General features: G+C 41.8%; 4 protein-coding genes and 1 pseudogene across 8 annotated transcripts in view; 2 read left to right on the forward strand and 3 right to left on the reverse strand.

Annotated features, from left to right (window-relative positions):
• Positions 1 to 2,056, reverse strand: part of CFAP61 (cilia and flagella associated protein 61) — a 290,863-nt gene extending 288,807 nt beyond the window's left edge. The window contains exon 1 of the mRNA XM_044918685.1: positions 1,914 to 2,056. Within this exon, the coding sequence (XP_044774620.1) occupies positions 1,914 to 2,056 (143 nt within the window). The remainder of the gene's footprint in view (positions 1 to 1,913) is intronic.
• Positions 1,340 to 1,819, forward strand: LOC110590001 (annotated as a pseudogene).
• Positions 2,057 to 9,313: 7,257 nt separating the features above from the next.
• On the forward strand, positions 9,314 to 31,419 carry CRNKL1 (crooked neck pre-mRNA splicing factor 1). Its single transcript, XM_021700653.1, has 14 exons — positions 9,314 to 9,468; positions 11,484 to 11,636; positions 12,691 to 12,782; positions 13,612 to 13,770; positions 14,237 to 14,403; positions 22,413 to 22,591; positions 23,318 to 23,488; positions 24,800 to 24,991; positions 25,711 to 25,770; positions 26,489 to 26,569; positions 27,782 to 28,021; positions 29,201 to 29,302; positions 29,753 to 30,001; positions 31,087 to 31,419. Exons 1-14 carry the CDS (start codon positions 9,418 to 9,420, stop codon positions 31,252 to 31,254), a joined length of 2,064 nt encoding a protein of 687 aa, XP_021556328.1. The 5' UTR covers positions 9,314 to 9,417; the 3' UTR covers positions 31,255 to 31,419.
• Positions 31,420 to 33,507: 2,088 nt separating this feature from the next.
• Positions 33,508 to 48,106, reverse strand: NAA20 (N-alpha-acetyltransferase 20, NatB catalytic subunit). Of its 3 annotated transcripts, XM_021700678.2 has the most exons (6): positions 47,979 to 48,106; positions 43,815 to 43,839; positions 40,745 to 40,835; positions 39,965 to 40,100; positions 34,601 to 34,746; positions 33,508 to 34,159 (listed from the first exon to the last, which is right to left on the reverse strand). In XM_021700678.2, exons 1-6 carry the CDS (start codon positions 48,029 to 48,031, stop codon positions 34,074 to 34,076), a joined length of 537 nt encoding a protein of 178 aa, XP_021556353.1. In that variant the 5' UTR covers positions 48,032 to 48,106; the 3' UTR covers positions 33,508 to 34,073. The 3 variants fall into 3 exon arrangements, with proteins under 3 accessions (XP_021556353.1, XP_044774567.1, XP_044774566.1); XM_044918632.1 differs by lacking the exon at positions 34,601 to 34,746; XM_044918631.1 differs by lacking the exon at positions 47,979 to 48,106 and having other exon boundaries at positions 43,815 to 44,078.
• Positions 48,107 to 61,673: 13,567 nt separating this feature from the next.
• RIN2 (Ras and Rab interactor 2) overlaps positions 61,674 to 71,052 on the reverse strand; it is a 109,546-nt gene continuing 100,167 nt past the window's right edge. For 2 of the 3 annotated variants that reach the window (XM_021700698.1, XM_021700699.1), the window contains 3 exons: positions 70,686 to 70,817; positions 66,306 to 66,469; positions 61,674 to 63,573 (listed from right to left, as the gene is read on the reverse strand). In XM_021700698.1, coding sequence (XP_021556373.1) covers positions 63,253 to 63,573; positions 66,306 to 66,469; positions 70,686 to 70,817 — 617 coding nt within the window. In that variant the 3' untranslated portion in view covers positions 61,674 to 63,252. Of the gene's footprint in view, positions 63,574 to 65,751; positions 65,819 to 66,305; positions 66,470 to 70,685; positions 70,818 to 71,052 lie in introns of all 3 variants that reach the window. The other variant, XM_021700700.1, reaches the window with a different exon arrangement.

Raw genomic sequence — 71,052 nt, forward strand, 5'->3', positions numbered from 1 at the left:
TCCCCACTTTATTTGCTTTATTCAGTCTACTGGTAAACATAGTTTTTGTCTGAAAATGCACTCATTATTTAGGAAGTTTTGAAGTTTTGGGGGGCCACACAATGAGCTTGGACCTTAAATCAAGACATGCTCAAAAATTCTTAAAGGCTTTGTCCCTGTTTATTCCATGCTGAGGTTGAAAAGGCTACTTCCCTTACTGTCCTGGCTTCAGCAGTGGGTTTATGTCTCATTCATCCTTAGAATGAGCAACCCCGTTTTATACAAAAGGATCTAATACTTCCCTCCTTAGGTGGAGGGAATATATATCTTTTGTTCTTTGCAAAGCTGTCAAAACAGAAGCTGGAAGTTTCTAGAATGCAGCAAAAATCCTCAAGAAGGTGGCACTTGTTCCTGTTGTTTTCCAAAAGTTTCTGATTTCATTTTGATAATGTTCTCTGCACAGTCTTTAACTTTTGTGTTGTGTGTGTGTGTGTGTGTGTGTGTGTGTGTGTGTGTATCGACATGATGTTTCCATCCAGAGGACATCATTACGGTGTTTAATCCACCATAATGTCAAAAAATGGAATCACTGAATTGATATACACATTTTTAAAGCATTTTATACATGTTGCCCTGCTGCTCTCCCACAAAATTGTGTCCATTTGCATTACATTCATCAGTGCGATAATCAGAAGCTATAAATTTTAATGTCTTAGGCAGGCCTTAGTTTAAACATTTCAATTATATTTAATATGAAGCTTTATAAAATCCAAAATACTGAGCTTTTATCTTTTTCAATAAAAATAATAAGGAATAGATTATAGAATGTTTACATTCTAGTGTCCAAAAGAAAAAAACCCAGGGGGGAATAAAATCTATGCATATTTTGAAGTTTAGAAGACCATTTTAATAGCAATGGTTAAGAGCAAATCTGGGCTTTGTCACTTACTAACTGCTTGACCTTGGGCAGGCCTCCATTTTCTCATCTGTAAAATGGGCAAGATAGTGGCCACCTCAGAGTTGTAAATAAGACAATACTGGTAAAGCACAGCACCTGACAGAAAATAAGTTCTTGAAACTAGCAGCAGATATTATTAATTTACCCCAAGTGACTCTACTAGTGGGTGGGGCAGTTGAGATTTGAACTCAAGTTTGCCTGAATCCAAAACCCATGAGAAACCCTTTCAATTTGCAGGTTATGAGACTTAGAGATTGGTTGTTCCTGGAGATCTCCTGCTCAGCAGGACAGATTTTCTTGCTGTCCATTTCCTCACCATAAAGCCCCATAAGATAAGGAGTGGGATCCCTTCCTCGTGTGTGATAAAATTGATAAACAGCCTTTCTTCAGGTGGCTGGGAAGATGGAAGACATTCAGACTGAGCGTGCCTGTCAAAAGCAGCCAACCATCTTTCAAAATAAGAAGAGGGCCCCACTTGGAGAAACTGGCAAGGAGAAGCTCCCACCATACTACAAAAACATCAGTCTAGGCTTCAAGATGCCCAAGGAGGCCACAGAGGGCACCGATATTGTCAAGAAATGCCTCTTTACTGGTAATGTCTCCATCCGAGAGTGGTCTGGTGTGGTGACCAAGATGAAGCTGCACAGAACCACTGTCATCTGCTGGGACTACCTCTATGACATCCAAAGGTACAACTGTTTTGAGAAATGCCACAAAAACAGGTCTGTGCACCTGTACCCCTGCTTCAGGTGAACACGGGATGTCCAGATTGGTGACACTGTCACAGTGGGCAAGTGCTGGCCCTTGAGCAAGACTGTATGCTTCACTGTGCTCAAAGTCATGAAGGCCACTGGCACCAAGAAGCAATTCCAGAAGTTCTGAGACCAGACATCTGCCCATACCCCCGAAGAAAGTAATTTTCCCAGTTAAAAAAAAAAATGATAAACATTCTTGGCTTGCTTAGCGATATACTTACAGAAGACAGATGATATTAAGCCTCCCAAACAACTTCTGGGTAAATTTTCTAATGAGGTTTTTAATACAATAAATATCCTGTGATTCTGTTCTTCGGCAATGAACCACTTCTACCTTTCCTCTTGGAGAAGTGAGCACTGACATTGTTTTTTCCTGTCCCAAAAAGAGAGAAAACAGCCCACCATTAATCTGAGATGAGAAGCCAGTCTGGCTACAGTACTTACAAAATCGGACATTAATTCAATTTCTGTATGGTCAGAGTGAACATGGTATTTGAGTGCTGGTGGTACACATTTTCCCCTGGGGGTCGGCTGTGATGACTGTCATCACAAACTAGCCACATGTTTCTCTCTAGGAAAATGATGTTTCTGAGAATTGGCCCATCTAGAATTTTCTGCAACTGTACTCTTTGTTCCCAACAAAGCTGCTTTAATATTCTAACAATAGGATTGAAAAACATTGAAAGGAGTTATTTACTGATTCAGAACCCTTTTTATTTAATTGGCCACCATGGCATATGGGCAAGAGTTATAGGGGAAATACTGGCAGCTTCTACCCATGTTCCAAATAGAGTTCCCCAAACTGGAGCCCTGAAAAGCAACAGTCCTGAGAGAGGTTTTGAGACCAAAAAAAAGTTCTATGGTCAATTAAGTGTAGGAAATGCTGTTTATGATGGCCTTCCTGAGGGACCACCATGCCCATTATAGTCCTTGAGAAGTTCCATAATAAAGTACCTACTTTCTTTGTATAACCCAGCCTTTCCCACACCCTCTCTGAGGAGAATTTCTAATGACAATGACAGTGGAGAGTCTAATGTTCCAGAAAGACACTTTGGGGAATGCTGCTGACAGGAACAGCAGGCCACAGATTGATTTCAATCTCTCTCTTAATGTCTTAATATATGTGTGTGTCTTTCTATTTCCCTCATCCCTCTGTCTGTCCCTCCATTCCTTCCATTTTCCTCCTTTCTTTTTTCCTCGGGATAATCATTTTATTATGTATTAGCCAGTATACTCAAAACAGGCACATTAATATTCACCACTGTACTGATCCTAGGAACAATATGGACCATTTCCAGCACCCTTGAAGGCTGTCTCATGGCACCCCTTCAAAGGTAACCATGATTCTGACTTCTATCACATAGATGATCTTTGCTAAATTTTGAATATCACGTAAGTGGGATTATATGATGTGTACGGTTTTCTTCCAAAACACATTATTATATCATTTGTCTTTCTGTTGTTATCATTGTTGTTTAGATACATCCTTGTATAACTGTCAATGTATCAAAGAACTTGAGCACTGCAGGGATCTGAGACAGCACTAGACCAAGCTCCTCCTTCGTCAGATGAGCAAACTGAGGCCCATGAAGTGAAGTGACTTGCTCAGGACACCCATATTTAGTCAGAAACCGAATCTTGGGCATTCCTTCTAGTCCAACCCCTTGTCACTCCTGCTGTTGAAGAAGCCTGCAGGCTGCCTCTGTGGATAAGGGTCCCCTGCCCTCCCAGTCCACTGGTATTCACTTAACTGCGGTTTGACTGCTCTTAACCATCAACACTCAGATGTTAAAGGTGCAAGGGGCAGGGGGGCTTAGAAAGATGGCGGGTGGCAGCCAAGAATCCTCACCCGGTGGCCTTCTCCTTGGTGAATTCACACCACCCTCCACTTCCGCAGGCCTCCATTAGCACTTGCCAAGCAGACCTAGCTCTTGTGGATGCCCTACATTGTCCGAGCTCACAGAAACTGAAAGGAGGAGCCCAAAATGCCAATTTTTCATTTACAATGGGAAAGTCAACAGCCAGACAGTCCAGATGTTTCTGCAGCCCAGACAGTTAATAAAAAAGTCATGTAGGCTAAATACAAGCCTGTCTTCCTCTCCTTTGATAGAACAAGGTGTGCTATGTGGCCACTGCCTCACGGCCTTGGTGTCAGGGTAACTAAGGTGAACTGGGGAGCGCATGTACTCTCAACTCCAGCCTTGTGTTGTCTTGTGAAAATGTGAGCTCAGAATGGCAGATCTTCACATTCTGCAAAGGAAGAAAACCTTGATATTTATAATAACATCTCCAAAATCAGAAATCTTCTTCCCACTCTGGGGATGTAAATAAGCAAACATTTGTTTAAGCTGGTTTAACCTCCACACCTGCCATGGCAAAGCCATTCAGGCACTCTCTCTTTACAGAATACCTAACTGCATGGCTATGAAAGCCTGGCTATCAGAAAGTGGTTTACATGGGGCCATGGCCAAGAACACGGGCTGTGGAATCAGAGTACCAAGGATGAGACCCAGTTTCTAGCCCCTAGTAGCTGTGTAACCTTGAGCAAGTTACTTAAACTCTCTGTGCCTTGGTTTTCTCATCTGTAAATTATAATATGCATACTGTAAAAGGTTTCATAAATGAGTTGTTATATACAAAACACTAAAAGCAGTGTTTGACATATGCTCAGTAAATATTAGCCATATCGTCATTAATATTATTACTACTGAGCACAGATGTTCTCAGGATTCAAAATAGTGGACTTCAAGAAGTCACTCGAAGCTCCTGAAGTCTGGGGGATCTTCATCTACTGCAGAGATGCCAAGCCAAGGAAACCAGAGACGGCTAATGCTTAGGTGGCACCTTCACAGTTTCCTGGGCATCTCTACGTTGTTGACAACCACAAGACTAATCAATCCCCTTTGCAATAAACACATTCCTTCTTGGATAAATGAACACAGCTTTAGTAAAGTGGCCGTCAAGTTCTGATGACCTGATGACATTTCCTTTCTAAGATGGCTTTACACAGCCCAGCTGCAATATGAGCTGATTCCAAGTTCTAACTCTAATGTCAATCTTTCTTAACATTTAATTTTAAAAAGCATTTTTAAATACAGCAATGCATTCTTCATTATACCTTCTCAATGCATAATACCTTCTCAGTGTGAAAAACATAAATCTTTATATATAAGGCTGAGGCCATGACGTTTTTTATTGTGGTAAAATATACATAACATAAAATTTGCCATTTTTACCATTTTAAGTATGGTTCAATGGCATTAAGTACCTTCACATCACTGTGCAATCATCACTGCTACCCATATCCAGAATTTTTCCATCTGAAATTCTGGTGTGAAATCCTTTGGTCCCAACTGAAATCTCCTCTCTTTTGGGCTTGGCATGTATACAATTTCAGACAGTACCTTCTAAGTTAGGGGGAACCCAATACATGCTGGATGGGCACGATGACCCAGGAGGGAGATAATCCACTGGCGGGTGTCTCACCTGAAGGCCTTCTCACTCCAAATCGGGGAGAAGCATTACCAAGGAATAAAATGACAGTGTTATTTCAAAGGAGGCAATCAGAATCTGGCTGACTACCATCTGAGCAATTAAATACTCTAATATTTTCCACAGTCCCTGTGAATGTGAAATTCGGTGCCTGCTACAAAGACATGGCACTAGCAGAGACAATAATTTTTCATATTTGCAAATATCCTTTACCTACTTTGGGTAGAAATGGACATTAGTAGTCTACATTCTTGTCAAAGCTAGCCATAAGTGTTGTCATTCCTGGTTTTGGTTTTAACTTAAAAGCAAAACTGGAAAGAGACATCCTGTTTGTGAAACATGATGTTGTAGGCTAATGCTACAAATACATATAAATTTTGAATAAAATAAAATAAGCAAGCATAACTAAAGAGGTGAGATTTGGGGAAAAAGGAAACAAGGAAAGAAAGAACAAGCAAAGGGAAATTCCCCCACCCAGGTGGCAATGACTTTGTGTGCAGTGGCTCAGGGAATGATCAAATGTGATTCAGGCCCTCGGGGCAAGAGTTTGCACCCTCTGTGGGGAGAGCAGGGGCCTCATTCAAAACCAAGAACTGAAACCAAAGCCATGTGTCCAACCTGGACTTTGGAGGGGTGAACCTCTTGATAAACAAGGAGACTAAAAAACTGAACCTAAGCAGGAAGGTGGCAAAGCAGCTTTCTCTACTGATAGCTCTGGGGAGAAAACAAAGCTATTTGTGAGGAGTCCAAATCCTAGACCAAAGTAGGTGTGCATCCTAACCCACACTACCTGTGTAGTGTGCAGGTCCTCAAAAACTTCAGATAATATACTGTGAAAGAGATGATGAAATAAGTATGTTTACAATTATTAGAAATACAGAAAGAGGAAAGTCATGAAAACAGGTAATTAAGAAAAAGGACAAAAACTTTAAAAATGGAAAATATGATTCTTAAACTTTAACTGGATGGGTTAAAAACATATTAAACAAGATTAAAAAGAATTAATGAACTAGAAGGCAGCTATGAAGAAATTTTCTAGAAAGAAGCACAGAAAAATAGAAAGAAAATATAGAAAGCAGTTAAGAGACATGTAAGACAGAATAAAAAGAATATCGATGTCTTATAGGAATTCCAAAAATAAGTAAATAAAATGTTGTTTGAAAATAATGGCTAATGATTTTTTTGGAAATGATGAAAGACCTGAATCCTCAGGAGCAGGAAAATAAGAATAAATAAAAATAAAAAATAAATCCTAAATATCTAGTAGTGAAATTACAAAATGCGAAAAACAGAAAACCTGAAAGTAACCAGATAAAAGACAAACTGCCTATGAGAGAGTAAGAATTAGACTAAGACTATATTTCTCATCAGCAACAATAGGAGCCAGCAGTACAGGGGTTGGCAAACTCCCTCTGTAAAAGGCCAGATGATAAATATTTTAGGCTTCATGAGCCACATGTTCTTTGTGCAACTACCCAACTCTGCTAATATAGCATAATAGCCAGAAACAATATGAACACAAATGAGCATAATTGTATTCTAATAAAATTCTAGGGGCCCCTGGTGGCTCAGTCAGTTAGGCATCTGACTTCATTCAGCTCAGGTCATGATCTCAGGGTCCTGGGATTGAGCCCCAAGTCCGGCTCCAGGCTCAACAGGGAGTCTGCTTCTCCCTCAGCCCCTCCCCCCACTTGTGCACCCGCTCCTGCTCTCTCTCTCAAATAAATCTTTAAAAAATTTCTACTCATGGATGGACACTGAAATTTGACTTTTATATAATTTTAGGGTGTCCTGAAATACTCTGTGGATTTTTTCAGTTGTTTAAAAGTATTTTAAAAGCAATTCTTAGCTTATGGGCCATACAAAAATAGCCTATGGGCTGAATTTGACCTATGCGCTACAGTTTCCCAATCACCAGAATAGTATCTTTTAAGCAGTAAAGATAAAAAGGAAAGGGGGATGGGGGATGCGTTAGCCTGGTGATGGGTATTAAGGAGGGCACGTACTGAATGGAGCACTGGGTGTTATATGCAAACAATGAATCATGGAACACTACATCAAAAACTAATGATGTAATGTATGGTGATTAACATAAAATAATAAAATTTTTAAAAAGCCATTAACCTAGAATTCTATGCCTAGCTAAACAATCACTAAAAGATGAAAGCTAAAAAAAAGACAATTTACTACAAAGATGGAAAGAAATTACCACTCAAAGAATCTGGTTGAAAGAACTCCTGAAAGACGTGTATCAGGAATAATAAAATTAAAATCAGAAGGGAGTGAAATATAAGATAAAATGCTGGAGGGAGAGAGAAACAAACAAGCAGGTGTATCTGAAGAAGCACTGAAGGCAAAAAAAAAAAAAAAAGTAATAATGATGATACATTTTGCTTAAAAAACAAACAGCATCAAATTACCAGACAATAAAAACTTGTAAGATGGAAGGAGGGCAACCAGAAATAAAACATTCACAGTGTCTGTATCTCTCAAAAGAGGCCAGAGATGATTAACATTAAATTCTGTTAAATCAGTTATGCATAGTTACAAGTTTAAGGGACATCACATAAGGGAAACATCTTTTTACTTTAATAGGTATTTATTTACTTTGTTAGGTGACTTTATTTCAGTGATATAAAATCTCAATCAACTTATTTAAAATTTGAAAAGTGAGATGACTTACAAATATTTAAATAATAAAATTGGTAGTAAAGGGCTATGGCAAATATTTTTATACTGGTTGCAAATGACTTCAGTTCAAGTTTTCTCAAAAGCACTATTCATAGAGATAGGTGTGATTTTTCCAAATACATAAAATACACACAGCATTTTTTATAATTTTTTTTTCAAAACACCAAAAGAGACTTGCAACTGTCATTTCTTAACCAATGAGCTATCACGCCATGAAGACATGGAGGAATATTAAATGCATATTACCAAGTGAAAGAAACCAACCTGAAAAAGCTACATACTATATGACGCCAATGATAGGACATTCTGGAAAAGGTAAAACTATCAGACAATTTTTAAAAATCAGTGGTTGCAGGAGGCAAAGGAGGAAGGAGGAATAAATAGGTGGAGCACAAAGGAATTTTCAGATAGTGAAACTATTCTTTACCATACTTTGATGGTAGATACAGGTCACTAAATTCCACAGAATGTATAATACCAAGAGTGAACCCTAATGTTAAATTGTGAACTTTGGGTGATAATGATGTGTCAGTGTAGGTTCATCAACTATAACAAATGTACTACGCTGGTGAGAAATATTGGGGAAAGGGGAATGACAGGCGTGAGAAACAGGAATTCTCTGTACCTTCATTCAACTTTTCTGTGAACCTAAAACTACTATTTTAAAAAGTCGTTTTTTTTTTAATTCGCTTGCATATAATTAATTTTTTGTTTTGAAGACAGGTCAAGAACTATACCAGCTAACATTTACGGAGCATTTTACTAGATTTTCTCTTAAATGCTGATGAAATAGATACTATTATTTTCGTCTCATAACTAAGGACATCGGGGCTAAGAGAATTTACGTAATTAAGGCACATTCACAGAAAATGTAAACATCTGTTTATCTGACCACAAGGATGGCTTATTTGCTAGTACTCTGATGATTTATTTTCATTTTCTTCTATTATCTGGCTTTAAAATACCTTCAGTTATTTTAATTACAAGCCTTATATTTTATTTGTGCACGACTGTACAGAAAAGAAGACCTCAGAGCCTACAAAGCCTAGAATGCAGCGCGGCGCCGGGCCACCTTAGGGACGCAGCAGCTCGCCCCTTACCATACTGGGAAAGGTAGTTTTCTGGCCTGCCTCTCTTCCCCCGCCCCCGAGCCTCCGGATCGGAGCTTTGTTCCTATTCCCCTTCCCCGGCGCCACGGTTCGACCGACCCACCTGTCCTCGCAGGTCCTCCCAGTTCTGGAGACTGACGTGGGGATGCGCCCTTGACGCCCTGGACTCCGTCCCCGCGTCCTGTGGGGCGGGCCAGCGCTACCCACCTCGCCTGCAACTCCGAGACACAGCGCTCAGAGGAGGACGCACAGCCCGGTTACCACAGAAACGAAGTGCGTACGTCACGGCGCGTGCGGGAAGTGAAAGGTCATACCAGCTAGTTCCGCTTCCTGTTCCGGGATTCCGCTTGTTGTCAGAAAGCTTTGGGGTTCCGGCCAGCGCTCGGGGCCTATTTCTGGGGTCCAGGTTGGCGCGAGGTCGGCTGCTGCAGCCATGGCGGCCTCCACCGCAGCCGGGAAGCAGAGGATTCCCAAAGTCGCCAAGGTAGGAGACCGTGAGCGGCTTTGAGGGAGGAGGCCCCGGAGTGGGGCTTGCCCCAGCTTCTTTGGGGCTCGCGGCGAGAGAGAGTGTGGTGCCCCCCAGTTCTACCCCATGTAGGCCAAGGGGAAGGAGGAGGGGAAGGGTCAGCCGGTGGTGGGGTGCAGGCTTTTGTCACCCCGGGGCAAACCCCGCGTTGGCGTGGCCTTCGTTCTAGGACGTGTTTTTGCTGGGGGAGGAGTGGGGTCACTCGGCAGAAATTGGGCGGTGCGCTAGGCGCTGGGGAACTACGATCTAATGCGGCGATGTGCAGCGTTCACATAAGACACGAGTCAGTGTAAAATTATAAGCTTGCCAAATGCTAGTGAGGCAGCGTAGAATATGCCGTGGAGTAATGGGGGTTGTGTGAGGGGTCTGCAGAGTAAACTTTGCTGAGGAAGTGATATTTAAACTGACACTTGATGGCTGACTAGGAGTTAGCCCAGCTGAGAGTGGAAGGAATGAGAGGGCATGGGATTGTGTAGTGGCGTTAATTTAATTAAACAATAAATTTGATGTTATCTGGTATTTCCATCGGTGGCTGATACTTACTGAGTGTTTCATATGTGACAGGCTTTGTCCTGAACCTTTTCAGATGCCCTCACTCCAGTCTGTTTCTCCAGCCCAGGTGGCTCTCTTGAGCTTGTCCTTTACATATCCATTTAGATGACCCCCAGAGATAATTTATATGTCACATAGCACAATGTCTGTGATTACACATGAGCCATCATCATTACTAACAAAATCATTCTACACATGACATTAAACAGTTAATATTTCTTATAATTCAATTCCATAAATTTTTTTAAAAGGTTTTATTTATTTGAGAGAGAGAGAGCACAAGCAGGGGGAGTGGCAAAGGGAGAAGCAGGCTCCCCACTGAGCAGGAGGCATGATGAGGGTTGATCCCAGGACTCTGGGATCATGACCTGAGCGGAACGCAGATGCTTAACTGACTGAGCCACCCAGGTGCCCCTCAATTCCATAAAATTTTTATTGGGCACCAGTGGTGCAACAGAAATGCAATGTGAGCCACATATATAATTTTAAGTTTTCCTATAGCTATGTTAAGCAGTCAAAAGAGTCATCATTAATTTTAACTGTATATTTTCTTTAATCCATTATATCCAAGATATTGCTGTTCCAACATGTAGTCAAATTTAATTAGGTAGTTTATTGGGTTTTTTTTTCATATGAAGTCTTCAAAATCCAGTGTGTATTTTGCTCTTACAGCCCATCTCTCTTTGGGCTCATTACATTAGCTCATGGCTACTATGTTGGACAGCATAGCCCTAAGACTTCAAGAAACTTATGGTCTAATGATGGGAATTTACTGAATAATATCTTTGACTTGAAATGCCATGAAAAAAACAAATGCAGTTTGAGGTGTTATCGTCCACCTGGGACATAATTGAAAAATTCTGTAAACAGAAGTGGCAACACTAGAAAAGATATAGCACACATCTTGATAAAACAAAACCTCTAGTGAGAATTTTACCTAAGCAGCCTCAAAGTTTATTGTTTTTTTTTTTTAAGATTTTATTTATTTACTTGACAGAGACACAGCGAGAGAGGGAACACAAGCAGGGGGAGTGGGAGAGGGCGAGGCAGGCTTCCTGTTGAGCAGGGAGCCCAATGCGGGGCTCGATCCCAGGACCCTGGGATCATGAGTTGAGCTGAAGGCAGACGCTTAACGACTGAAACACACAGGCACCCGTATTGTTACACTAATCTAAAAGGGAACACTTAACTATTTTTGCTCCCTTTTCTCTTCATACTTACCTATGGCTTTGTAATAAATACCATGCGAAAGAAAACCTTGTTTTCTCTTTAGTTTCATAGAGAAATGAAAACCTGTCATACAAAGAGGGCATCTTGTAATAATACTTAGAAAGTTCACATCCTAAAAAATGTTTCTTTGCTTCCTAAATGTTGTGTGATGAGCATCTACCTAAAAATGAAAATGTCTTCTGTCTTAAAAGGTGAAAAACAAAGCCCCAGCTGAGGTACAGATAACTGCCGAGCAACTCTTAAGAGAAGCTAAAGAAAGAGAGCTTGAACTTCTTCCACCTCCACCTCAACAGAAGATCACAGATGAAGAAGAGCTAAACGATTACAAACTAAGAAAAAGGAAGGTCAGTCCGTCATTTTCCAGTCTATTAATAATATTTTTAGGAGTTTATAGGTCAGAGTTTGTGAAGTTCCTCATTGCTTAGAGAGGCTATAAGATAAAATTAGGTTAGTGTTTCTAGCCACATGCGTAGTGCAACTTCTGGTTACCAGATAATTGCATTTTGCTCAACTTTAGAAAATATGCCATGAGTTGTCTTTGAAAGTATGAAGAAATTAAATCCTCCAGAGATCTAATTTTTGGTGCTGAATCCAAGATGGATAGCAGATAAGTGGAATGTCTGACAGCTGGAAGGGGTGGGACTTAACCAAGGCCACATTATGTCCTGTCTCTGTACCACCTTCTGTGGTAGGAATTAAGACTTGGAAAAGAGTCATGAGAGGACTTGGGAATCTGACCTCTTCACCCTAGAATCCTCACTCTAGGGCAAATTTTTTTTTCTTTAAAGATTTTATTTATTATTTCGAGAGAGAGAGAACGTGCAAGCACGGGGAGGGGCAGAGGCAGAGGGAGAGAGAGAATCTTAAGCAGGCTCCACACTCATATCGTGGAGCCCCACTGGGGGCTCATTCTCACGATCCTGAGATCATGACCTGAGCCGAAATCAAGAATCGGAAACTTAACCGACTTAGCCATCCAGGTGCCCCTAGGGTAATTTTAAACCACTAACCCTGTTGTATCTACTTATTAGTGATGTATGAAATTGTGAGACATTACCAAGAGGACTGAAATAGTCAAAAAAACATTTTCATACTTGGAACAAGTATAGAGTATATTAAAGTATCAGTTAGTCATTAGCAATAAGAGAAAATATCAACAAATCTGCTAATAACTCTTTATATCTAAAGTTTTTCTGTTTGTGTGTAAGACTTTAAAGAAACACCTGAGATTATAACCTTCATTAGTGAGTTTCTTATTTCTCACAAGGATTCCAGGATGTAATTTCTCCTAAATAAAAACAAACTAAATAAAACTTTTAGAACAGGATTAATAGACAAAGGATGATGTCATTTTTACTTACTTTTCCCTTCAGTTTGATCCTTTTTCCCTTCCTCCAGACTTTTGAAGATAATATAAGAAAAAACAGGACTGTGATTAGTAACTGGATAAAATATGCACAATGGGAAGAGAGTCTAAAGGAGATTCAAAGGTAAAATTGCTGAGTCTATAATTTCAAATGTAAAGATGTCCTGAGTTAAGAGAGAGAAAAGTAGTAGAAAAAGTTAAAGCACAAGTGAAAGAGTGTCCCTTTGGTAGTAGTTTTCCAGGTTGTTCCGTGGGTTCCAGGTTGTTCCTAGGGTTCCCTTGAGGGGCCTCAGGGGCACTGCAGTAGGCGAGTCCTGGGGGAGCAGCAGGGGAGACACTACAGGTGGGTCTCGTCTCCAGCGCATGCTACAGTCAGAGAAGCGCACTTTCATCTGCTTTCTCTGTATTGGGATTTTTTTTAAATAAAAATTGTTCACTGGAAACCAGTGACCGACAAGATAAAAGTCACAACCTGGCCCTTCCTGTTGCCCAGGCTTTCCGCATTTTCCCAGCATACCCACTGCTCCAGCTGTGCCCATGTGCCAGCCACTCCCCGAACACATTGTGTCTCCTTGCTCTACACTAGGCTGTTCTCTCTGCCTGCAGTGAGCACTCTTCCCTACCCACCTTGGCCCCTGGAGTTTTCCTCAACTTCTTAACTCTGCAGTTACCTCCTACTTAGCCATTCGCATCAGACATTATTATTTGTTCCCTTTTGTTTCCTTGTGTAAACCTTGATTATAATGTTTACTATATTGTGGTGAAATTACATGCGTGTCTATTTTTCTGTAAGAGTTTGTAAGGTTCCTGAAAACATGTCTTTTCACTTTCGTATGCCCAAAACCTGGCTCATGGTGGACACATGATAAAATAGCAGGGCACCGCAGATGTTTTGAGATAGTTGCCCCATGTGTTGTATATAAACTACTTTTGATGTTCTCCAACTTCTTAAGGGCTCGATCCATATACGAGCGTGCTTTAGATGTAGACTACCGAAATATTACACTCTGGCTGAAATATGCAGAAATGGAAATGAAGAATCGCCAGGTCAACCATGCCCGAAATATCTGGGACCGGGCCATAACAACTCTGCCTCGAGTCAACCAGTTCTGGTAAGTTTCTGATCTACCAAAAGCAGCTTTTTGTAGGCTAGAAAAGTTCTGCAGTCTTGTGTATTTATTTTATTCACATCATTGCAATCACATGTATTTAATTTACATTCTACTTTTTCTTTAAACGTACTGTAGGTAGTTTTTAATATCCTGTAGTGTATTAAGTCATAATCACTACATGTAATAGCTGTGTAATCAAAAGTAAAATGTGGGTTGCAATCTTTTATGCATAAGAAACTTACTGTTGAACTAAGCAATTTTTAAGAAAAATGTATTTTTATTTGCTGTGGTTCATCCTTTCCAGATCTATATTTGATAAGAAAACATGTTCGATTTAAGCTTTAGGGAAGATAAAGCTCTAAGTCTTCATATTTAACAAAGTTAGAATTACAAAGTGCAAAAGATCATTTTTTTTCCCCTAAGTAATTTTGACCATGACAGATATTTGGGGATGATTTTGTTAAAGGTACAAGTACACATACATGGAGGAGATGTTGGGAAACATTGCTGGCGCCCGGCAGGTGTTTGAGCGCTGGATGGAATGGCAGCCTGAGGAGCAAGCCTGGCACTCCTACATCAACTTTGAGCTGCGATACAAAGAGGTGGACCGGGCCCGCACCATTTATGAACGCTATATCCTTTTTTTTTTTCTTCAAATTTTTATTTAAACTCTAGTTAGTTAAAATACAGTGCAATATTGGTTTCAGGAGTAGAATTCAGTGATTCATCACTTATATTACAACACCCAGTGCTCAGCAAAACAAGTGCCTTCCTTAACACCCACTTATTTAGCCTTCCCTCACCCCCTCCCTCCATCAACCCTCAGTTTGTTCTCTTTTTTTTTATTATTATTGTTATGATAGTCACCATACAGTACATCATTAGTTTTTGATGTAGTGTTCCATGATTCATTATTTGCGTATAACACCCAGTGCTCATTACAACACATGCAATCCTTAATACCCATCACTGGGCTAACTCATCCCCCCGCCCCCCTCCCCTCTGAAACCCTCAGATTGTTTCCTGGAGTCCATAGTCTGTCATGGTTCATCTCCCCCCTCTGATTTCTCCCCCTTCAGTTTTCCCTTCCTTCCCCTAATGTCCTCCATGCTGTTCCTTATATTCCACATATGAGTGAAACCATATAATTGTCTTTCTCTGCTTGACTTATTTCACTTAGCATAATCCCCTCCAGTTCCATCCATGTCAATGCAAATGATGGGTATTCATCCTTTCTGATAGCTGAGTAATATTCCATTGTATATATGAACCACATCTTCTTTATCCGTTCATCTGTTGAAGGGCATCTTGGCTCCTTCCTCAGTTTGGCTATTCTGGACATTGCTGCTATGAACATTTGGATGCATGTGCCCCTTCTTTTCACTACATCTGTATCTTTGGGGTAAATACCTAGCAGTGCAATTGCTGGGTCATAGTGTAGCTCTATTTTTAGCTTCTTGAGGAACCTCCGTACTGTTTTCCAAAGTGGCTGTACCAGCTTGCATTCCCACCAACAGTATAAGAGGGTTCCCCTTTCTCCACATCCTTGCCAACATTTGTTGTTTCCTGCCTTGTTACTTTTTGCCATTCTAACTGGTGTAAGGTGGTATCTAAGTGTGGTTTTGATTTGAATTTCCCTGATGGCTAACAATGTTGAACACTATTCCTGTGTCTGTTAGCCATTCGTATGTCTTCTTTGGAGAAGTGTCTGTTCATGTCTTCTGCCCATTTTTGACTTGATTATTTGTTTTTTGGGTGTTGAGTTTCAGAAGTTCTTTATGGATCTTGGATACCAGCCATTTATCTGTAATGTCATTTGCAAATATTTTCTCCCATTCCATGGGAGAAAAAGCTTTGCTGTGCAGAAGCTTTTTATCTTGATGAAGTCCCAAAAGTTCATTTTTGCTTTTGTTTCCCTTGCCTTTGGAGATGTGTCCTGAAAGAAGTTGCTGTGGCTGATGTTGAAGAGGTTACTGCCTATGTTCTCCTCTAGGATTTTGATGGATTCCTTTCTCACATTGAGGTCTTTCATCCATTTAGAGTTTATTTTTGTGTATGGTGTAAGAGAATGGTTGAGTTTGATTCTTCTGCATGTGGCTGTCCAATTTTCCCAGCACCATTTATTCCATTGGATATTTTTTCCTGATTTATCATAGTTGACCATAGAGTTGAGGGTCCATTTCTGGAGGCTGTTCTGTTCCAGTGATCTACGTGTCTGTTTTTGTGTCAATACCATGCTGTCTTGGTAATCACAGCTTTGTAATAGAGCATGAAATCAGGCAACGTGATGCCCCCAGCTTTGTTTTTCTTTCTGAACATATCATTGGCGGTTTGGGGTCTTTTCTGGTTCCACACAAATTTTAGGATTGTTTGTTCCAGCTCTTTGGAAAATGCCAGTGGTATTTTGATAGGGTTGGCGTTGAAAGTATGGATTGCTCTGGGCAGCATAGACATTTTAGCAATGTTTATTCTTCCAAATCCATGAGCATGGAATGTTTTTCCATCTTTTTTGTCGTCTTCAATTTCTTTCATAAGTGTTCTGTAGTTTCTAGAGTATAGATCCTTCACCTCTTTGGTTAGGTTTATTCCTAGGTATCTTACGGATTTTGGTGCTATTGTAAATGGAATCGATTCCCTAATTTCTCTTTCTACAGTTACATTGTTAGTGTATAGAAAAGCAGCTGATTTCTGTGCATTGATTTTGTATCCTGCCACATTACTGAATTGCTGTATGAGTTCTAGTAATTTGGAGGTGGAGTCTTTTGGGTTTTCCACATAATGTATCATGTCATCTGTGAAGAGAGTTTGACTTCTTTGCCACTTTGAGTACCTTTTATTTCTTTTTGTTGCCTGATTGCTGTTGCTAGGACTTCTAGTACTATGTTGAACAATAGTGGCGAGAGTGGGCATCCTTGTCGTGTTCCTGATCTTAAGGGAAAAGCTCTCAGCTTTTCCCCATTGAGAATTATATTCTCTGTGGGCTTTTCATAGATGGTTTTTATGATAATGAGGAATGTTCTCACTATCCCTACACTCTGAAGAGTTTTAATCAGGAAAGGATGCTGTATTTTGTCAAATGCTTTTTCTGCATCAATTGAGAGGATCATATGTTTCTTGTCTTTTATTAATGTTACCACATTATATTATTGATATTATATTATTTATATTATTATATATTATATATGTGTTGTATTATATATATTATTTATATTATATATTTACATTATTTTATTATCACATTGGTTGATTTGCGAATGTTGAACATCCCTTGCATCCCAGGAATAAATCCCACCTGATTGTGATGGATAATCCTTTTAATGTACTGTTGGATCCTGTTGGCTAGGATCTTGTTGATAATTTTGGCATCCATATTCATCAGGGATATTGGTCTGTAATTCTCCTTTTTGATGGGGTCTTTGCCTGGTTTTAGCATCAGTGCTGGCCTCATAGAACAAGTTTAGAAGTTTTCCTCCTGTTTCTATTTTTTTAAACAGCTTCAGGAGAATAGGTATTATTTCTTCTTTAAATGTTTGGTAGAATTCCCCTGGGAATCCATCTGGCCCTGGACTCTTGTTTTTTGGGAGGTTTTTGATTACTGCTTCAATACTGGTTATCGGTGTATTCAGATTGTCAATTTCTTCTTGTTTCAGTCTTTGTAGTTTATAGGTTTCCAGGAAGGCATCCATTTCTTCCAGGTTACTTAATTTATTGGCATATAGTTATGATAATTTCTGATAATTGTTTCTATTTCCTTGGTGTTAGTAGTGATCTCTCCCCTTTCATTCATAATTTTATTAATTTGGGTCCTTTCCCTTTTCTTTTGGATAAGTCTGTTCAGAGGTTTATCGATCTCATTAATTCTTTCAAAGAACCAGCTTCTAGTTTCATTGATCTGCTCTACTGTATTTCTGGTTTCTACTTCATTGATCTCTGCTCTAATCTTTATTATTTCTCTTCTCCTGCTTGGTTTAGGTTTTATTTACTGTTCTTTCTCCAGTTCCTTTAGGTGTAAGGTTAGCTTGTGCATTTGGGATTTTTCTACTTTTTTGAGTGAGGCTTGGATGGATATGTATTTCCCCCTTAGGACTGCCTTTATAGTATCCCATAGGTTTTAGACTGATGTGTTTTCGTTCTCATTGGTTTCCATGAATTGTTTAAGTTCCTCTTAATTTCCTGGTTGACCCAAACATTCTTTAGCAGGATGGTCTTGATAGCTTCCAAGTGTTTGAATTCCTTCCAAATTTTTTCTTGTGATTGAGGTCCGGTTTCAAAGCACTGTGGTCTGAAAGTATGCAGGGAATAATCTCAGTCTTTTGGTATTGGTTGAGACCTGATTTGTGACCCAGTGTGTGGTCTATTCTGGAGAAAGTTCTGTGTGCATTCGAGAAGAATGAGTATTCTGTTGTTTTAGGGTGGAATGTTCTGTATATATCTATGAAGTCCATCTGGTCCAATGTGTCATTCAAAGATCTTGTTTCTTTGTTGATCTTCTGCTTAGATCTGTCTGTTGCTGAGAGTGGAGTGTTGAGGTCTCCTACTATTAAAGTATTATTATCAATATGATTCTTATTTTGGTTAACGGTTGGCTTATGTAGTTGGCTGCTCCCATGTTGGGGGCATAGATATTTATAATTGTTAGATCTTCTTGTTGGATAGACCCTTTAAGAACAATATAGTGTCCCTCTGTATCTCTTACTACAGTCTTTAGCTTGAAATCTAATTTGTCTGATAAGAGAATTGCCACCCCAGCTTTCTTTTGAGGTCCATTGGCATGAAAAAATGGTTCTCCATCCCCTCACTTTCAGTCTGGATATATCTTTAGGTTCAGAATGAGTCTCTTTTAGACAGTATATGGATGGGTCCTGTCTTTTTATCCTATCTGTGATCCTGTGCTGTTTCATGGGAGCATTTAGGCCGTACATGTTGAGAGTGACTATTGAAAGATAGGATTTTAGTGCCATTATGTTGCCTGTAAAGTCCCTGTTTCTATAATTGTATCTGTAAATTTCTGGTCTATATTATTCTTGGGATCTTTCTTCTTTTATAGAACCCCCCCCCTTAATATTTCTTGCAGGGCTGGCTTGGTGGTCACATATTCTTTCAGTTTCTGCCTGTCCTGGAAGCTCTTTGTCTCTCCATCCATTCTGAATGACAGCCTGGCTGGATAAAGTATCCTTGGCTGCATCTTCTTCTCATTTAGTACCCTGAATATGTTTGCCAGCCCTTTCTGGCTTGCCAGGTCCCTCTGGACTGGTCTGACGTTAATTCTGATGTTCCTCCCTCCATAAGTAAGAAATCTCTTCCATCTAGCTGCTTTCAGGATTGCTTCCTTTGTTCTAAGGTTTGCGAATTGTGCTATTATATGTCGGAGCATTGATCTGTTCACCTTGATCTTGGGAGGGGTCCTCTCTGCCTCTTGGACATGAATGCTTGTTTCTTTCCCCAGATTAAGGAAGTTCTCAGCTACGATTTCCTCAAATATATCTTCTAGACCTCTCTCTCCACCCCCTCAGGGATCCCAATAATTTTAACATTGGAACATTTCATGGCGTCATTAATCTCTCTCAGTCTGATCTCTTGGGCTTTATGCTGTTTTTCCCAGGCCTCCTCAGTTTCCTTCTTTTCTGTCATCTTGTCTTCTGGCTCACTAATTCGTTCTTCTGCCTTGTTTACCCTGGCAGTCAGAGTATCCAGTTTAAACCGCGTCTCATTCATAGCATTTTTAAGTTCGGCCTGATTAGATCTCATTTCTGCCTTTAGAGATTCTATATTGTCGCTAATATTTTTCTCAAGCCTAGGTATCAACTTCGTAATTGTTACTCTGAAGTCTATTTCTGACATCTTGCTTATATCCATATCCATTAGATCTGTGGCAGAGGCCACAGTCTCTGATTCTTTTCTTTGTTGGGGGTTCCTCCTCTTAGTCATTCTGTTGAGGGATGTTTGAGGGAATGTACAGAGTCCAAAGTATTAACCACGACCCAAGTAAGTTGTACCTATTTTATAGGGACCCCTAGGGTTGTCGTCCTCTTGTTCTTCCAGCCTGTCTTCTGGGGGAGGGTCCTGCTGCACTGTTACTCAGGCAACCCTGCTTGGCCCCCTGTTGGTGTGGGGGGAAGTGGCAGTGGGCCCAGCGAAAACCAGTTTTTCAAGCTTTTGTTCTCTGGCAGCTTTCCACGTCTCTTGGCGTCTCTTCCGAGAGAGCAGAAATGACTGCACCCAGACCTCTGTCCCAGAGCAGAGAAATCGTAGTCTGCTCTTCACTGAGCTCTCCAGGACACACAGTCTCTGTTTCTATCTGCACCGCTAAAAACCTCAGCTTCCCTGGTTGTGCGCCCCACAGCAACTCTCCCAGAGGTTGATCCCAAGGCCGGGCATGTCTCTGCCCTTTGTGCTACTAAAACCGTGAGCTGCCCTGCGCACCCGCAGCTCCTAGATCCTGTCTGGGGGCTGGACTAAAGTCCTTCCCTGGCACTACGGATCTGTGAGTCTTTGGTCCCCAGCGTGGGATGCTTTTGCGCTCTGGTGTTATATCACCTTCTCGGCGCCAGCTTATGGCGGCTCCTTCCCCCTTCTGTTTATCTTTCAATATCTGCCTGCAGAATCACGGCTCTACCCTTCATACCTCAAGACCACCAGAGATTTTCTGCGTGTAGAGATCCAGATATATATTCTTAAATCTCAGGCTGATTTCATTGGTGTTCAGAATGGTTCGGTAGATACCCAGCTAAATTCAGGGGACCAGTTGAAATAGGGTCCCCTACTCCTCCGCCATCTTCCATGCTCCCCCCCGAACGCTGTATCCTTTGAGTGAGTCTGAGTGGTGCTGTTACTGTCCAGGGTGCTACTCCGCCTGGGGCAGTAGAGTCATGGTCTGGACATACGGATCCTCATCAACATAGGCCCAGAAGTCAAAGATACAAGTTTCATCTGCTTCATGAGCTACATAACTATTTTCTAGAGACACAGTGTGGTCAAAATAGAAGTTTGTGGTCTGGGTAATTGAGCTTTTTTTGGCAAAACTTTGGGTTTGTATATATTTTGGCGTTCCTTGTGGAAAGTGACATACCAGGGCTTTGGTTGCTGTAGCCAGTCCTGTTTGTCCGGGGTTTTTTTCCTAGGTTTTTCTAGGATGTTGGTCATTAGTACCACTACTGGAGTCCATCCAAAGGATGGAGACAGGAGGACAACATAGTGTAGCCCAACAAGCTCTGGCTTCAGGGCCAGTTGGATGGGTGTGAGTCCCTTTTCTGGCACGTGTTAGGGGGGTGGCCTCAGGTCACTTCATGCTTCTGAACCTTGTTTATTCCTTTATAAAACAAAATCGAATCTACCAAGAGGAGTTGTTTTCAGGATTTAAGATTGTAATCTATATGAGGGCTGTGTGTATGTGTGTATACACCTATTTCCCTTAGGGAGAATTATTTGGTATTTGCTAATTAAGTGACTTCATAGAACATAACTACCCAGAAAAACAAGCATCAACTTTATTTTTTTAAAGATTTTATTTATTTATTTGAGAGAGTGAGAGAGAGCATGAGAGGAGAGAGGGTCAGAGGGAGAAGCAGACTCCCTGCTGAGCAGGGAGCCCAATGTGGGACTCGACCCTGGGACTCCGGGATCATGACCTGAGTCGAAGGCAGTTGCTTAACCAACTGAGCCACCCAGGCGCCCAAGCATCAACTTTATTATACAATTTTAAGGTCTCTATGACCTCTGCCCTGTTTTAATATGATTAGTTTAACAGAAGCTTTTATAGCGCTTATTTCATGTCAGGCATTATTGTAAGCACTTTACAAATATCAGCACTTAATCCTTGGACAGCCCTGCAGTGCGAGAACTACTCCAGTCTGTGGGGTGTGAGATGCAGGCACAGCTGACAGGCAGCGTGGCCAGGGTCTCTCCAGGAGTGACGGAGATGGGCCTTAAACCCAGCTGCAGCTTCAGAGCCTATGCCCTTAATTTCATTGCCATTTCTGAATGTATTACTACTTTGGAATTAATGAGTTTCCCAAGTGAGGTAGATGAAAAATAGGTTTCATCTGTTAAGAAATAAAATGGTAATTCAAAACTTTTTTCAATGTCAACTATATTTCAATAAAAAGAGAAAAACCCTAAAAAAACCTTTTTCTTCTGCCTCTAGTTAGCAGTTTTGTTTTTGTAACATTTTTTTTCTTAATCGTTAATTCCAATACTAATGTTATTGAGCATATAATACGTAGGTGCCATTTATTGAGCACATTCCTTTGGCCCCAAACTGCTAAGAGCTTTACACACATTTCCTCCTTTCAAGCCACTGTGGTTGGGTTCGGGTTCTTTTTCTGTATTTACAGATGACAAAACTGAGTGCTAGACAAGTTAAACCATGCAGGATGGCATGGTTAATAACAGGCTTCAGCTTCTTCATTTCTCCAAACTCCCATTTGTACCCACTATGGAAGTACTGAGTAAGCCCTGGAGGAAGACAGATGAACAAGATGAGGCCCCCTTCAGAGGTCACAGTTTAGTGGTTCTTCGCCTTTGCACGTGTTTTATCAACCTTATAGTCATAGTTTGTGTTGTTGGGGGGTTGGGTTTGTTTTTTGTTTGTTTTTTTTTTAAGCCTTGTTGTCTGGCGGGATATTTCCTTAATTCCTATGAACTTGTCCTCGTGCACCCTGATGTTAAGAACTGGATCAAGTATGCCCGCTTTGAAGAAAAACATGGTTATTTTGCCCATGCACGGAAAGTGTACGAGAGAGCTGTTGAATTCTTTGGAGATGAGCATATGGATGAACACCTTTATGTTGCCTTTGCCAAATTTGAAGAAAATCAAAAAGAAGTAAGTACACTTGAAGAACTCATTTACATTGCATAACAGCTTAGGAAAGATTACTTGTTGTGCACGTTGAGTTCATTCCATTTTCTATTCACTTATCCTTGGAAAAAATGTTTCCAAAATCTCTCAAAGAAAACAGCATACATTTGTGTCTTAGCTGCAGACTGGGCACTGAGTGATTATAGATTGTACTAAAGTGTCCTAATTGTGTTGTGCTTTGCTTGAAAATTAAGCCTTTATAGATATATATATAGAATATTGTGTGTAAACTGAGAGTTCGTCATTTGCTCTCCTCATTAAAGGGTTTTATGGGTAATAAACTTGGAAAACAAAAATGGCAGGGCTCTTTGAAGTAGTGAAGGTGGGGGATGAGGACAGGAGAGGAATCAAGGAGAACTCCTGGAGTTTGGGGCTTGAGCAAGGGCATGGCGGTAGGTGTTGCTTACCAAGACCGGGAAGACAGACCCAGGTTTGATGGTGAGGAACAGGAGGTCAGTTCTGGGCCTGTTTAGTCTGAGATGCACAGATGACACCCAACTGGCAGAGTCAGGTAGACACTATTAAGTATGGAGCTCAAAGGAGAGTGTCAGTACACCCTGACAAATACCTCAACAAGGGGGAGAAGAAAAGTCTTACTTTGGAGTAGTATATGATGTCATAATTACCTTCCACGTTGTGGCTCACGTGAGAGTATTGTGTTGTAGAAGTAATCCTCCTGTCTGCTTTTAGTTTGAAAGGGTACGAGTGATCTACAAGTATGCCCTGGATAGAATTTCAAAGCAGGAGGCCCAAGAACTCTTTAAAAACTATACCATCTTTGAGAAGAAGTTCGGTGATCGACGGGGTATTGAAGACATCATTGTGAGCAAACGAAGATTCCAATATGAGGAAGAGGTGAAGGTGAGTGCTGGTGTGGACGCCGAACCCTGCAGGTAACAGAGATGTGCCGACCAGCAGCAGCTCAGGTGAAGTGAAGAATAGCAGGCGGGGGCTTCCAGGGATCACGCTCTTGCTGACGCGTCTGCAGTGATTGGCAGCCATTCCAGCAGCAATCTGCAGGGCTCATAGGAGAGGGCAGCAAGAAGCACTTGGGTTTGCTCTGCCACCCACATGTTGAAAGTCACCGTGTTGGTTGCTGCTGGTGCGCCGTAGAAATTGAGCAAAAACCAGGAATCCATGTGAACTCCTTTCTGAAGATGGAAGAGGCAGAGATTGAGCCAAACAGTTTTTCTACACTACCGTTTAGCTTAACTGCTTGAACAAAACATATATTGTAGATATGTTTTCATTCTCATCTCTTTATTTGTAATGTACTGTTTTGATTTGAGTTCAAAGATAGTAACATTTTCCTTTACTGGTCTGCTGTGCATCTAAAAACTTTTGCTGAGTCAGATGAATTAGGATATCACTAAAGGACTGAGTCTGGTGTTAAATGAAGTCAGCAAGATATATTCAAGATAAATGACTATTAATTGAGAAGGCAGGTTTCACATTTGTGACCATGGTTCTGATTGCACTGTAATTTTATTTTATTATTTTTTTAATTTTTTCTTTTTTTTAATTTAAATTCAATTAGGCAACATGTAATAATACATCATTAGTTTTTCATGTAATACATCATTAGTTTTTGATGTAATGTTCAATGATGCATTAGTTGCGATGTCACATCATGTGCCCTCAATGCCCATCATCCACTGTAATTTTAAATCTAGACATGATACGCAGTCAGGTATATAAACAAATACATTTATAAAAGTAGGTGTCTAATTATTGAGTAATTATCTTAGGGGGTGGTGGTTGTATATGAAAGCAGCCTTGCTGTGGGACACCTGGCAAATAATCTGTCCCCTATGTTCCTTTTTCTTTCCTATTTATGAAATCTCAGGAATAGTATTTTTTTTTTAAGATTTTATTTATTTGAGAGAGAGTGTGAACATGAGTGGGGGCAGAGGGAGAAGCAGACTCCCTGCTGACCAGGGAGTCCAATGCAGGACTCATCCCAGGACCCTGAGATCATGACCTGAGCTGAAGGCAGACACTTAACCGACTGAGCCACCCAGGTGCCCCAGGAATGGTAATTTTAAATGAGATAGGTGCTAAACAGTTGCTAAAATACAGGAAGTCAATCTAGTGTCTTTTTTTAACCTCACAGAGTCCAGCAAGTATAGCTCTTGGTTTGGTTTTTATTCATTAAACTTGTGGTCTTTCGAGGCTAATCCACACAATTACGATGCGTGGTTTGATTATTTGCGCTTGGTGGAAAGTGATGCAGAAGCAGAAACCGTTCGAGAAGTCTATGAAAGAGCCATTGCCAATGTGCCACCCATTCAAGAGAAGCGGCACTGGAAGCGCTACATCTATCTGTGGGTCAACTATGCACTCTATGAAGAATTGGAGGCCAAGGTAAAAAATGGAATTATGCCTCGGCTGTTGATAGCTGCCCCCTCCCTGGCTGCCTCACCCCTGTGCGTACACCTCGGCCATCGTGGCTAGCGGTGGGTACTGACATGTACAATCCCGGAAACAGGAATCTCGTTTTAAATTCTCAGCCATACAGTTACATAGTCTCTCTGCAGCCTTTTAAACTCTGTATACCTGTCGTGGGCCCAGGTGAGGTGTTTTGGTTTTGTTGCATTTTGTGTTTCAAACCTGAGGCACCACATTATCACTTGGAACTTGGAAGGGAACAATGAAGCAGTCTTTAGCTTATTTTGTATCATTTTCTGGGCTGCCTCCTAAATAGGGATCACAGCTAGATGACACGTCTTTGCTTCTAGTAAAAGATCAAGTGGGATTTTCAGAAATCAGGTGTGTATAAATTAATTGGGAGAGACTAGCTTTGTGCTGTTGATCTGAGACTATAAAACATCTCTTTCTGCTATCAGGCGAAAAGCCTTTCCACAGACAAGCTCTCAAAGATTGATGGTTATCTCAGTGATTCTTTAACCAAAGTTTGAGGGCCACAGGTAGTTCACATTTGATCATAAATGATGAAATCAGGGTTTGAGAATAGCACCCTGTGAAAACACTCTGGGTGGGGATGTACGTTTTTACTAGTGCTACAAAACTAACATTAGTAACAGACTTCCAATAGTCGGTGAAAATTTCTTATCCTAATACAGGATCCTGAGAGGACGAGACAGGTGTATCAAGCTTCTTTGGAATTAATTCCTCATAAAAAGGTATGTTTGCTCTAAATGTTCTGTTCCAAAGTTTCAAAATCCTGTTTCTGTTACTTGTGAAATAATACTTACTGTTTGAATAGTTTGCTGTGCGGGGCTCCCTGAAAACTTAGGTTTCAAAAGTATGCTCTTTGTCTCTGAAAACACTTTACAGTCTGGTTGAGAGGACAGCCTGCATTGATAAATGAATAATACAGATAATGTAGAAATTCAGAAGAGGTTGGGTAACTGGAATGACCGAGTGGAAGGAGGAAGACACACATCCAGAGAGCACACAGCATGTGCAAGAAACAACGAACAGGTGTTTGTTGGCATCAGAGCAGACATAAGTGTGCATGGGTGAACACTGGCATGCGAGTTCTAGAAATGGTTGAGACATTATCTATGCCCTATTTCCCACCATGAGAAACAAGTAGAGATGTTGACCGAACTACCTTCTAGAATAGAGATGGCATGTTCTGCCTGCTCACAAGCATACCCAGAAAACAAAGCCAATTCTCAGTAGGGGCAGCAGGGCCATGCACTACGATAAAGTATTTGAATTACTGTAACTTTTGTGAAATAAACAACATCATATTTGCTTAAAAACAAGAAAATACATCTGTCCTAGCTCTGAATATTTAGGAAAATCTAATTGCATGTGGCCTCTTACTAAATTTTTAACTTCAGTGTAATTGAAACGACTCTTTTAGATGTTTTTTGTGCTTTCGTTTTCTAGTTCACATTTGCCAAGATGTGGTTACTATACGCACAATTTGAAATAAGACAGAAAAATTTACCATTTGCCAGAAGAGCTTTGGTAAGTAAAGAAAGGATCAAGGGGCACCTGGGTGGCTCAATCAGTTGAGCATCTGACTCTTATTTTGGCTCAGGTCATGATCTCAGGGTTCTGAGATCCAGCCCTGCGCTGGTCTCTGTGCTCAGCGCAGAGTCTGCTTGGGATTCTCTGCCTCTGCCTCCCTCCCTGTGCTCGCATGCATGCTTGTGCGTGCGTGCGCGCTCTGTCTCTCAAATAAAATCTTGAAAAAAAGGGGAAGGATCAAGATGCATCACTGACTTCTTTGAGAAGGAAATTAAATCTTAGTGCTTACAAGTTGGACAGTTCCTACTAAGAATGCAACAGAAGTATTCTGCCTTTATAACCTGAAATGTGTCAGAAGATGCATGGCCTTTTGAAGAAAGATCGGGTGAGGGGCTCCTGGGTGGCTCAGTCGTTGGGCGTCTGCCTTCGGCTCAGGTCATGATCCCAGGGTCCTGGGATCAAGCCCCGCATCGGGCTCCCTGCTCGGCGGAGAGCCTGCTTCTCCCTCTACCACTCCCCCTGCTTGTGTTCCCTCTCTCGCTCACTCTCTCTCTCCGTCAAATAAATAAATAAAATCTTAAAAAAAAAAAAAAATCAGGTGATAATGTTTAAATTACTCTTTTTTAACATTGGAAGCTTTATCTGTAGCTGCCAGTTACCAGATCCTTTCTCAGACTGGAAAGATCTGACGTTAGATCACATTAGATCTTAAATCAGCTCTTGAGTAGACTCATCTTGTGCAAAACCGGGGGGTATTACATGCACCTTCCTCTTAACAGCTGTTCTAAAGTCTCTTAATAAGATCAAATGCTATTTAAATGCAGGTGTCCTTCTGTAAGCCACTCTTGCCCTGGCTTTGGGCAGCGAGGCAGCTTTCATTCTGTGGTTACCACTTTACTTAAAGGAGGTTTCATCCATCTGACATCCGTATTCCCTAGGTGCTCCTGAGAAACTTAAGTAAAATCCAGAATACTTGTGCAGACAGTTCAGCAGCCCTCTCTTGCTGAACAGGCACCAGTGGGCATAGGCCCTCTTGACCCCTAGGTGAAGTAGAGGGTTTCCATTGGCCTTCTGTCTAACACCAGTGTGGACAATGTGATACCACAGAGGGTTCTTCCTCAGCAGAGAAGAGCTGCTGGGGTAGGTCAGCGATGTCTGTACACAGGTTGAACCCACATATCACAGTGGTTTGGTCATTTTATTTTCCAGGGAACTTCCATAGGCAAATGTCCAAAGAACAAGTTATTTAAAGGTTACATAGAATTGGAGCTGCAGCTTCGAGAATTTGACAGATGCCGGAAGCTTTATGAAAAGTTCTTGGAATTTGGACCTGAAAATTGTACCTCCTGGATTAAATTTGCAGAATTAGAAACAATCCTTGGTGATATTGAGAGAGCCCGGGCAATCTACGAGTTAGCCATCAGTCAGCCACGCTTAGACATGCCAGAGGTGAGAATCTCGAGATGAATATGATTTTGTTTTAAGATATTGCCCTAGTACTGCTTTAGATGACCATCTACATGTTGTGCACTTTAGAGTATAAAGATAAACTCACTTGCAGTCTTGTCTACTCCAGATTAGTACTTTACTGTTGAGGGGATAGAAGAAGGATGGGAATGGGAGAAGCAGCCCTCTAGTAGGATACCAGAGTCCAGCAAAGCCCCATGATGACACCAGAATGAGTTGGGATATAATGGGGCAGGTGACTGGCTCTCTTCCTCCCTTCTTCAAATAGAAGGCTAACTAAAGGGGATGGGACAGGGACGGCCAGGCAAGGAAATATGCAGCAGGCAGCTCTGGAGAATAGGGCAGATGAAGGTTGAGACTGCACATCCAGGGATTCTCCTGGCACAGTTTTTCCCAGATTGGGTCAGCAAAAGAAGCTCTATCTAAACCAGGATATTCCTGAAATTAAACTACTGCCACCATCCTCGCCTGTCCCTTCCCTATTTAAACTTAAGCCACAAGGTGGCGCCAAGCCACAACTAGGACCCGTTTGAGAGCCACTGAACCCACCCACCTTTTTGTGAGTCTTGCCCTAATGTGACTCTGCATTTTATGCCTTGGGTCCCACCGGCTGAATTAGGGCAGGTCTTTATGTATAATGGTTCTGTCAGTTGGCCTCAGCTCCCAGGCGTCCAGGCCACATGTTACTCCATCCTTGTCCCCTGACAGGCAGTACCTAGCAGGTGCACTGCTGTTTACTGAATAGTTGTTGAGGTGAACTCAAAGCTGTCAAGGAATTTACAGTGGAGGTAAGAAGAGTAAATCCTGGCTAATCAAGCCATGTCTTCTCCCGGCAATGTCAGTTGTATGTGACAGGATCATGGCAGTGTCTGGGAGACTTGGCAAGTCTCTGAGCTTTTCTTGATAAGTCCAGCATTTGAAAAACTCTGAAAGAGAATCCAAAAATGAATCCAAAGCCTTTTATCTAATAATATAGAATGGTAGCCAAGTTTTGGCCAGCTTGTAAATGCCACTGTTTTTATCGTGTCTAGATGCTACCTGTTCTTTAATTGTTCATAGAAGTCCTAGGTTCCTGGATGTCCTAGGTTGGAATGGTCGTTAAGCTGATAGGGACATGTTGCTCTTTAAATGTCAAGGCTGACTTATTAAGTTCTTCCTTAGGTGCTTTGGAAGTCATATATTGATTTTGAAATTGAGCAGGAAGAAACTGAGAGAACACGAAATCTTTACCGAAGATTGCTTCAGCGGACACAACATGTCAAGGTATCCTGCATTCTGTTGATTATCTTTGATTTTGCCTAAATCAGCAGTTCTGAAGGAAATACCGTATTTCTGTATTTTAAGTGTATCAGGTTTTGTGGGGGTTTTTTTTGGTGCTTTTCTTGCTTTTAGAAAGAGCCCATGAGTCTCAGGACTTTGGAATATAAAGCTTATACCAGGTCAATATTTATACTGCATGGGACTAACTTGAATATCACAGGATTGAATAAAAAGTTAAACTCTTTTCAGGATTTTAAGACCATGTCAAACACCTAATTGGATATAGAAGCAGACTGCTTCAACATTATTGAAGCATATAATCAGTATGTTCTTTGGAATACTACAGATGAATACATTAGTATGTTCAGATGTCATTAACTAGAAATTAGCATTATTACATGATCGTTTTCTGGATGACGTGGTTAATTTGCTTCTATAATAATTTTTCGTAAGGTATGGATCAGCTTTGCACAGTTTGAGCTGTCTTCAGGGAAAGAAGGAAGTTTGGCTAAATGCAGACAAATTTATGAAGAGGCTAACAAAACCATGAGGAACTGTGAAGAAAAGGAAGAGAGACTTATGTTGCTGGAATCCTGGCGAAGCTTTGAAGATGAATTTGGAACAGTATCAGATAAGGAGAGAGTAGACAAACTCATGCCAGAGAAAGTCAAGAAGAGAAGAAAGGTCCAGGCTGATGACGGGGTAAGAACTGAGCCTGTGGAGCTGGTCATCTCATGTCAGATGAGCAGAAATACATCTGACTTTGAAATTTGTACTTCTAAGTGCCGTATGTACAATCTGAGCATGGGAGCAGACAGCCTGGAGTAGGAGACCATTGCAGCCTGGCTACCACGGAAACACAGCTATAGGAAGGTTCTTATGCACAAAACAACATAACCCAGGGGTTGGCTTAGATTGGAGGAAGATCTGTTGGGAAGCTGTTATAAGCAGAGCAAGTGATGGTGGAAGCTGGAACTAGAGCAGTGTGTAGGAAGCCACATCAGTGACCAGTCCGAGGTGGGGCTGTAAGGGCAGGGAGTCAGAATAGTAGTGCACAGATTGACGGCTTTCAAACTGAGTATGATGTAAGTCTTTAAAATTATTTAAATTTATCAGAGAGAGAGAATGAGCACAAGAAGAGGGAGTGGCAGGCAGAGGGTGAAGCAGGCTCCCCGCTGAGCAAGGAGCCTGACTCGGGACTCCATCCTGGGACCCTAGGATCATGACCTGAGCTGAGGGCAGCCGCTTAACCAGCCAACCCACCCAACCCGTCCCAGTCTTTAAAAATTTAAAATCTTAGAAAACTACAAGATGGGAAAAAAAAAAAAAAGAGTATCTTGGTTGAGTATAGAGGAGCTGTGCTTTAATTTTTAGGATCTTTTTCCACTGGTTTTTAGCTCTCCGTGAGCTGGTCCACTTGCAGCAACACCAACCCCAACAGCTACTTCTTTTTTTTAATTCAGTTAATCAACATAACATTAAGTGTATTGTTAATTTCAGAGGTAGAGTTCAGTGATTTATCAGTCTTATATAACACGCAGTGCTCATTACACCCTGTGCCCTTGTTAATGTGCATCACCTGGTTACCCCACAGCTACTGTTCACCCCAATCTTGCAGGCCCAGCCCTTGTTCTTTCTGTAATGGGCTTTGGTGTTGTTTTGTAAATGAACATAAGTTGAATTTGAACACTCCAGGGTTTTGCAGTGAAAATTCTCCACTTTAAAAGTAACTGCAGTGTATTTCAGCCACGTGTTGGCTTATCTTTTGTTTTACTTTTTTTCGATAGTCTGATGCAGGCTGGGAAGAGTACTATGATTACATCTTTCCAGAAGATGCTGCCAACCAACCCAACCTCAAGCTTCTGGCCATGGCCAAACTTTGGAAGAAACAGCAACAGGAAAAGGAGGCTGCAGAGCAAGACCCAGATAAGGACATTGATGAAAGTGAATCCTGATGTTCTTGTTCATATTGATAAGTGTTTTATTATTTTTATAAATTAACCGTTCGGAACTCTTGTGACTCCGTAAGTTTTTGTATATTTCACCAGTAAGGAATTGGGAGTCTTTGATAGCTATTTTTTGAATTATTTTTAAAATGTTCTTGGGTTAGTGAGGGGTGGGGGGTTGCAAGAAAATTTTTTGAACCATTAGTTTCCTTTATCGGAGTCCAAACATTTTTTTTTTTTTTGTCCATATCACGCATTAGGAAATCTAATTGAGGTAATGCTTTCAACTATTTTAGATGGACCTGCACTTTTGAAAGTGTTTTTCTAGAAGTGTTCAAGTTACATTCTACAGTAACTTTTAATGTTTTTTTTTATGCTTGTCTTCTTCATAAAGATATTTAGTGCACTCACCTGAAATCTCTTAACTTCTTCACATCTTCAGTCACACAGACTCGAGTTCCATTCCCAGCTGCCACTTAGTAATCTATAACTTAATCTTTTAGTTTCTTCTCTCATAAAATGGCCGTCTGCCAACTCATTTTGAAGATTAGAAAAAGAATATACCTGGCACATCATGACTGCTCAATAAAATGTTCATTCCCAGCCACTTTCCTAAACATGTTCATCCTTGTAGAATTGAATGTGCTTGGATTAATTTAACTTCTAAATATCCGTACTTTCTTAACAGTGGCCATTGGTACTACATGCTTTTGAAAACACCAGTTGGGAAATAATTTATAGTTACTGTATTTCTGAACAAGGTCTTTTTGTTACCAAGATGTTTTAGTCAAATTTCATGCTGTAATCAGTTTCCCCCACTGGTTGAGCTCTGTAATGGCTTAAAGAATAGTAACACATGTGCTGTGAAAAAGTGCCCCCTGCTCCAGTAAATTTAGGAAACCCCAGGTTAAGGTTGAGCCTTGTTAATCAACTCTCTTTACAGTTCAGCTTCTCAGAGCCTTGGATACGTTACTGTACATGATGAACCCCAATAGCAATGCTGGCATGTTTCCCAACCTTACTGGACGAGGGAATCATTTCTACCTGTAGTATCAATAAACATCCCCTAGTGTGTTACAGCAGAAGGTAGCTACTGTAATCCAGGATACATTTAACTTAGGCTTGGTTTAGAACACGTGAAAAACACCAAAGGTAACCAACTATAATGCCAAAAAAGAAAACTTAAAGTAGCACAGAGATATTAACACATTTGTTGAAGCACTGCTCATATCCTCAAGCAAAAAATATTTGCCTTAATTAACTGATCTGATTATTTTCTTTAATCTGGCCTGATTTCTCAGGCCTATTTTTTTGTTTTGTTCACTGCCCAAGTTATTTGACTCCAACTGTCATCTTCAAGAGTATTTTTTCACCTGGGAGGGCAACTAGCAACTTTATTATATGCAGATTTAATTGGGTAAGGCTTACTAAATGTGCAAAAATGTTAAAGAATAAAAAAAGCTAGTCAGTATGGTACTGAGTTGTATCTTCAAAGTAAGCTAGTGTTTGAGGGCAGAGGCGGCCAAGACAGCCAGGATCAAAGGCACACCTGTGTTCAGCCTCAGTGCTTCCAGTTCTGGACCAGTGTCACCCAGCTGCTGGGTGTCACGTGGGTCCTGACTATGGAGTACTGAGGTCTGGTTAGCCAGGAGGAACATTTCTGATTTTAATACCCTTTAGCTAAGTACAGAGTCAAGGAGTGAGATGAAAGCAGGTCAAAATGCTAATTAAGTGACTTATCAGAGTCTTCTATAATTCTGTCCTGTTTATGCTGCATAAGAACAAAAATTAATAGTCAGGTTCCCAATGTAAACTCCTACCGCCACTTTCTGGCTGGTGCCAGCATGAAATGCGTGAAGGAAAAAGTTTACCTTCTCATGGGAGAACATGAAAGATGTCTCTCACCTTCAACTCCACCAGAGTAAGTCCTTTAAGAGGCAAAAGCTTTTTAGTAATCGTTTCTGTGGGGTTTTCTTTAGCCACTTCTTTTACTCACTGGATATTTTCAGGTATTACAAGTAAAGAAAACTAAACATGAAACTACATGGGTCGCCCACAACCTAGTTTTATGGCCTTTCTTTTGGAATTAGGTTTTTTCCCCTTTAAAGAAACCTCAGTGTCTTTTTATATTTTCAAAGGCAGGATTTAAGCAAAGTGGTGTGAGATTAGACAAGGAAAAGATCTGGGACTTAACAGTATGTAAACAAGTATCTGGGAAGAATTTACTATGCAATAAGAAGGATGCCTAAATATTGCTGGGCAGGGGCTGTTTTAAGCATGTATTTTAAAAATGCTTTCTACGTAAGCCAAACAAGAGAAACATCATATCCTAAATGGTGGCTCTTCTCAATCCTGATCTAATTTTATAAATGACCAACAAGCTTCCAGAACACATTCATAGAGTCTACAGTGCATTTTATTATACATCTTAGATTTATACATTTCATATATGCTTTTAAAGCTTCAATTAACAGTTTGATACAAAATAAAAAATATGTATGTAGCAGTGGTTCTCAGGCACAGAATTTAGGAGGAGACTGGAGCAAGTTTTTTCCCTAGCATATAGTAAATATTATGAAACAAAATAGTGGAATGTTTCCATGTGACCCAGCTGCCTTTTTGATTGAATTTTATTACAGTGAACAGCTTTAGTAGGTAGGATATTGCTAACTGGAAACAATGAGACTCAAGTCTATAACCTGTATTTTCTTGAAGTCTGTGAGACCTAAATGATTACTTTTCTCCTAATAGAGCTCCAAGATCATCCAATGAAAATAATATTGTCCATAAAATATCTGGAGCATCAGCCTAAGAACCACTGCCCATGGTTATTCAATGTCTTCAGGCCTCACAGGATGAGGTAATGGTATGATGGATTTCTTCTCAGTGTCTCTGGAAAGTGCTTTCCTCATATCTGTTAGGAAGCAAAATTTAATGTAAGTACCCAAATACCAAAATACCTTATGTCAAAGTGTGTATGTAAAGTTCTCATAAGAGGTTTGTCCCCTACCCCATTTCCTAGGTCCTCAGAGACAAATGTTTTTAAGTGAGACTCCCAGTCACCAGTACTCAGCTCTTCATACCAATGTTCTTTTGACAAAATCTTAGTAAAATTAACATGCCGGTAACATAATAAAACGACTGATAGCAGTTAACCATTGGTTAATGTAATTTAACCATTGATAGGTTCATAAAGGCAGGTTAAAGGAGATTTAAATATTATAGCTCAAATTTAAAATATTAAGTCCAACAAATACTATGATTCTTTTCCATTTGTTAAAATGACTACAGTGTGTAGAATGAATGTAAGTGTTTTGGCTTCTCTTGGGGGAGACTGCCACAGAAGGGAGCTCACCATAGGCATCCTCGTCGGGCTCTCCGTTGCTGGCCGAGTAGTACTCTATGACCGTCCTGTACACACTGTAGCCCAACTGCTTGTACATGTTGACTGCAACTTGGTTAGATACTCTTACAAAGAGATCAACAAAAAATCCACCCTTTCTTTAAGAAAAAAAAAAAAAAGGGAAAATGTCAGTTACATATTTTTAAAAACACTTGTTTTTAGTTGGCTTTGACTACTCTTCAAAGAATGGTAATAATAGGACTTTGCAGCTGATTACCTCATATCCATTTTTATTACTGAGGATTTATGACAATTATTTTGAGGTACAAAGAGATGATTTTCTCTTAGCATACTAACATTTTAAAACCTGTATTTTCTTTAAAAGATAAACTTTTAAAACATTTTTTAAAACCATAATTGTCTTGTGTATTTTATATCACTGTAAATGACATGCTCATTTTATCAACTAGTGATACAATATTTTCACCCATATGTGCAAACTAAAGATTTTGAGCAATAACAAGCACCTGTGTGCCCATGGCCCACGTGTAATGACAGGACACGGGCTGCCTGACACTGGCAGCCCTGAAGCCCTCAGGTCTCTCTGGGCATTGACAGCCATCCCCTTTACCCAGAGGTCTCCAAGTCTTGACTCTTACTCTCATTTGCTCCTTGGTTTTTGCTGTAGATTCACCACCTAGTACAGTTTTTCCTGTTTATGAACTTTATATAAATACTATCATACTTTGTATATCATTTGGTGATTTGCCCCCCTCAGTAATGTGCAAGTCAGCCTGGTGTAGCTGGATCTTGTTCATCTTCCCTTTGTTTAGCATTCCATTGTATGGATGGATATACTATAAGTTGTCCATGGTTCCACAGATAAACATGTCGGGATTCTACTATTATAAACTATACTGCTATGAATATTTTTATTGTATGTCTCATGGTACAATATCTAAGGTCTACAACTAGGAGTGTGATCACTGGCTCATAGGGGCATCTTCAGCTTTTTTAGGTAATACCCATTTCCCAGTCTGCTCACACTCCCAGGAGGAGGGTAAGACTCCATTCCCACAGTGACAAAGGCTTGGTGCATCAGACATTTTTATTTTTGAAACTCTCATAAAAGTATCTCCGGGTAATTTTAATTGGCATTTCTTATTACTAATGAGGCTAAATATATTTTTGTAGGCCATTTAGATTTCTCATTTTTTAGTCCTTATTGGTCTTTTACACATTTTTTTTTCCTCTTCCCAACTGTGGTTCTCTATGTATTCTGGATAGTTGACATTATGTAAAGGATTGTTGCAAATCTTTTCCCAGTTTGTGGCTTGACTTATTATCCTCATGTAACTTTTGATAAACAAAGTTACTTCAGTGAAGACGCATATGAGCCTCTCCTTTACAGTCAGACTTTTTATAGCTTATTTAAGAAGTTCTTTTCTACCCTGAGGTCATGGGTTACTTAAAAGGGCTTTTGAGTTTTGCTTTTCACATCTAGGTTTTTAATAAATCTGGAACTGATCTGTGTATGGTAAGGTAGTAATCTGGGAAGTTTTTTTCCCACGTGGATATCCAGCTGTGCCACCATCCCTACTGAAGAGAGTGTCCCTTCACTGCTGCTCTGCAGCTGCCTCCTCTGGAGTGTGTCAAAATCCACGTATCCCTGCATCTATTCCTCGATTCTGTTCCACTGGTCTGGACAAGTACGCCAGCAATGACACAGAGCTCGCTCATTACTGCTGGATATCTGGAGGGGCAAACCTGCCCATTTTGTTGTTGTTCAAATGATCTTATCTCCTTCCATTCCCCTGTAAGCGTCAGAATCAATTTAACAAGGCTCACAACAAAGACTGGAGATGTTGATTGCAATTACCTTGGCTCCATGGATCAAACACCAGTTTAGCCCTCCATGCCACTGATCTAGTTCTCTCTCCACTAAGATAGGTCATCTTTTCTGTCTCTCAGGGAAGTGTTAGAAACTTCAGTGAAGTCTCACACAGCTTTTGTTAGATTTTTCTCAAAGGGCTTAAGGTATTTTGATGCCACTGTAATTGGCATCTTTTCCTAAATTTTACTGTTTGTATAGAAATTGAAATTAAATTTTATACTGACTGTCCAACTCTGCTTAACTTTTATTCTAAACATTTATTTATAGCTTCTTGTGGTTTTGTTTGTACAATCTTATGTGTACAAAGTAAGAGTTTTGTTTCTTCTCAGTCCTTGTATCTTATTTTTCTTGCTGTACTGTGCTGTCTAGGATTTCCAGTAAATTACTGAAGATGGGCTGACTGTAGGCATCCTTCTTGTCTCATCCCTCTCTTCAAAGGGAAAGCATTCAATGCATCACTGAAATTATTTACTGCAGGTTTTTGGTAGATATTCTTTTTTTAGGTTAAGGAAGTTCTCTTCTATTTCCTTCATTGCTAACAGTTTTTAATCAATAGGATTTTATCAAAGCATTTTCTGCACTTACTAACAAATGTTCTCCTTTCATCTGTTAATATGGTGGAATACATTTACAGATTTTCTCATGTTAAAACAACCTTCCTTCCCCTGATAGATCATCCTTTTTATGAATTGCTGAATCCATTTTGCTAAGATTTTTCTGGGACTTTTGCATCTATAAAGACTGATACTTTCTTCAAATTTTCATTCCTCTTATTTCTTGTTGGGTTTTCTTACATAAGTATTAGTTATTTCAGCCTTAAAAAAAAGTTGAAAAATGTTCTTTTTTTTAGTTTGTGTAAAAGTGAACTTATTGTCGTTACTTCTTAAAATAGTTGGTAAAATTTGCCAGAGAATCCATAGCTTTCTGGAAAGATTTTTAGCTACTGATTGTAATCTGTTGACGAAGGGGGTCTGCCTGCAACCTATTTTTGTACTGCTCTCCGGCTAAGAACAGTTACTAAAATTTTGAAGGGGTGTTTTAATATACACATACACACATACATACATATGCACACACACAATAGAGATATTAAACGGGCCTGTAAAGCCTAAATATTTATCTGGCCCAGGAAAAGTACTCACCCCTATTCTATGCCCTTAATCAATCTGTCTAATTGTTCTATCAATTAGAAAGAAGCATGTTCAAATCTCCCATTATGATAATGTCTGCTTATTTCTCCTTGTATTTTTATCAATTTTTGCATTTTTACTTTGAATTTATGTCACTGTGTACATAAAATTTGTAATTATTACATCTTCCTGATGCATTAAATCTTTTCACCTATAAGCAATGACCCTTTTTTACTCTGATAATTATTGAACTATTACGTGACTCTTGTTAAGTATACCAACTGTCTTTTGGTTAGAATCTGCATGATAATTTTAAAAATTTCTTTCAATCTTTGTCTTTAATCTTTACATATATGTCCTGTAAATAGAATACAGTTCTGACAGTCTTTGTCTTTATTTTACTGTTGTAAGAACACTTCAGTATGAGGTTTTTCCCTCTTAATAAATTTTAAATACACATTATTGTTTACTACAGGTAAATGTACAGCAGACTATAGAGCTTATTCATTCTGTTTAACTGAAACTTATGCCTGTAACTTCCCATTCCCCTCTCCCCTGGTCCCTGGCTACCACCATTCCACTCTTTGATTCTCCAAATTTACCTGTTTTAGATATCTCATAAGAGTGGAATCACACATTATTTGTCTTTCTGTGGCTGGCTTCACTTAACATAATGTCATCAGGTCTTTGTCTTTTAACTGGAGTAATTAGTCCATTAACATTTAGTGTTGTATTTACGGATTATATTTGGATTCATAGTAACATCTCATTTCAGGCTTTTTATTTGTTTTACCACTTTAATTTCCTTTTTCTTTCTGGTTTTTAATGTATACAGTTAAAAATACATGTATGTATGTATGTAGATAGGTACATATACACACACACAAAAATCTTATAGCAACTATTCCACAGTAATGAAGATTTAGAAACTGGTAAAGAAGGGAATTTAGTGGTTTTCTACTCTGAGAGAGAATTTATCCCATAAGTACATAAAATCATACGTGTACAGTAATAACTAATTAGAACCCATTTCTTAACTCCCTGTCCACTATATAATAATGCCAAATACTTTTTTTCAATAAGGTAATGCCATTAACAAATACGTAAAACTAAAAATTTTCAAGTACTAGAACTTACTTCTTTTTCAGCTAATACTATTTTCTCTCTTCTCTGAATAAGCTCAAGCTCCTCTTGCCCTAACTTGGCCCAGAGCATTTTCAGGCCATGGTTACTTCTTTAAAACTTGCCTTTTTAAAATCCATTAAGTGGAAAACCTCAAGAGCCCTTCTCAGCAAATACTCCCTTTCCTATATACTGCTAGGCATTTAAAAGTAGAGAAAAAAATAAATGGTAGCTTGACAACTGATTAAACTTATACACACATCTCTTATCTCTTTTAGAATGGGAGCTGGCAGGAGTCTTTTAATTAAATTACTTTTATCTCACATAATGAGGGTGTGAGATTGACATACACAATAGGTCTTTTTTTAGAAAGCCCTAATGCTGGCAGTTCCCAAACTGTGCTCCAGAGTGCTCCAAGGTGGCCCTGTAGGATATTTCAAATGTTTGGGGAAAACACAGACAAACCTTACATGTCAGATACTGGCAAACTACTAGCTTGATATAATCACAAATGCAGCATTACATGGTGTTTCATTTATTTTGATGACAGAGTAGGTCATCAAAGGTTTTATGAAGCCAGGTTTTGGCAGTTCCTGTGACTAAAAGAACCCCCAGTACCACAAGAAAATCAGTATGAAACAAGAATGCAGGTGGTTGTGTTGAATCTGTTTCCAAGGTTGAGAAGTCATGCAATTCCCAAAAGGCACACACATCTCATTAGTTGGTAACCACAATTACTTAACAATGAAATAAAAATACTATTTCTTTCAATTTGTTTTTTTTTCCCAAACAGCTACTAGTTTGTTAGGCCATAAATACTTACTAAGCAGTTAGGACATAACTGCTTAAGTCTGAACTGAGGGATTTTTTTTTTTTTGGCCATAGGGGCACTATGAAAAAGATCACTGAGATGCCAAGGGCAACGTTAACAAAGAATTTGGGAATATCTGCCACAGTGGCAAGAACATTAAAAAAAAAAAACCTTAAGGGCTAGTCTTTGATTGCACCTGTTACCAGCACATAAGCCCATGGCAGGTCACTCACTTCGCCTGATTTTTCTTCAATGGCTAAATAGGGACAACACTACTACTCTGAATATGTGAATACCCTGCAAACTGTGAAGCACAACATTCAGGCTGAACAGAAAAAAAAAAAAAAATCTTATACATTTTCACCATAAGAAAAATCAAATAGGGTTTATAAATGATCACTTGAAAAGCAGGATCTCACCTTTCTGAAATCTCCTCTAACAACTCCATAAGTTTAGCAGCCAAACCCAGGCGTCGAAATTCCGGAGCGACAGAGAGAGCGGTGACGTGCCCGTGCCATTCTTCCCTAGCTACTGAGCCTTCCGCTTTACCCATGACTGCCAACAAAATATTGCACTCAGTAATTAAACACACGGATTTATACATGAATACAGAATGACTGTTGGCACATTTTTATGATAAAGGAAACTAATGACAAAGTTTTAATTTTTAAGTAACACGTAAAGTCATCTAGCTAATGGTTAATAGTGCTCTTAATTTGACTTTCGCTTAGAGAAAGGTTTCTTTTTAAAAAAAGGAATAAACTAAAAACGCAACTAATTTTGAACACAGAACCAGAATATCTATTTCTTTAAATATCTACATTTCATGTAGTTATGTATGTGTACCCAAAACTGAGATAACCCACAGCTCAAATTTTCATTAGTAATGCTACTAATTCAATGGAGATGCTACAATTCCTGTGTTATGTACCAAATAAACCATGTAGAAATGTAACATAAGCACAGAATGAAAGATCCATGAAGCCTGAGGTCATGTCTGTCTGTATCTACCCCTGAGGCCTAGAGCACAATGCCTAAAATGTAGAAAGCATCGTCGAGCTGTCAGTGGTTAAAGGAAATAAAACTATAGGCATCATGATTATATTTCCACCTCTGCAATCAATCTAAAACAATCAGTTGAAATCTATATTAAAATCTCAACTGCCTACCCAAAAAAGTTCTAGTGGTATTATACTTACTATAACCCATTAACTCTCCACCAGGTGCCTCCGCAACAATGAAGTACTCTGGCCAGTGGGCAAGGTACTGTAAGTAAAAAGGAATCCCATACTAGAGTCTCGTTAAGGAGTGTGGAAAGTAACGGACAGTACAAAGTTCTTCATAAAAGAAATATTGTGAAGAAAGTTCCTTTGAAAAGTACATTGTTACTTTATCCCCAGCTCTATGTATGTGTGTGATTTCTATATTCATGTCAGTACATTAAATATTTAGGTCAGCACTAATAATTTATAACAAAATTGCCTGAATACAGAACTTCAAAAATATAAGTGGCAACAACACCATCTAACAGCAGAGAGCCAGAAGTCTGAAGTTCTATCATCTGTGTCCATACTGATCGCACTGTATCTAAATCTCGGCACAGCACTTATCACTGGATATTGTTTACTATCTCCCTTTTGGATATGAATGTCATGTTCACTCTATCCCTGGTGCTTGGCACAAAGTAGATGCTCAATACATTTGTTTTTCCATAATTGCACTAGAAAATTAATGACTAGTTCCTACTTTAGCTTCAGCTGTGTGGCTGTGAAAGTAACTTTAGAAGTTAAGCACTCACTCCCAGAGTCAACAATTACCTAGTGTTTCCCCTGCACTGATTCAAATTCTCTCTCTCTGGTACTACAAATAAAAGCTGACTTAAGAGTGAAAGCCTGAATAATTTGCTCAATACGAAACTCTTCAATCCTGGCGTCCTTACTGACATGTGCTTATTCTTCTATTTCTTCTTAGTGTAAGCTTACTAATGCAATTCTATGAGGGGCCACCACCAATCACACAATTTTTTTTAAGGTTCTGTAAAATCTGCTCAGTTGTAAACTCTTCAGACTCTCCTCTGAACAACAGCCACTGTTTTGAGCACTCTTCAAACATAACCAGTAACAGGGCAGGCCGGCCAGTCTTCTTGCCATTCAGCCACCGACACACACCATTACCACCTCTCCTCCAGCTCCAGGAGGAGGCCAGATGTCGGCTCAGCAACTACCAAGCCCTGGCAGGTTACTTTCAAACATGGCCTCACCTGGATTATGGGACTTTTACTGTAAATTTGAAGTGTCAGTAGACACACACGCTATAACTTGATTTCGCATCCTAATACTTTACCTTATTATACAGTGAAAATTTTTGTGTCATTCAGAAGTCTTTTTTTTTTTAAACATGGAGGTCTCTTTAAAAGTCATAATTTTTGAAATATAAAATGAAACCTTTTGGTAATTTTTTTGCTTTTTCACTCAGCTTTATTTCTGATATGTACCCCTGTCATTACCTATATCTATAATTAATCTTTAATAACGTACAGTACACTCCGTTGGATAAACAATTTAAATTTCCTATCTCTTGACGAGGGACATGTGGGTTATTTTCAGTTTCTCAAAAATCTTTTTAAATTCTTCATGAATACAGTATAATTTAACCATTTCCTTGTTGTGTGTGAATGCTATTCTAAATTTTTAATACTAGAATTCTGCAATAAAATTTTTTGTAATGACATACTCGGGTTAACAAACATTTCCTATAATGGGACAGACCGTAAATATTCGTGGCTGGGTGGACCAGCTCTGATGTAACTACTCTGTGAAAGCCACGGACAAAGCTACAGACAATATGTAAATTATTCAGCGTAGCTGTGTCCAATAAAACTGTATTTACAAAAATAAAAATAGGCAGTGGACCAAATTTGACCCATGCACCTTAGTTTGACAATTTCTCCCCTGACTGACTCTATTATTTTTAGCTTCTGGGAAATGGAATTAGTACTACGTATTACACTGCCAACGTGCCTTCCAGAAAGACTGCAGCAATTTATACTGTCACTAGCAATTTATGAGAATGCTCCTCTTACCCTCATCAGCATGAGTTTTATCATTTTTTTAATCCTTGATAATTTGATAGGTAAAGCATGGCATCTCATTTTGGTTTTAATCCACATATCTTTTGACTGGTGAGACTGAACTCTTAATAATGTCATTGGCAGGGCGCCTGGGTGGCTCAGATGGTTAAGCGTCTGCCTTCGGCTCAGGTCATGATCCTGGAGTCCCGGGATCGAGTCCCGCATCGGGCTCCCTGCTCCGCGGGGAGTCTGCTTCTCCTTCTGACCCTCCTCCCTCTCCTGCTCTGTCTCTCATTCTCTCTCTCTCAAATAAATAAATAAAAATTAAAAAAAAAAAATAATGTCATTGGCTTCTTATATGCCCTCTTTTGTTAAATTATCAGTTAATATTACCCTCCTACCCTGCAATGGACATGGAGTAAAAGCTAGAAAGCGACTGAGAATGTGGGATTGTCTATCAGTGCAACATAACCCAGAGCACCCCAACTTTACACATCTTTGCCCATTTTTCAATGGGGAACATGATAGATACAGCTAATTATTACCCCAAATCCTTTCTTAGTAACAAGCCCAATTTAAAGCTGGGCTCCTCCCCCGACTGTTATAGCTGGATGAGTGCGGCAGGGGCAGCTGCTGGTCATAGGGATACAGAAGGACTGTGTGGTACTTCCTAAAGGTACCCCTGAAAGGGAAGGTCACTCTCACCTTCCCCTCTGTCGATCCTCCTGCCAGGAACATGGATGTGATGCTGTTTGCTCGGGCAGCTATCTGGGACAGGAAAGCCAAGGCCACCCTGGGAGTGAGATAGTGGTTAAAGTGCACAGCCTGGTCGCCGATGACTTCATGAAACCACCACAGACTGCTCGTCACCTTCAGGCTTCACTCACAGAGAGTAATAACCCATCTTGAAGTCACTGCTTTCGGCTGTATGGAGCCATACTTACTGCCCAGGGGCAAGGTAGGCAGGGGAGCTGCACTGCTGTAGATTTATGAGGTCATTCTGTTAGCAGCTTGTCAGGCAGATTTAAGACAACTCTTACCCCCAGTTCGTTTGGTTTTTTAAAGTACTTTCAATGTTGCTTATGTTTCCTGGCCTATAAGTTTTAAAGTTTTTTGGTACTCAAGTCTATTTTTTCTTTTGTTTCTCCATGTTCCTTACTCTTAGCCTTCATTTAACTTTTTTTTTTTTTAAAGGATACAGTTTCTGTAAGTGGATCCAAGTTACTAAAAGAAAGAAAAGAAATGTCAATAGTAAGCAGTGTTGACAAAACCAGTTTAAATAAGCCACTTCTGAAACTAAAAACATGCACCAGGAAAACAAAACATGGCAAATCCACAACTTTAAAACCAACTTTAGGGCTAAAGAGGATAGCGTAAGCTACCGAATGGCCAAACTGAGCCATCACAGCCTCTATAAAGATACCTATAAATTTTTATTTAACTGTTTCTTCCTTACAAGTTACTTTATAGTTAATATGTCTGCATCAAAACCTTCCATTTTCTAATTGGCAGTAAGTCATTAATGGAACGGGGGCCCAACAAGGCATGTAAATCACAAACAGAAAGTAAGACTAGCTCCTGCAGCATCCGACAGCAGTCCCTCCCTCCTGTGTCTGGGCCTTCACCTGCTCAGTCTGGGCCCTCTCACCACTTGGTGTTTGCTCCCCACTCTTCTACATTCTCACTTCCTCTCCCCCACCACCCCATCCCTTAACTTTTGGAGGAAGACTCCCGCATCTGGCTTTGGTGCTGCCCAGCACCTGTCTCACCAGCATATCTGATCACAATACTCCTGAATCAGCAGTTCTTAAAATGCACCTTTACGGCTGGCTGCAAAGAGCTCTGCCCCTCACTTTCCTATTCAACTAACGGAACTGCTATTTTGCCAGGCTCAAAACCAGCCACCCACAACTCTTCCTCTTGTATATCCAGTCAGATTCTTCCTTGCGACCCTTACACCAAGGCACTTCTCTAGGCCAGTAGTTCTCAAATTTTTTGGTTTCAGAACCCATTTACACTCAAAAATTACTGAGGACCCCAAAGAACTTCTGTTTATGTAGGTTATATCTACTGATATTTAAACTTTCTAAAATATTCATTTTAAAATAATAAATTACATGTTAATATGAATAACCTTTCTTTTTAAACCAGAAGTCATTCTACTTTTTTTTTTTTTTAAGATTTTATTTATTTGACACAGCGAAAAAGGGAACACAAGCAGTGGGAGAGGGAGCAGCAGGCTTCCTGCTGAGCAGACAGCCCGATGCGGGGCTCAATCCCAGAACCCTGGGATCATGACCTGAGCCCAAGGCAGACGCTCAACGACTGAGCCACCCACGCGCCCCGTCACTCTACTTACAAAAACACAATTTATCGACAAGAAAGGCATTGTTTTAACAATTTTACAGATGTTTGTAACGTCTGTCTGAAGAGAAGACAGCTGGATTCTCACATCTGTGTCTGTTATGCTTGGTACTACAAGTCACACAACTGAAAACTCCACTGTACACCTGTGAGAGAATGAAAAAGGCATAAAAAACCATTTTGGTAATACCCTGAAAATCACTCTGACCTTGCAAAAAGAAGCTTGAAGAGCCTTGGACAATCACTGCTCCACCGTGTGGGAATACAGTCTCCCACACTTCTCAAGGACTACTTTATACCCTCTCATCTTACCTCAACTCTCCACAACAGGCCACCCCTTCTCAATCTCAGCTGCTTCCTATTTCACACAGAAAATACAACAACAGTAGGAAGAAACCTTCACCAGGGTCCCACCATGGAACCACACACCTACAAGCATCTGCACCCCCCTCTACTTGCTCTCCTGTAACCGTGCCTGGAATGCTGGTGGGCAGATCCACACCCTCTCACTGCCCAGGCCCCCGCTCGCTCCCGCAATTCTCTTCTCTCCTGGGATAAATGTGCAGACATACTGCACACTTAACCATCAGCAGCTCTTGACAAGGCTCCCCACTGCCTCCACCTGAAATGTTCTCCTCACTCAGCTTCCAAGACTCACCATCAGCTTTTCCTCCCACCTCAGTGGGCCACTAAGGTCTCCTTCAACACCTGGAGCCTCTTTTTCCCTATCCACATTCACTCCACCACTGATGTCACCTAGTGTCCTGGTTTTAATACCATCTACATAGTGGGGGCCCCCCAAATTACTATCTTTAGTCCAGTTACCTACCTGACTTCTGCACCTGGGTATCTCAATGCACTTAGCAGAGAAGCCCAACTCCTAGGAGGGTCTCTCCAAGACCTAGCCCTGTTTTCACCCTCTCACTCTGCTCTATCCACACTGGCTGCCTCCTCCAGTCAGAAACAGGTACCTGTACCCTCACTGCCTGGAAGTTCTCCGGCTCCCAGTATCCACAGGACTCAACTCCTCACCTCCCCTTCAGTTAAACCAAGGTTTTGCAGGCGCCTGGATGGCTCAGTCGGTTAAGTGTCTGACTCTTGATTTCAGCTCAGGTCCTGATTTCTGGGTTGTGAGATGGAGCCCCGCATCAGGCTCTGAGCTGAGCGTGGAGCCTGTTTAGGATTCTCGCTCTCCCTCTCTCTCCACCCCTCCCCCGACCCCCTGCACGTGCGCATGCGCACGTGCACGCTCTCTCTTAAAAAAAAAAATATATATATATATATATATATATATGGTTTTGCCCTATTCTTAAAAACTCGAGGCACACTATCCCTTCCCAGGCCTGCACCTCCCAAACCCAAACGTTTGTCAAGTCATCATCTCTGGGCTGTTGCCAAGACATCCTAAATGACTTACCTGCCTGATATACCGCCTCTAATTTCCTCACATTCCATATAACCCTGTGGTAAAGAACTTGGGCTCCAGAACACTGGTCCTTAAACAGCCGAGAATACGCATTTGCAAAGTGTTCTTGGTGGTCTGGGACCACTCTTAGAGAACCACTGTTCTAGAGCCAATCTCCTTGGATTAACTTCCTTGCTTCACCCACTCCCACCACAGGATCTATCACCTGGGACAATTCTCTTACACTCTCAGTACCTTAGTTTACTCATACAAAAAAATGGGGATAACGAGAGCACCTACTTCAAAGAACTGTGAGAATTAAATGATTATTACGGTGCCAGTGCCCAGCAAGCACAGGGGGAGCTCAACACAAGTCACTTGAGTTACACTGCTCTGATTGAAAGAGGCCCATGAGAAAATTCTTCCCAACAATGAAGCCTGAAACCTCCGATGACAGAGCAAAAGTCCAGTTTCACCAGCTGCTCTGATGGTGCAGTTAGAGAAACCCACTCCTCCAGTCACACCTGTCTTCCACTTGTCTGGCGAGCTTTCCCACCGTCACACCTGCTTCCTTCTCCAGAACTTGCTCATCACTGTCAACATTTTATCCACCCTTCAAGGCTCATCCCCTCTTTGAACGGTTTCTAGCCAACTCCTCTCAAGTTCTTCCCATCCTCCTAACACTTGAATCGGAACCACTTGATCCTCAGTTTTCACACACTGCCCAGCTGTCTTTAAAGTGGATTTTGGACTGGTGGGTGGATGGATGGATGGACAGATATGTGAGGAAGTCAACAAAAGGTTAACTGTAGAATCTAGCCGATGTGTCTATAGTATAGGTGTTCAGGGTAAAATTCTGTCAACTTTTTAAATGTTCAGAAACTTATGTAATAAAATGTTTTGTTTTTTAAAAAAAAAAGGTACCTGCAAGTCACAAGTCCTGCCTTAACTCGGATTAAAAGAAAGTACACACAGTGGGCCTCCACCAGCATGTGTCCCCGCCCCGACTCTTCACACCTGAAAGTGGTTGTCCAGGCTGAATGCGCCGCTTCAGCAACGAAATGAACAAAAACAAACCCGGGCCAAGAAAGAAACGGCGGCGGTCGCGGCCACCCTCACAAGGTTTCACTCGGATACAAATGAACCATCAGCGGGTGGGCTGCACCACGTCCGTATTCTCAACAAACACCTGGCTGTTGACCTCCCAACGAGCCCCGCGGCCAGCGCTTCCATGCCCACCGCTGCGCAGAAGACGAAGCCGCATCACCCGCCCGGCCACTGGCCGCAGGCGGCAGTCCATTGCTGGACTCTGGCCGCTCCCCCACCTCCTACCACTCGCCCCGGCGCATCCGGACAGCCACCGCGACAGGCCGCCCGCGCGCTGCCCCGGCTCCGACGAGCACACAAGGATGCGGGATGAAGCTGCAGCGCGTCGGCCAAGGTCAGCAAGGAGGTCCGCACGTCCGCCCCGGCCCCGGCTCCGACCCGGCGGCTCCAGGGAGGAGCCAGTGGCGGGCGGCGGGGGTAGCCCCGCGGGCCCCGGCCCGGGAGAGGGGACGCGGCCACCAACGCCGGCCCAGGGCGCCTCACTCACATGTTGTTGAAGCGGAACAGGTCATCGCAAGTGAAGGCCCGGAGCGTGGTCATTGCGCCGCCGCCGCAGAAGCCGGCTCAGGGGGATCCCGCGCCCGCCCCGCCGGAAGTTGTCCTGCGCGCGGTGGCGGCGGGGGCGGGCTAGAGAACTGCTTCCGGGCCACGAGTTGCTCGGCAACCACGGCAGCGATACGGCTCTCTCTGGCGGCGGCGTCTGGAATTGCAGGATCATTCTTGTAAAGTCACGGGGGTCTTACCCTTCAGAACCTCAAAACTCCTCCGTGGGACTCCCTGGAGGAAGTAGTGTGATCTCCTAGGAAGGAGACAGAAAGCTGCCAGGGGTTAGGAAATCACAGCAGAAAAGCGGGGTTCAGGAACACTTGGGTGGCCCGTAATAAATGGACCAGAATGGGAGAATTCATGATCCAGAGCTGCCTGTCCCAGTGATGCCCGCCCCGTATGTGATCTCAAATCTTCTACTACCACGTTTACAAACATAAAGAGAAAGGTGAAATCAATTGTGACAGTATATGTTATTTTACCTCGTATATAAAAAATATTCTCATTTTACATGTAATCAATTAAAAAATATGGAATGTTTTACTTTTTTTTGGACTAAGTCTTTGAAATCTGGTGTGTATTTTACATTTGCAGCATATTTCAATCTGGGAGGTGATTTGTCATCAGAAATACTTGTTCTGTATTTAGATTTCATCAAATGCATACATAAAATGTTGAAAAGTAGATTTGCATACTCAAATGGTTCCAATCATACTGAGCTTTCAAATAACTGAAAGGAACATCAGTTCCGCATTTAAACTTAAATTAATTAAAGTTAAATGAAGTTAAAAACTCCATTCTTCAGTAGCATAAGCCACATTTCTAGCACTCAATAGCCCTATAGGTAGTGGCTGCCCCACCATATTGGACAGCACAGGTGCAGAGGCTAAGAAATGTGCTGCCTGCTTTTGGAGGTTCTTTTACCTCACTCCTTTTCTAAGCAATTACTGAGGTCTTGAGGGACACATTGCAGAGGTCAAACCAACCCACTTAACTCTTCAAGAAGAGGTCTGAATTCCAAGGCCCTCACATCTAACTGCCCTGGGACCCTAGTTGCTCCACAGGGATCTCAACGGCCCCCTGACCAGATATGTGGGCCAGGCATGGAAGGAGAGGGCAGACGGCTGAAGAAATAGGTAGGCCTATAAGAAGGATCTCCCAAGGTCCAAGCTCATCTCCAGGCATTGTTTCCAAAACCCTCAATAATGTAAGTGAGTGTAAACACACAGGTAATAGTCCCTGGAGCATGCAAACTCATCCTACAAATGCACCCAGAGGGCAGAATATGACCTCATGAGCTCAGCTACTGCCTGCCAGGTGTTTAAACAGGGAGACATTTTAGAAGCATTTTCCTATCAGCAAATCTAAGTTGCCACTTTGAGTAAATTAAAGGATAATTTGTGATTTTCATACAAATATAAAATGAGCACATGACAAAGATCGTAATTCATTAATTAATGAAAGAAGCAGTAAGTTGTTACAACCACTTCAAGGGAGAATTTGAAGTGCACAAGGCAGGGCATCTGGGTGGCTCATTTGGTTAAGCGACTGACTCTTGGTTTTGGCCCAGGTCATGATATCAGGGTCCTGGGATTGGGCTCCGTGTGCAGTGAGGAGTCTGCTTGAGGATTCTCTCTCCCTCTGCCCCTCCCCCCACTTGTGCACTGGAGCTCTCTCTAATAAATAAATATTAAAAAAAAAAACTGAAGCGCACAAGGCAGTTAGGAATGTTGAAATGTATGTACAAATAAATGTGAAACTGGTTGATATCTGCAGAGCAGTAATCTAGTGCATCATCTGGACATGTATGATGCATTTCTATTTCTGTGTACAAGAAACAGTTTCTTTACCATCAGCTTTCTGCAGCTTACAGAGCTAACCTGGAAGGGTGTCCCTGACAGAACATCTAGTCATCTTTTTTTTTTTTTCTTTTTTGGTCCTTTCACATTGAATTAAAACCAAAGAGATTGCTGAGCACCATAGAAACATGGGTACTTAAAGGTTTCCTTTAAAGCTGAAGACTTTGTAAACATCATTACTCCATTGTTTTCTGGTGTTTAAAGTTTCTGGGGGAAAAGAGTAGGCCAGATGATTCTTGTTTTCCCTTTTGTGGGTGACTTAGTTTACTTTGGAGTGTCATTCATCATAACACTTCCAGAAGTAAAACATTCTTAACAGTGCATACATTTTAAACCTAGTGAATCTCTGGAGTGTATCTCCTAGTGCATTTCAGCAGTTTAAACACTGAAATTAAAAAAAAAAAAAAAATCGGGCGCCTGGGTGGCTCAGATGGTTAAGCGTCTGCTTTCGGCTCAGGTCATGATCTCAGGGTCCTGGGATCGAGTCCCGCATCGGGCTCCCTGCTCCTTGGGAGCCTGCTTCTCCCTCTGCCTTTCTCTCTCACTCTGTCTCTCATGAATTAAAAAAAAAAAAAAAAAAAAAATCAAAGCTGGATCGCTCCCACATAGCCAGTGAGAATGTGAAATAGTGCAGCCTCTCTGGAAAACAGTTTGGTGGTTTCTTTAAAACCTAAATATGCAACTTAACCATTTAACCCAGCAATTGCACTCCCAGGCATTTATCCCAGAGAAATGAAAACTTATGTTCATATAAAAAACCTATATACAAATGTTGAAGCCAGAGTCAAAATTCTGTGTGTGGTATGATTCCATTTATGTGACATTTTGAAAAAGGCAGAATTATAAGAACAGAAAACAGATCAGTGGTTGCCAGAGACTGGGGTGGGGGGGAGCAGAAGGGAATTATGGGTGAGTTTTATAGAACTGATCATTACTGAGTGTTTCTGTCAAAATTCATAGAACATACACTAAATAGAGTGAATTTTACTGTAAGTTATACCTCAATAAACATGACTTTAAAAGAATAAAGTCAACAGTTTTTACGTTATTGTCCCCACCATTTCAATAAAAAGCATGAACTGCATTGAACCCCATAAAATCTCACGGTTTTTTGAGCTCCTGGGACATGCTGTTATTGATTTCGGTTTCAGTACCTTCAATTTTATTTTTAACATGCAGGAGAAACACTGTTTCAGTCCTGGCTGCACATTTTCCCCACGTTAAAAATGACTCATAGAACTTTTTATTTATCATTTTACATTGTGTAATTCCTTTTACTGCTTAGTTGGAAAAAACTACAAGCTTTTACCACATTCTATCACAAAACATTTTCCTGCTCTTTGAGACAAAACACCATGTGCTCTTCTGTAAATAGTGCTGACCCAGGTTCGCATCCACCATGGCAGAATTCCACATTTAAACAAGCAAACAGCTTGGTGTTTCATCTGTTGTTGCTCCGTTTCTTTTCTTTCAGATCATGTGGAAAGGACAAAGAGCACAGTAAATATATATATTTTGACAAATCCTAGGCAATGTGCTTGACAATAAAACAGCTTGGGTGGGTGGCTGCCTTCAGATAGCAAATTTATTTTTTACATATAATAACTGAGCAGGGTAGATGCATTGACTGACCATCAGCGTAATAATCTATGTTCAGTTCTGCTAACCAGGTTTTCAATTGTGCTCACCACTCATATCAAGAGCTGACTACAGGTTTCCATGAAACAAGACAGACTCCATACATCCACTCTCTACCAATACCTCACTAAAATGAGAATTTAGAAAAAATTTTTTTCAACATATAAATCCATAAGAACAAAGAGAATGAAGGAAGAGACAATAACAGTGAGAAGTTGCAAAAAAATTATGGATGCTAATAAACTCATTTAGCAGACAGAATAATGCCAAAAGGTCAGTGACTGCAAGAGGGAAAGCCAAGAAATAAGGCAATTACTTCCAGGGGCAGAATCCGTGGAGGCTCGGGAATTAGACAAGCCAGGTACCAGAATGGCAGAAGATAAGACTCTTACTCCCTGGAGAGGCACAAGAAGCTGTGTGCTTGAGTTCACAGCACGAGCATGAAGGGTGAGGTTAAGACACCCTACGGGATGATGGGGATTTTAAGTAAAAGCTGGCATCCTGAATGATGAACCCTTGCAAACCCTTTACCTGCTCTGCTCCCAGAATGCTGGCAGCTAAACTGAACCCCACCCTGCCACCCCCAGTAGGATATTAGAGAATTTTTTTGTGACTAAACTGCCTGACCCAAGAGAAAAGCCCCACAGATATTCACATTTTTTTCAGACAAAATGAGCAGACTGCTACATAGTCTTTCCAAGAGAAGGGACACAGATTCACAAACTCTGCCCAGTATACATGATTTCCAACAAGTTTTGTGGTGCTTTACATTTAGTTATGAATAGTTCAAAGTCACTGAGCATTTGAGTAGAGCCTCTAACCCAAAAGACAGAGATCAAAACAATCAAACAAAAATAGAACTGCATAAACAGAAAAACAAACACTAAAGGAGATCTTGCTATAATATCCACAGAGAGGTAAGAAGATACTGTATCCATGGAAAGAAAGAACAAACTGTTATAAAAATTACATTCAGAAACAAAAAAAAAATTGGAAATTGCAAATATGTTATTGTGTTTAAAAAGATTAATAATTAAAGCAATGCCCCCAAGAGTATACGAAATAAAGACAGAGACAGAAAATAGGGATTAAAGCTAAAAAAAAAAAAAAGCTCAATCTAGTAGGTCCAATATTCAAATAATAGGATTTCCAGAAGAAAAAGAAAATGGAGAGGAAGAAATGATAATTGTAACAGTATAAGAAATGTCCTCAGAATTTAAAAATATGAGTCTCCAGAGTGAAAGAGACCACAGAGTCTCCAATACAGCTGATGAAAAAAGTACACATCAAGGCACATCACTGACATTTCCAAACAGCAGGGATAAAGAGAAGATTCTAAAAGTTTCTAAAAAGATTCTGGAAAATGGAAATGAGGTATATTACTAATAATGAAGCAGAGGAAAGAGAAATCAAGGAATCATCCCATTTACAATTGCACCAAAAACCATAAGATACCTAGGAATAAACCTAACCAAAAAGTTAAAAGATCTGTACTCTGAAAACTATAAAACTCTTAACGAAAAAAATTGAAGATACAAAGAAATGGAAAAACATTCCATGCTCTTGGTTGGAAGAACAAATATAATTAAAATGTCTATACTACCCAAAGCAATCTACACAGTCAATGCAATCCCTATCAAAATAACACCAGCATTTTTCACAGAGCTGGAACAAACAATTCTAAAATTTTTATGGAACCAGGAAAGACCCTGAAGAGCCAAAGTAATGTTGAAAAAGAAAAGCAAAGCAGGAGGCATCACAATTTTGGATTTCAAACTATATTACAAAGCTAAAATCATCAAAACAGTATGGTACTGGGACAAAAACAGACATAGATCAATGGAACAGAATAGAGAACCCAGAAATGGACCCTCAACTGTATAGCCAACTAATCTTCAACAAAGCAAGAAAGAAGACCCGATGGAAAAAAGACAGCCTCTTCAACAAATGGTGTTAGGAAAACTGGACAGCCACATGCAGTAGAATGAAACTGGACCACTTTCTTACGCCATACATAAAAATAAATTCAAAATGCACGAGGGACCTAAATTTAAGAAAGGAATTCATCAAAATCCTAGAAGAGAAAGTAGGCAACAGCCTCTTTGACCGTGGCGGCAGCAACTCCTTGCTAGACACATCTCCAGGGGTAAGGGAAACAAAAGCAAAAATGAACTATTGGGACCTCATCAGGATCAAAAGCTTCTTCATCTTTTTTTTTTTTAAGAGAAAGAGAGAGCACGCATGCAAATTGGGGGGCGGTGAGAGGGAGGAGAAGAGGGAGAGAGAGAATCCCAAGTAGGCTCCACGCCCAGCATGGAGCCCAATGTGGGGCTTGATTCTATGACACCAAGATCATGACCTGAGCTGAAATCAAGAGAACGCCCAACCAACTGAGGCACTCAGGTGCCCCAAGATAAAAAGCTTTTGCACAGTGAAGGAAACAATCAACAAAACTCAAAGGCAACTGATGGAATGGGAGAAGATATTTGCAAATGACATATCAGATAGGTATCCAAAACCTATAAAGGACTTATCAAACTCAACACTCAAAAAATAATCCAGTTAAGAAATGAGCAGAAGACATGAATAGACACTTTTCCAGAGACATCCAGATGACTAACAGACAAATGAAGAGATGATCAGCATCACTCAGCATCAGGGAAATACAAATCAAAACCACAATGAGATATCACCTCATACCTGTCAGGATGGTTAAAAATGAACAACTCAGGAAACAACAGATATTGGTGAGGATGCAGAGAAAGGGGAACCCTCTTACACTGCTGGTGGGAATGAAAAGTGGTGCAGCCACTCTGGAAAACAGTATGGAGTTTCCTCAAAAAGTTAAAAATAGAACTACCCTTCAACCCAGCAATTGCAAAATGAGGGGCGCCTGTGTGGCTCAGTCGGTTAAGCATCTACCTTCGGCTCAGGTCATGATCCCAGGATCCTGGGATCGAGCCCTGCATCGGGCTCCCTGCTTGGCGGGAAGCCTGCTCTTCCCTCTCTGGCTCCCCCTGTTTGTGTTCCTGCTCTCACTATCTTTCTCTCTCTGTCAAATAAATAAATAAAATCTTTAAAAATATAAAATAAAATAAAAGGGGCTTTTCAAACATTTACTTGCCTCATATTTGCTATTGTCCTTCCGACCAAAGTAGGTGATATGGCTGCGCCCATAGTCAAGTGGAAGGAGGTCATCCAATGTTATAGGTAAAGTGAGATATGATTCTTTGGAGGTCATTATGACAACTGTGTAAGGTACACACAAGGTATTTCTTGATAGAAGCAAGGATTAGAAATCAAATGGTATTGACTTGTCAATGGCACCTCTGACAAGCCAGAAGTCAAATGAAGGAAAATGATTTCTAACCTTAAAAATTCTGAGAGACAATTTCTTTTCTTTTTTTTTTTTAAAGATTTTATTTATTTATTTGAGACAAAGAGAATGAGATACAGAGAGCATGAGAGGGAGGAGGGTCAGAGGGAGAAGCAGACTCCCTGCCGAGCAGGGAGCCCGACGCGGGACTCGATCCAGGGACTCCAGGATCATGACCTGAGCCGAAGGCAGTCGCCCAACCAACTGAGCCACCCAGGCGCCCTGAGAGACAATTTCTAACATAGAATTCTCTTCCTGGCCAAATGATCAAGCACTAGTAAGGATAAAAGAATCAGAAGAATATGTAAAGCCTCAAATATTTCACCTCCAATTTTTCTGAATACTGTGCTTCAAGAAAACAAAAAAGTGAGTGAAGAAAGAGAAAAGACAAAATAAGGGATCTGGATATAGGCAATAAGATGTTTAACTCCATAGAATGGTAAGGAGAATTCCCAGGATGACAGCTTTATCGAGTCCTGGAGACCAACTGGTCCATATTACAACAGGAGCTCAGCTCTAGGAAGACATCTCCATGAAAAAATAAACAAAAATAAAACAGGAAATAATGGATTATTCCAAATTTTTAGCAAGGGATTTCTCAGCCGTGGAGTAGAAGTTGAGGAGGAATTAGTGGTAGGTACATGAAAAGTAAGGAAGCCAGAGGGATAAAAAGGAAACAACTCTAAGATTCAAGGATCTCCAATCCTACTGCATTGTAGGTTAGCTCTTAACAATGTTTACACTGTCATGATAATAAAAAACATGAATTTATCCAAAGTGTCGTGTAATTATTTGGGGAGGATAGAGAAGAAAACATGCACGTGTATAAATACGTGGTAAGAGATATAAGAGATTAAATCCTCACCTTCCATAATAGGGACTGAGTAATTAATGTCTAATATTGGAAAAGAAATCAATACACATCTGCATACCCATGCTTTTAGAAATATGGAGCCAAAGAATCAAAGACACAGCTGTAGAAGCTGCTTAGGGGAGGAGGCACCAGAAACAAGTTGTGGGGAGCTGCTTCATTATGTACCAGTGAATATTTGACATTGTAAACTGTGCACTGTGTTTATTTTTTAAAAAACAAACCCTCCCTTTCCCCCAGAAAAGCCAGGACAAAATCATGTGAATGAACCAACGTCATGGAGAAAAGCGCAGGAGGGCTCAGTATTGTTGGGAAGGATGGCCCTAGAGAAATGAAGATCAGAAGAATCAGAAGGATATGGAAGGCCTCAAACATTTAACCTCTAAGTCTTCTGACCCTTTCCCTTTGCAATTACTGGCTGGCGAGGCCAAAGGAACTCACTCTTCCAAAGACATTTTGAACAACTCACTCCTTGGTCACCAAATACATTTAATTAAACGTATCTTCCATGTTTTTCAAACTTGGTGAGTAAAATGGCCCTCTTAATGAACACGTCCTCAGGGACTGAAATGCCTTTAATCGAAATATGGCTGTCCTTTCAGAGAATAAAAAAGCTCATGAACGTCCTACATCACGTGCAGACAGTGCGACTAAATTCTCCGGACTACATGAAGATGTCCCTGCACGCACATGTGTGCCCACACGCATGTGCGAGCAGCTGGCCCAAAGAACTTTCCCAGTTTCTGTCAGCCTTCGCACAGTCAGAGGTAAAAGAAGACAACACCCAACAAAACCAGCAAAACTAGTAAATCTGACTTCATCAACCCATCTCGTTTGTGGTTTTTCCCCAGACCCTTCAGGTCTCTTCCCCACAAAAGCAAGAACGCAATGAGTAACCAACCTTGAGGTAAATATTTATTTCCTGAAAGCGGCATTTTAAACCTTTTGTGATAATGCAGGGGATTTGAGTGAGGTTATGTCTTTTTATAGAGTGAGCCTCATGGGTGTGCCTGGGTGGCTCAGTCGGTTGAGCATCTGACTCTTGGTTTCGGCTCAGGCCATGATCTCAGGGTGGTGAGATGGAGCCCAGCGCTGGGCTTCGCACTGAGCACGGAGTCTGCCTGAGATTCTCTCTCTCCCTCCCTCTGCCCCTCCCCCCACTCACGTGCACGCGTGCTCGCTCTCTCTCAAATAAATACATAAATCTTTAAAAAGAAATAATAAAGTAAGCCCCACAGCTATTTCCTTCTTTCCTCCTGTGTGGTAAGAGCAGCACACCTACAAATTGTCTCATGTATTAGCTGCACAGACGCCATCGCCCCAGACCCGCCTGGAACTAACGCTTCCCCATTGAAGTACAGTGTGCACACGCATCATCTGCAGATTTTGCTAAAATTCGGGCTCTGCTTCCGCAGGTCTGGGAGGGGCCCGGGACTCACACCAGTGCCAGGGAGATGCGATACTTGGCCCATGGACTATATTTTGCAGCAAAATGTTAAGCTATCTGTGTAATGAGATTTTGCAGTTTGCCAAGTATCATGCTGGTAAAAACCCAAGCTTTCCAACGTCCTAGCTAGTTCACCTATATTCACTTTTGATTGGCTAAAGAGTCTTTGTCAGCGTATTGTTCTTTGCCAGTTTTCCTTCTTTCCGTTCAGAGTGGACGCATGTCTGTTCACTGCGAAGGTGAAAGCCAGGGAGGAAGAGAAAACGAACTGCAAGCCCAATCTGAGAAAGCGAGTCCATTTTCTCATGATCTGTAGAATGGGCAGGAGATGCGAAGCATGCTCATCAGAGATAAAGAGCTTCACATCAAATACCTTATTCTTTTGGGTAGAGCATAATGCTATTAGGAGTAATCCTGGTAAATGATATACATGCTTGTGTAAATATCGAAATAAACAAGTGATTATAATAAATACAACAGAAAGTGGAAAAGCTGTCCAAATAATCCCTGACCAGAGTTACACTTCTACGGAGGTAATAATTCCTTTTTGGGAAGGGCTGCCGTAGGCTCTGTGGGGGCAGAGACGGGTCCCCTCAGCATCTCACTCAGACTGGGAAGCGGACACACCTTATCTTTGTAACCTCCCTTCCTCCCCTTCACCCTTCTTGGCACAAACCCCCGCTGGCTATGGGCCCTGTGGATTCTCTAGGCCAGTAGGGAACGCTGAGAAAATATTCCCAGTTCTCACACACGAGCATGCACACACACACATGCACACACCTGGCCGCCGCCACTACGACCCGCCGCCCTCATCAGCACCAACAGAGTTAAAGGATGCCGTTTGCTTCATTTTTTTCCTCCCACGCTAGGCAGCTCACCCCAATATATCTTGCTTAACTTCTGAGACCTGCTTCCTGCCTTTCTTCTATCGCACCAGAAACTTGCCAGCAGGTAATACCCGAAGCGGATAAGTACAAAAAACAGTAGTGGAAAAATTTCGAAGACATGGCTCGCGTCGCGATAATAGCAACTAATATTTAATATGCACGCGGGGTGCCTGGCACTGCTCTGACTCGGCACGGATGAGTTCTTGCTGGCTGGGGACACTCGCAGGAGCCAAAGATGCTGTGACGACCTCAGCCGTAAGAAGTGTGTGTTTGATAGGGGGCACATGTGTTTTCTAATGGAGGTAAGCGGTGGATGCTTTTTAAATTTTATATATACATACACTCATTATTTTTTAGCTTTTCAAACTCTTCCTAGTTATTATGCTAGAACTGCACTACCCAACATGTAGCTGCTTAGCCACATGTGGCTTTTGAGCATTTGACAAGTGGCTGGTTGGTGTGAAATGAGCTGTGGAATGAGTGCCAGACATAGGCAAGATTTTGAAGACAGCGTAAAAAGAAAATGCATCTTTAATATTTAAATTAAATGTTGAAGTATGATCTTTGGGATATCATGAGTTAAATTATTAGGAGCCTGGTAATATATTACTATTGATTTTGCCTATTTCTTTTTCCTTTTTCTTTTTTTAAAGATTTTATTTATTTGACAGAGAGAGAGAGATCATAAGTAGGCAGAGTGGCAGACAGAGGGAGAGGGAGATGCAGGCTCCCTGTGAGCAGAGAGCCCAGTGCGGAACTTGATCCCAGGACTCCGGGATCATGACCTGAGCCGAAAGCAGACGCTTAATTGACTGAGCCACTCAGGTGCCCTCTTTTTCCTTTTTTTAATGTGGTTACTAGAAAATTTACAATTACCTATGTGGTTTGCTTCATATTTCTCTAGAACGACGCCATACTAGAAGTACGTATTCCATGGTCTACTGCCAACCAAATAAGATTGAGAGCCTCCACTTGGTTAGGGGTTCATGGCCGTAGAAAAGGGCTTACCTCTCCCAGGTGTGTTTGTATCTTCAGACCTGCATCTTCATCTAAACTGGTGTTTCTCAGGCCTGACTTCACGGTACAGTCACCTTGGAAGTTTTAGTAAGAACGGCTGCCTGGGCCCCACCTGCAGAGATTCTGATGGTCTGGAAGCCAAGGCATCAGGAATATTAAAGGCCCTCAGGTGATTTGAAGAAGCTGCCGAGGCTGAGAACCTGATCCCAATGGGACCCATGAACCCCGAGTCCTGGTGTCAGATGGGGGGGCAGACAACGTTTGCAGTGGGGGTCTGGGTCACACTCTGAGGCTCTGGCAGGAATTGGGGAAAAGAGGTGCCCAGCCAGAGCCCCCTGTTGGCAAAGAGCCTTGTAATGGCCCTCACTGAAGTTTATTGGAGGAGGGAAACGTGCCCTCTGGAGCCAGGGGGGAGAAATGGGAGGAAAGGAGAGGAAGAGAGCTAAATGAGGGGAACCGCCTTCACTTGTGGGAGGTGACACTTCCCCGGGGAGCCCGAGGGCTGGTTACAGAGGGCCAGGGCCTCCTCATCTCCACCACACATCCCAGAGGAAAACCGCAATCAGAGGTCAGCCACAGTCTGGACCACCCTGGTCCGTGGGCTCTGGGCCCCCTCCCCCTCCAGACTGGGAGCGAGAGACGGGAGGGCCGTGTTTGGTCAAGGGAAATAATGATTCATTTCTGTAATGCAATTATAAATGTCTGTTGTGTGGCGTGTCTCAGAATTCAGGCATCTTCCACGGTAGGAGAGTATCTTACAATCGAGACAAGAAGCTGCCCCCATTCCCCCAACTGCCTGGGTTCAATCAAAAATGGAGATTTTCCCACTGGGTTGGGGGTTTGAGGGCAGACAGTGGGTACCACTCTATTAAACCTCCACCAGATCATTCTGAATACTTTTAAACCTTCCCATGCCCATTCTCCTGGCAAAGTCGGTGTTCACGTGGGAAAAATTTGTGCCATCTACCACCCACCCTTTGATATTGGAGAAAAATAGATCTTTTTCAAATAAAAACCTGTTCTCTGACACAAATACCAGATAGTCTCCTCCTCCCTCCACCTCTTCCTTTTGTTCTTACCGTCCGCTCATGAATCTGCAACGTCGTATGCATTTTTCACATTTCCAACTTGGTTTGGGTGAACTAAATAACCAGGAACACCTTTGGTTTCAAATTCATCATCATGAACATGGTCTGAAAAATGATGATTTTTAGGATTTTCCTATCAGATACGGCCAGGTGATTAAAAAAACCTGTGTCCCGTGTACTGAGCCATTTCTCTCTGACTTTCGAGGAGTAACCAGGTAGTGCTGTCAATAACCAGAAAGCTCTCCTTTCTTCGAAATGAACGTAGGAGCTGCCCAATGGAAGCAAAGTCACATTTATGAATGAATGCATTCACAGTTGTGTTTTCTGCCTTTTGTTTTCTTATAGATCTAAAGTTGTAACTTCCACATAATACTGAACTACTTTATCAAGTTTCTATTTCTATCCTGTGTCCCTGGGGGCGGGGAGGAATCTTTGGCAGTATCCACAACATTAAAAAAAAAAAAAATCTTTCCTTCTGGCTAGCATTCAACTTTTATAACAATTTCAGATTTGGAAATGCATTCTCCTCTCCCTCCACCCATCATGTGTATTTTTACTCTCCTCTTATTCCTTCCAAACTGCACCAAAATCTGTTTCCTGGCAATTTGAGAAGTGAGAAATGTCTGCGTGGGGGGAAAAAAGTCAAGACACATGTTATGTTGTAATTTTAGCAGGGAAGCATTGCCCAATGACAAAACCAGGGGCTGTCTTGTGATGTTTTCTTCTGCTCACACGAATCTGTCCTATTTTGATCTCTCGGCTCATCTCACTGAAGGCTGCCTCCCATTCAGATGTTGAGGTTTGCTTTAAATCACTGTGCACTGATTTCTAAGGACCAGAACAATGACCTGAATTTGGAGGGTGGGGAGGACAGCTATGTGGGTTGAACTGTCCCCATTTTTAATTCATTGTAAATATAAAAAGCAGGCAGTTCATTCAGCTGTTGTTCTGATCTTTAAGAATCCATTCTACTGATGGGTTAGAAAAGTTCGTTCAGTCAAGAAGGACCTATCAAGCACTTGTTAGCTGCCAGGATAACTCCAAGCACAGGAAAATGGTGGCAAAAAAGAGCACCTGCCCTGTTGAATTTTGAAAGAGCACTTAACTCTCGGACAGGGCACTTCAGAGGTCACGTAAGAATGGTGGGGGGTTGTCTGTGGGGCCCTCCTGATTAACAGTGATTCTTCTCTAGGTCCAATGAAGCCACCTACTGTCCTAGATAACACTGGAAATCCTTTCAGACTGGAACACTATCTTTTCCTTCTGCTCCTGGATTTTTGCCTCATTATCAGTATATGGGCTCCTGCAAAAATGCAAACTTTTCCATTTCCTCTCTGCGGATGGTCTCACCACAAACCCTGGTGTGCATTTCAGATTTGCATAACACCAGGTGGCGCATAATTATCTTCTGCTTCTTGAAGAAAGAAAAAGACAACTCAGTATTTCAAAAATCTTCACACATGATTATCATACAGTATTACAATGTATTATGTGCAAAATTCCATTTTAAAAAATCATTTACAAAAGGAAGTACAACACAGTATGTGCTGAGGGTTCTAGATGTACAGCAAAAGCTAAAAAAAGTACAAGGTACAAAGCCAACCAAATTAGATGACGATGCATCTTTACACAGTACAATAACATGTTCTTGTGACTACCTTTGTCACGTTGATACAGGACCCTCATACTTGGTGCACCCCCAAACAGGTCTCATAAAACATAAAGTTAACTTCACCATACATTCTTATAACACAGATGGGCTTTTTGGGGGCATCACGACCTCTTTTCCAAACAGCATCTTATTTCACTCAATGGAAGTCACATTATACACATGTGGTTTTTGCGCCCAAATAATTTGATGCTGTTAGTTTTGATTTATGTGGAAAAGGTGGGGGGAGTGTTATCCTTATTTTTTTCCCCCTCCTCTGGGGGTTTTCAAAATTGTTTCCAAAAGCAAATAACGTTGGACAGATTTTGCCAAATCTCACTGCATATTTACAGTATTTCAGCATAAGTGGATCCTTCCATTTCCTTTTACCACTTCCTTCCAGGAGTCTGAACCCGCAGACTTCACCCATTAGTCCTTTGTTAGAGTCTGTTTTTCTCTCTCGACCTCTCTCTACATTCATTTCTCTCCTGATCCTCAGCATCACTTGGTTAACACACAAAAGAGCACAATACCACTGAGCGTGAACAAGGTAACAGTACATCAGATTTCCAAAGGCATTCTGTGGCCAGTGTCAGTAATACATTGTTTTAAGAAATCCAGCAGTCTTTCCCCACAAAGTTGCCAAAAATCCAGTTACAGAAGAGAGACATTTTAAAAATGTGATACTCTCAAATCCAGCAAGAGATTTCTTTTCGAATATTAAATGTTAAAATCACATGCATAATTATAGAATATTTTAAAGTTACAAAAATATTTTAAAAACCAATCCTGACAGTTTACCTGCAACTGCTATAAAAATTTCTATGAAATATATAAAAACACAAAGGCTCTTTGTAAAAAAAAAAAAGAAGAAGACGACAAAGGAAAGAAAAAGGAAGGATGGAAGGAAGGAAGGGAGGAAGGAAGGAAGGAAGGAAGGAAGGAAGGAAGGAAAGATAGAGCCATCCACAGAACTGAGATATACCTGATGCACTGCATCGGACAGGCTTCGCAAACACCTGCTGTTGAATTGAAGAGAAGAGCTTGCACCCTAAATGTTTATTCAGGACATATACGTACATGTGAGCCCACCTAGAACCTGGCTGGGGGGGTCGGTAGCAAACAATCTCGGGACACCTAAACTATCGAATGCAGTTCTTCCATCTCTGAAGGAGAATCCTACCGTTTCATGAACCTCAGCTACCTTGCCTGGGCAATGTGGCTAAGGACGCCCTTGGCCCAGTCAGCCTGTGGATGGCTTAGTCACTGAACCGACGGGTCCCCAAGGAGGTGACTGACTGCTTTTCAAGCACAAGCATGTGGAAGCCAGAAGGCAAGTTTCCTAACCCCCCTTTGGATGCGCCATGGGGGAGTCTTGTCTCTTCTATGAGGTGGTGAGATCTTCCCCATTCTGGAAAATGACGCCGTAAGGATCGTTCTTGACGCGCTTGTAGACAAAGTGGAAGATGTGGGGTTGTGGCCGGCTGTGAAGCTCAGCCTTGATTTTCTGAGGGTAAGTGTCCTCAGCCAGCTGCTGCCATGTTTCGTCAACAAAGAGAAAGAGGCTGTACTCCTCAGGGTCCCCCACCTTGAACTTCTCAGCACAGAGCTGGCACACGTCCTCGGTGGTCACGTAAGGTCTCACGAGGAGGGTCTTCCCCGTGCAGCCACTGTTGACCTCCTGGAATGCAACTCGGAGGTAATTCTGCAGGTAGAGAGATGTGGGAGACCAATCAGAAGAGAAAACGAGTCACAGCAATAAGCTAGCACGACGGTGCAAGGGCAAGGTTAACTCGTGAGCCGCGCCCGGCTCTGGCTCTGCAGAAGGGCCCCGCAGGACGGCCCCGGCAGGACGCAAGGCCTCGGGTGGGACGAAGGAGGCTGATCGGAATTTGGACAATGGAGGCAAGAACTATACGGACTGAGTGGCTGTATTCTGATGTGCTGCAAATAAATACAAGGAGCAGGAAGTCCAGCAGGCCTGTTCTGATCTTTTAGTGTCCCCCAGAAAGCCAGGCTAAGAAAGCTCCAGTTAAGGGTGGGATCCGGATCTGATGCTGGGTTTATCCCCAGCCTGAAAAGTAAACCAGCCAGCAAAAGAGCCCGCACCGGAAGTCACGTTTAAAACACGAGGACACAAGAGCACGTACTGGGCTCACTTTGGACTACTTCTAATGACGCCTAAATAAAGGCAAGAATGTTCCCCGGGACCGCAAGAGACTGCTGATGTTTGACCATTTTTCACCTCCCCGAGTGGCAATTCCAGGTGGTTTAACCTCATCTGAGGCTCCAGGGGGACGGCAATGTAGCAAAAGTCGGCCACAAGGCTCTGGGGATGGAGCTGACTGAGGGCAGGGGTTGTTGCAGGGAAATGAAAGGGAATTCTTGCAGGCGGGGCTCTGCGAACAGCGCCAGCACCTGCCATCCAGACGGACCATCAACCTGTGACCTCACACGCGCCAAGCCCGGGTTTGCTATCAAGAACCCTACGCTCATCCCAGGCTCTCCAGGATCCTTCTCATTTTCCACTTCACCAGGAATGAGGTGACCAGATAACACTGAGAATGCCCAGACAGAAAACAAATACGTTCCCCTTTCCTAAATTTGGCGCCCCAGAGTGAAGGGAAATGATGCTCTCGGCCCAGAGTCCCACGTGGTTACCTTGAGGGTTTACTGGGTGGGTGGAAGGAAAGGCCCTTGGGAAGGACACCGAGCTCTGCACGTGTAAGAGGGCTCTGACAATCTTGAATTTGAACACCCTGGAGTATACGCATGTTCCATTTTACCAACCCCCTCCTCTCCCATCCCAATGCCCCCAACACTTGGCTCACGCTCTCGGTCTGCATTAACCCACTGACACCTGAAGAGAACTTGGTAAGGAAGTCTACACCATCCCCAGTTGACCAGAGAAGAAACTGAGTCACAGAAGAGACAAGTAACTTGCTTCAGGACACACAGCTCATGAGTGGGAAAGCCAGTGTTCTAGAGTCTTCACCACCGTGGTGTGCCGTCTCTCCAATGTGAGGAGACCATCATGCATGTCCGTGACCCTGATTTAGGAGTTCCAAGCAGAGCTTTGCTTCTGCGTTTTCGCTTTTACAACTGAGCTGAGCACTGACAGACAATTCCTCTCTTGGGTTATATTCTAGGAAGGTGTGTATATCCTGGATGAGAAAGGCCAGTGGGGAAGAGCTCTGTGGAATCTGGGGGTCCCGGGTTAGAAGCTCCAGATGCAGGCAGGGAGATGGAAACATGAGCTTTTCTCATTTCTTCTGTTCTTCTCCTCAGAGGCTGTAGGACCTCAGGAATTTTCCTGACACCCAGCCAGTATCACAGTATCCCAAGAGCCTGCATATGCTAAACCATTTAACACATGCATAGTTCTTCAACAACGCTTTCAAGGGAGTGGGGGTGGGAGTGCAGTAGGCATTCTTTTTAGGTTTATGCTCTTGGGAACGTATTTCTGAGAACAGTGCTATCTTGGAGAAAGACTTGCTGATCTTGCCTTTCCACGATGGGCTGACTTTGAACCTCTGAGTATTTTCAGAGCATCGAGAAGACAAAAAGGCAAGGAAGGTGATTCTGGACATAGAGACTAATCTGTCCTGCTTGGAAATTCCCCACGTGACACACAGAAACAGAACCTAGTCAGGTTTTATAATCTGGTTCGAAACTTTGAAAACACTATTCAAAGACAGTTGCGGACTTACTCATAATGTCACTGACTATGAGCAAATCAAGAGTTGTGTTGGGCAAGAAGTCTACCGCCTTAATCTGCCTTTTGTCCCTGAGAACCCAGCTCTTTGGGAACCCCACACTTCCAGCTCATGGCCATGGAAAACTCTGGATGGGGATCCAAGCAGGATTTGTTTCAGATGCTTACTCTGAAACTCTGGCCCCGCCTGGCTGCCGGAGCTGATGCTGCCCGTGAGATTCTGGAGTCTTCCGTCCTGAGGGGGGTGGGAGAGAAAAAGAAAGAATAGGGAAGACATCACCTCTCCTTCCTCTCAGGGAGACCAGGTCAACTGCAGTGCCTAACAGTGCTACTTGCACTCGGCCGAGCTGATAAAATAAAATACCCACTGCCTGTGCCAAGGGCTTCCTTCTTTTTGACTTCCTGTCTGCTCAGGTGCTCCCCATCCATGCAGAACATTCTGGGAGAAATCTCGACTTAATCTGACTTTGTTTTCTTAAGGGCAGCAAAACTTGGGGCAAACCCATATGTATTATTATTATTATTATTATTTTAATTCAAAGAAAACAGAGAAGTGAAACAACAAGGTCAGAGAGTGGTTGAAAATATCCCTTTTCCGCCGGATGATCTGACAAAGGGGGGACCTCAGGCGCCCCCAGCCGTGTGAGCTGTGGGAGCCGGCGCTGCCTCCCCGGAGGGCAGGGTGACATTTGGGACCCGAGCTGCCACTGCCAGCCACGAACCTGAAAGTCGTCCACCGAAGGGATGGTCCGGTTGGTGGTTCTCCGTTTGTGCCACTGCCTGAGGGTGTCCCTGGTCTCTGAGCTGAGCAGCCGAGCGGCTTGTTCTTCTTGGAAATTCTTTATCAGAGAAAGCGCCCCATAGGCGCTTGTCAAGTAATAACCTCCTGGGAAGGGCAGAAAGAATGAGTTATCCCGGGGTTTATACTCTGGTGGTAACAGGTGGGGACAACAGAATCAGAGGCCATGCTTCCTATTGTCTCCATATGCATTTCCTTGTGGGACCAGAAGCTCGCGTCCAAGAGCGCGCGCCCTTCCCACCTTCCTCTGCCCGTCTGTCCATCCACCCGTCCATCCTATGGATGTACTGGAGGACCCCCGGCCTGTGCCGGCGCTAGGGGGCGCCGTCGGGCCAGGCTGACAGCGCCCGTTTTCACTGCCGGAATTTCCATTCTGATGGGTGAGACATACAAAATCTCTAGATTATTTCAGTCAATTGTGAAAGTGCTTTATCGGGAAAGGTCTGGGCACTGAGGCCTGACGGAGGCGGGGAGACACACGACGGTAGTGGAGTCGAGCACTCCGGGCCTAGAATCATTTACTTCTTGAGCAGGAGTCCCCACATCTCTTGGCAATACTTGCTTTGGGCTTTTCTTTTAGGAATTAGTATTTCCTAAATTTTAAGTAAACTAAACACTTTAAGAGAACTGCACAGTGTACAAGTGTGTTCGCAATAACATGGGTTCTTCAAACTTCTTCCTTCCTGATTCCCTTTTTTACCCTTACTTGGGGGCTAATGTAACACATTTAGGAAAAACTAATTCACAAGTGAAGGCAAGTGGGTGCACTTAACGAATGATTTCTTGTGTTTAGTGAGTGTTAAAAGCCTCGCAACACCTTGAGATGCATGTAAGGGGGTTCATAGCTTGGTCCTCAACTGTAATTAGAATCTAGCCTTTGGTGAACTTGTAAACTCCACGCTAGTGGACCACTAGGGGGCGCCCTGAATGTTTATTAAAAATTCCCTAATTGGGCTCCCCATATTTTAACTTGAGAGACACTTTTGTCAAAATATCTATTGAATTTCTATTGTGAGCCCAAGCCAGGTATAGAGCAGGAGGCAGGTTTGTAAGAAACAGAATCTGAGTCCCTGCTTTACAGAAGTTTATGAATTTATTAAAGAAAACAGGTATAGCGGGTTTATTCATGCAGGATTCCAAGTTAGTTGTGATTAAATGAGTTTTGTTCATGGTCAAAGCGTTTAGCTGCTAATGCAAGACTCTGAAGAACTCTCTCTCTTGTCACCAAGTGATGACAGTGTTTGAGGTGGCAACTGGTCTACCATCCGAGAAATGAGCACAGCCCCCGCAAACTGCATCGGACGTGTAACTTAGAAAGGAACACACCTTTGTGGTTTTCAGGTCACTGACGGAGATATGGGGGGTTATATCTTAGTGTAGCATCACCTAGCCCACTCTGGGCAATACAGGTCCCATGCACACAACAGGATACTTGTTTCGAGTTCCCTGAACAGCTTAAAGGCCCCACCACCTGAGTGCAAGTTCCCTATGGAACCTCCTACACCTTAGTACAGAGTTCTGAGTAGCTGATTTTTACTAATATTTGCCCCGTTAACAAATCAGCACAAGGCTGAGTGTGAAACTCGGTGGTACAGAATTTAAATGCTACACAGAGGATTTCAAGAGCAATCAGCAGGGACGTAAACGTTCACATAAGGCTGTGTAGAGGTGTCAGTTTTGGAGGTAGGGCTTGGAGGGACCATTACAGTCAAGTTTGGGAGGGAGGGTGTTCCCTTTGGATGTCAAATTTTAGACTCCAGAGCTCTGATCTGTCCAGGGCACTAAGGAGAAAACTCAAAATTCTGGAGGCCCAATGTTGACCACACTTTGAAACATGTGGATGCAATTAGAGAAGGGTTACATTTCAGCAAAACTATAACCCTGCCACAAGAGCTGTGCACTTAAGAGGGATTCTGTGACGCCTTTTCCGTAAATGAAACTACCTGCTTAAACAGCAGAAAAGAGACATGGGCTGCTGCCCCAACAACCAAAGAGGACTTTGGGCAGGCCGCAGAGGGCTGGGTTGGTAACGCATGTCTTCCCCCTGGGTCTGCAGAGCTTCAGGTCCCTGACGTGCAGGCCGGGTCTGTAACTGCAGCCAACCCGACTGGGCTGGCCTGTTTTCCCAAGGAAAGAAGCCAAGAAGCCCAAGACGGTAAGTGGAGGCGGGCTCTAGTTTAAGTGCAAGCTCACTGGCGGCTCCAAACGTTCACTCTCTGGGTCCTCGTCTTTCTCTCTTATGTGATTCCTGGAGGTGAGGACAGCCACCTGCCCATCTGTCACCAACAGGTGCCCAGGGCAGTGCCTCGCTCTGGGGAAATGCTGGGACGGGTGGCAGGAAGGGGCTGTCTCAGTCCTCGGGCCACAAGATGTAAGCATATGTTTGTCCTAAGTATACATTGTCAGCTACAGAATGGTAATTTTCTGAGTGAAACCGACATGCCCTTTCCCCAAAGTCCCAAGAGTTTGACATACTCATTCCTAGAATTAAGCATGATTAGAGCTCCAAACAACTAAAACTAAAACAACACCCAGACGCATATGAAATTGTAATAATAATGCAGTAGAAGAAGAGAAAGCAGGGCATGGAGACTAAGGTATGCTTCTATTGGTCCTTGGACAAAACCACACGTTTTCCCCTCTCCTGTTAAATCCCAGAACAGGCGAGGAAAGCTCCAGGCAGGATCTTGGGGGTTCATCATGGAATGTCTGGTTCCAGGGTGATGAATATTAGTGAGGGGAGGGGTAAATGGGGGAGAGGCTAAAGGGATCAAAGAAGTTCATTTATATCTCTCTGGGGTGGGGGACTAGGATGAAAAGATATTCATCACTAATCCTGAGTCAGCACTATCCCTCAAGGAGTGGGAAGGGTATACCTTGTACCTTGGGGGCTCCAGGGAGGACAGACCCTCTGGAAAAAAAGGCCAAGCACTGAGGACTTAGGGAGTTAAGAGATACATTCTGGGGGTGACAATGCACTTCAGTTTCCCTCCAGGGAAGGAAAATCCCGGTATGACACATACCCTGCAGAATCCAATCAGCACATGGACCTTTTTACTTAAGGCCAGACTAAAACTCAGCAGAGAAAAGAATAAACAAAAAACAAAAACAGGGGCGCCTGGGTGGCTCAGTTGGTTAAGCAACTGCCTTCGGCTCAGGTCATGATCCTGGAGTCCCGGGATCGAGTCCCGCATTGGGCTCCCTGCTCGGCGGGGGGTCTGCTTCCCCCTCTGCCCTCTTCCCTCTCATGCTCTCTGTCTCTCATTCTCTCTCTCTCAAATAAAAAAAAAAAATCTTAAAAAAAAACAAAAACAAAAACAGTTCTATGCAACAATTGACCACTCAGGGGCCATCTGGGCTCATGAAAATGGATTAATGGAATTCACAATGCAAAGACTCTGATTCGTTCTCCTTTAAAAAGACAAGCTCACATAAGAGCCCCAGTTATTTCTGCTTTTCAAGGCTGTGCACCACAATGACAAACATCCCAGTTATTTCCAGGATAAAATACCTAACCAATGTGCAAGGAGAAGGAACTTCTGCTAAGACATGTTGGGGTCAGGCAGGTACAAGAAGGAGACCGAACTGACAAGGTAAGTTGAAAGCAACTTTACTCCACTGCATTTGTATTTTAGCAGTGAGCAGATACAATTATTTAAATAGAAAAGAAAATCAATGCTGTTTTCATCTTGAGAACAAAATTTTTTAAACAGATGAAAACAAAAGGCCAGCCTTCATCCGTCTCACTGATAGAACAACAGGATATTCTTCTGGTAGCGAACATATTCTCTCATAAAGGTTTATACCTTCCTTCTTCCTTAAGGAAACCATTTCTTTTTAAAAATGGCATTTTTTTTCTACTGAGTATTTTTTTTATCGCAATTAACCAATCTCGGTGAAGTATATTTATGGCCCAGTTCTGTTTTTTAGTTTTTTGACTTTCCTATATTTTCTACAATGAATATGAATTACTTTTATAATTAGAAAAGAGTCAGCACATTCTTTTAAATAATAAAAAAAAATTAAAACCATAGTTAACCATTACAATGTCAAAAAAGCACCCCCATGACTGCTGAATGGGCATGGGGTGTTATCTTGGGGTGATGAAAATCTATTATTTTATTTGGGGCAAAAGAGAGGTGGTGGGCTGCACAAAACTGTGAAGGTACCAAATGTCATTGAATAGTTCACTTTAAAATAGCTAATCTGCTGCTATGTGAATTTCACTTCAAGAAAAAAAAAATGAAAACAAAATAAAAAAAAAGGCACCCCAGTTCCTTCCATGGCTTCAAGCGATTGTTACCTTCTCCGTGTAACAGCGACGGGTCTAAGAGCTCCATCATATACTCAATTTCAGTGTCAAGTTCCAACATGTCACACTGAGCTATGACGTAGGTCAGGACTGGTAAAAAGTCATCAGCTCCGTACATCCTCCCTGGGATCGGAAGAAAGGGGAAGATGGGAATATTTTTACCAACACTTCTTTCTTTCATAGCCTACGCATACTGCTTTTATTAGATAGCTAGGAGTCATCTGGGGAAATGTGCTATTCATAAACAGAGGTGGGTGTTTCTGGAATCCTATGCAGCCTGTGACCCTCCTGGCTGCTCATGTCAGAGACCAGCCCTAACATACAATTTCAGAATGAAATGTCTGCGAGTCAATGGACA

Source organism: Neomonachus schauinslandi, chromosome 10 (genome assembly GCF_002201575.2).
Source record: "Neomonachus schauinslandi chromosome 10, ASM220157v2, whole genome shotgun sequence".
NCBI lineage: Eukaryota > Metazoa > Chordata > Mammalia > Carnivora > Phocidae > Neomonachus > Neomonachus schauinslandi.

What these genes read in the sequence shown, in the direction of transcription:
- CRNKL1 (XM_021700653.1), top strand. Translation starts at nt 9,418, where the DNA reads ATGGCGGCCTCCACCGCAGCCGGGAAGCAGAGGATTCCCAAAGTCGCC. An exon ending in ACAAACTAAGAAAAAGGAAG is followed by an intron (nt 11,637 to 12,690) that starts GTCAGTCCGTCA and finishes CCCTTCCTCCAG; the next exon opens with ACTTTTGAAGATAATATAAG. An exon ending in AGCGGACACAACATGTCAAG is followed by an intron (nt 29,303 to 29,752) that starts GTATCCTGCATT and finishes ATTTTTCGTAAG; the next exon opens with GTATGGATCAGCTTTGCACA.
- NAA20 (XM_044918631.1), bottom strand. Translation starts at nt 44,018, where the DNA reads ATGGCTCAGTTTGGCCATTCGGTAGCTTACGCTATCCTCTTTAGCCCT. An exon ending in TTAGAGGAGATTTCAGAAAG is followed by an intron (nt 34,747 to 39,964) that starts GTGAGATCCTGC and finishes TTTTTCTTAAAG; the next exon opens with AAAGGGTGGATTTTTTGTTG. An exon ending in GCCCGACGAGGATGCCTATG is followed by an intron (nt 34,160 to 34,600) that starts GTGAGCTCCCTT and finishes GCTTCCTAACAG; the next exon opens with ATATGAGGAAAGCACTTTCC.